The sequence below is a fragment of the Trichomycterus rosablanca genome, chromosome 10 (assembly GCF_030014385.1).
Source record: "Trichomycterus rosablanca isolate fTriRos1 chromosome 10, fTriRos1.hap1, whole genome shotgun sequence".
NCBI classification, from domain to species: Eukaryota; Metazoa; Chordata; class Actinopteri; order Siluriformes; family Trichomycteridae; genus Trichomycterus; species Trichomycterus rosablanca.
Window position 1 is genome coordinate 15,112,816 of NC_085997.1, and position 72,089 is coordinate 15,184,904.

General features: G+C 38.5%; 1 protein-coding gene across 2 annotated transcripts; it reads left to right on the forward strand.

The window, feature by feature from the left end:
* The first annotated feature begins 16,548 nt into the window (after positions 1-16,548).
* On the forward strand, positions 16,549-59,339 carry ppm1bb (protein phosphatase, Mg2+/Mn2+ dependent, 1Bb). 2 transcript variants are annotated; one of them, XM_063002860.1, is made up of 6 exons: positions 16,549-16,883; positions 45,633-46,477; positions 48,414-48,531; positions 50,174-50,285; positions 53,005-53,059; positions 57,115-59,339. In XM_063002860.1, exons 2-6 carry the CDS (start codon positions 45,647-45,649, stop codon positions 57,142-57,144), a joined length of 1,146 nt encoding a protein of 381 aa, XP_062858930.1. In that variant the 5' UTR covers positions 16,549-16,883; positions 45,633-45,646; the 3' UTR covers positions 57,145-59,339. The 2 variants fall into 2 exon arrangements, with proteins under 2 accessions (XP_062858930.1, XP_062858929.1); XM_063002859.1 differs by lacking the exon at positions 57,115-59,339 and adding an exon at positions 53,601-55,297.
* Positions 59,340-72,089: the final 12,750 nt, after the last annotated feature.

Genomic DNA, 72,089 nt, shown 5'->3' on the forward strand with positions numbered 1-72,089 from the left:
CCTGATAGCTGCAATAATAGTGTACTTATAATCTGATAATTGTAATAATAGTGTACTTTTTTGGACACCCAAAAGTGACATAAACATTTTTTGCTTATCTGGGTGTAGCTGAAACGCTTACCTAACCTTATGAGATTCAGATATTTAAGAGTATTTGGAGTATTTTTGCTTACTTACTTTGCATGCTCTGATGTGATTGGTTACATATGTTTCCCTAACACAGTTCTGCATTTAATTAAAAGAAACCATAAAAGAAACCATGACTTTAATTTGATTTTCACTTAAGGCTAGATAACTTGATAACAAAACTGCTGCACTAAGGTACATTTTACCAAATGTATTCAGAGTAACACTGCAACAGAGCAATAAATCTTCCCCTGCATCTACCTCATGGGCACAGTAACTGTCTCCAAGCATACCTGCATCACAGTTGTTTCCAGCTGTTGGATTTATGAAAGGGGAGAGCAGGTTGTAAATCAGATACATTTATTTCCAGATTCCTTTCCTCAGACAGCAGGCAGTAGTGCATCCAGAAGTGCTATTTGAGGTCTGCTGTGCTTGTTATTGTATGGTTACACCCAGAGCTGAATTTAACCCCAGCTTCCATCTGCTGTAGCACCCAGGCCGCTGCCCTGCGCATCAGACTGGTTTAGGTCGGTTTGTACCGCTTGTCTGCTACAGGACCCAGCTTGCTACTCTAGGTTATTATCGTCAGAGGCGTCTCCTTTGTGGGGATTTTTTTAGCCAGGCTTTCATTATTCATATATTGTGACCTCAAGAAGTGCTTATTGGCAAATGTGCTGCAGAGAGGTAGGTAACAAATGAACAAATTAAAAGTACTTTGTTAATCTTGCACTTTACTGAAGTATATCTGTAATTCTTTTCATTATATTCATAAATGTGTATTCATAAAAATACTAGCTACCACTATAAATTATATTTCTATTATCAGGCAACTTCCAGTAAGGCCTATCATCAAGTGCCAAGTTCAGTTCAGAACTCTATTACAGGCTTAAATCTAGGTCTTCAGGACCTGAAAGTTGTGAGGTGACCACCCACCTGCTCCATTAATGTGCCATTAATACTTTTACTTGGGTTACAAAAACTCAGTTACTAAAATGTTTTTTGGACATGTATTTGTACTGTTACTTAAATAAGTAATTTGTATACTTCTGCCACCTCTACATGATTTAGCTTTTTATGATTTCTAAAACTGTGCCTTTACTGTGCCTTTACTGTGCCTGGCCATTAAAAATGTTTGTGGTATTGTGATATTTCTGAAAATACAGAATGTGCTGGACTTAAAATAAACATACAACAATCTAGATTATTAATATATTGCTGTAAACATTTCACCAATACAATGTGATGTTGTGGGATGGCGTCTGATTGACAGTGATTGATGACAGCTGGTAACATCTCTGTGCCAACACAAATACAGCAATTATTTCAAAACCTATACAAAGTACATGGAACATTGGTCTCTATTTCAATGTCAGACATAAAAACCCAAAAACTGTCACAAATTAGATGCTCGGGGAACATTGGTGGCACTGTCCACAGTCATGAGATTATATTCCACTGCTTTTGCTTTTTCCTGGCCTATGCAATCAACAACAAACTTTAGTCAAGCCCAGCCAGTTTCAGAGCAGCTCATGGTGGTGTAATGCTGGCTTGACTGTGGACAAGAACTCATATTCATGAACATTCTAGTATGTTCAGTAATGTTCTAGTCAATTAGTTAAGAAGGTCTGTTATGAGTGAATGTAAACTTTGACTACAGCTGTATACATAGTTAAAATATCAAATGGTGACTTAATAACTATAGCATATGGAATGCCACCCTTCAAACCATGTGAGTGGCAGAGACATTGCATCTAAAATTGAACTCATGCTTATGCACAGTTTTTTCCTGTTTATAGATGACACGCAATGTGCTGGGTAAAAACTGATCTTCTAAGTCAGTGTGGTGTTCCTCCCTGTGCTCTGTGCCACAGCGCTGGTATTCTGAGCTGCAGAATGCCCCTGTGGCCTTGCCACAGCCAGGAAGCCTTTCATTAAAGAAGCTGAGGGAGGTGCTTTGGACACCCCCATCAAGGACACCACCCCAGAACGGAGTGTACACTGCTTCAAAGCACTGCACAACAATACACAGTGTGTAATAATGTAATTTGCTATAGGAGTAGATGAATAAGCGAGTGAGTGTGGTTCACCTGATATAAACTGCCACACTCTTTAAGGTATATTGTGCCCAGGGATTCTGGAATATGTACCAGATCCATAGACCCTGACCAGGGTGGGGCACCTACTGAAGATATACAAATGTCTGCATGAATATTGGACTGTATTATTATTTTAATATTAATAACAACTTACCAGTGTAATTTGATTTAAGCACCAAAAAGTGTGAGAATATGTTTAAGATGATAAATAAATAAGGAATAACACATGCATCTGTTTCTGTGTGCTATACATGAACACGATCTAACCACTAACTTATGGAAGTACACTGCCTCCTGCTGTCAGTGGGGCAATTTCCTTAGCAGAAACTTTAAGGTTTAAAGTGTAAGCCTGGTTGATGAATGGTAAGAACTAAGTAAGACATGTATCCAGATGGTCAATAACCCCAGAAATCCAAAAAAACAAACAAACAACAGATCCTTGAATAAGATTCTGGGAGCACATTGGTAGAATTGTCCACAGTCATATATATTTTCCACTTTCTTGGTCTACGCAGCAAGCCTCACTCAACTGGTACAACCCTTCTGCACAGGATGCCAGTCTATCTCAAGTTAACAGTGAGGCTGGAGCAAATCAAGTAACATACAAAACTGCTTAAGGACCCAGGATTTAACTCGAGTATTTGGAATCATTGTTGCTTTGTGGCACCCTCTTCTTCCAGTTGCACCACAGTGCCTTTACCTTGGATAAAAAAACTGTACATTACATATGTTTAATTACAGTACAATATTAAAGGTGGTCAGGTGGCACAGCAGTAAATTATGCTACTGCTGGGATCCAGTGATTAAACCTCAAGAGTTAATATCATTTGGGCGGGCATCTACATGCAGACATGATTGGCTTTGCCTGTCTAAGTCCAATGTGTTACTGCATTGTGCCCAGTAATTTCAGGTAAGCTGTATCCACCACGACCCTGACCAGAATAAAGCCACAGTAAGACATGAAAATGAAATGAAATATAATATTGGGCAGCTCACTGGGGCAAACATGGAAGCTGGACAGGTGTACAAACCTACATTCCTGTCACTTTTTGTAAAGCGTCATGTTTATTCTATGCTTTTACCTGGTTACTTTAAACTGCCTCTAGGTGTAAATAAGTGAGTGAATGGAGGAGTGTGTGTTGCTCTGCACTGATTGATTGAAACTTAATCTTTTACTTGTCAGCATATTGACCCCAGAATCCAATCCATGTTTTCTTCATTGATAAGTAGTGCCTTAGTCATTTTATAGAGAAGCAGCCCACATCATGATGCTCCCACCTCAACACTTCACTGTGAGTATGTTGTTGTTCAGTTGTCTAAATGCTTGAATGCAAATTTTGGTTTTGTTTTAATGAACTTTGAATTAGTTTACTAACATGGCTGTTTACGATATTTTTCTAATTGCTTTTTAGTAATTGTGTCCCAGCAAACAATCTCTGTCAACTTTACTGTAATTGCTACTTGTTGTGTGAATTCTTTACAACCAATAGCAATATCATTTAATGGCATCATAAATCAGTTGAATGGCACATCAAATGAACCAAAAATAAATTATATAGTATTTTAGAGTAGCAGGATATTTAGTTAATGCTGCCATGTTACAATTACTCAACCCCTTTATAATATTGCTGTTCTTAAAAACCTACTGCTTGTCCTTATGATCTAAAGTTAAGTTACATGATTAAACCATTGGAACTCAATAACAAGCCTTGATTTGCTTCAGCTGTAATGTGTTAAATAAACACCAACCAAAGATTTCATTGTTCAAGGTATGTTGCAAGCATGGTGAAAACTAAGGAGCTGTCACAAAAAGCAAATTTGATAGCAGCAAAAGGGACACAGATATAAGAAGATTTCCAAGACCTTACTCACTTTTTGAGACACTTCCAGAGTGTTATGGTGATCTTATGGTGTGGCAGCAAACCTGCATGCCTGGCTGTGAAAGACCACAATTTCATTCAGAGGCCTTAGCAATATTATCAGGACAACAAAGAAACTGTTACTGCAATAGATTACATGATGTAGGCTGGGACAAATGTGTCAATGCATGGCAACCATAAGAAAATCACTTAACAACAAAGGACTTTGGAGTTCTGGGACACAGTTCTATATGTAGACTCAGTTCTGTGGTAGACTCAGTACAGCAGTATAGAAAATAAAGAACTGATGCTTGTCTCTGGTCAGTGTCTTTAAAAATTTTGGGTATTTTATTTTCCTTCCATCTCCCTAAAACATGCTGATGGACTGGCTACTTTATATGATCTTTGTGTAAGTAACTGAGTAAATGTGTCTGTGTTCTACTGTAATAGATTGCCGCCCTGTTTAATGCGATTTCCACCTTGCAAATAAAGTCGGACTTACCGCGACCCTGACCGAAATGGAAGCAGTGGTAAAATAAATAAATGCATGTTAAAGGCGACCCTTCGCATTTTTAACACCAGAGGGCAACATTGTTATATTAAATGGTTTTATCTGTGTGTTCAGGTTCTTGAGGACATGGATTTGAGCTCTGGTTACTGGTTATGACATCTTCTCTTAGTGTCTGTGTATAATTTCTCTGAGTAGTTTGTTTTTTTCTCACCTTCAAAAACCTGCTTGCCTGCTTAAATTGGTGTTTGTGTATGAGATATATTTATCCAAGCACCTTCAGCTGAGACACAATACAATTAAAGCGACTAAGAGCCTTGCTTAAGGGCCTAACACTGGTAGCTTGATGGTCATGTGATTCATCAACATTTCAATAAGCAATCTGGTACTTACTAGTAGCCACTAATGCCAGTATTTTATGATTAAATTATATTCCAACCTCAAAATGTGGTAATTGTCCATGTTCATTTATTGACCAAATTGTTGTTGATATACTGAATAACAGAATGCTTGATATGAGCAGCACAATGCTCATTGTTGGTGCCACAAACACCCTGCATCTTAGGTTTGATATTTCCTCTGGTTTCTCTCTTTAAGGAGTTACATATTATTTTGTATCTGCATGGGTTCACTTTTTTCCTTTCACCTCCCAAAACATGCTAGTAGTTAGGGAGGCTACTGTCCCTTGCCTTAGTTATTGGATCATTTTTTAATTAATTACTTTGGTAAAAACATGTTTACCCACAGATTAATATTTAGAGTTAGCAGTGTTTTTATATGTAAGATAAAAATATTAGAAATATAAGTTTTTTTGTCTCATAGAGGCTTTAGCATATCAGAAGCATAAGCATATCAGATTCTAGTATGGCACGTCACATGAACTTTGCCACTCAACACACTTAAATGACAAAAAATAATAATTTACAAAATATATACTGGACATACTTTCTGTCTATACAGCGCCCTCCATAATGTTTGGGACAAAACCATTTTTGATTTGCACCCTATGTTACAATTTTAAAGCTGTGCTGAAAACTATCAGTTAAATTGCCAATTCAATTCAATGCATGATTTTTTTGTACATTTTAGTTTTAAAATGTAGAAATGACACCACTTTTTATACATACTTTTTATACTCTATTTCAAGGCACCATAACGTTTGGGACATCACAGAAGTTTGTTATCACTCGGGTGTGTTTAAGAGAGGTGCTCGGGTGGCACAGCAGTATTGTCATAGTTGTGCTATCAGCTGGTCGGCAATGCATGGACATGATTGGCTATAGAATTGATGTATGTTATTCTCCTAGCGTAAAATACTTTTAAAGTTGCATTTTTTAGATGCATTAGCAGACTGTGTTATGTGACAACAGTTTTCCGATTTACTGAGTACTGAAATATACCCATGTGACTTTATTTATGGCAACAGCATGACGGTTTCTCATGCAATGCCATCTGAAGGCTTAAAGGTCATGCACATTTAACTCTGGCTTTTGGCCTTGCCCTACAATGACTGAGCTTTTTTACACTCTCTAGATCTTTTTTTTTAAATTATGGACAGAGGAAATTAAATATTATTCTTATATTATTTACAGTCTTGCACTGAGAAATGTTTGGCACAAAGTGGTGAACAATGACCCAGCATTGCTTGCAAAGACTGAGCCTTTTAAGGATCCTCTGTTTATATGCAATAATGATTCCCTCACCTGTTACCAATTTACCTGCTTATTGTGGAATGTTTCAAAACAGTGTCAGTTAAATAAAAGATCAAGAAAATGAAAATATCCCCAATTCTTGTTTTACTGCCTTTCACAAAATGTCCCAATTGTCTGTAAATGGGGTCTGTACACACTTAAATAAAAATATCATTAAAAACTTTATTATTCTCTGAGAATATGCACAATAACCACATGTAAAATGTCTAAATATGACTGTGGAAAAGAGAGGCATATAAATAAATAATGCAATTTGTCTCAAACATTATTGAGAGCATTGTATTTACATGTCACATTTACATAATACCCACATACAGTACTTTACTTTGTACTAATAAATATAAGCATCAAAATGAAAATGTAAAAAAAAAAAAGTATTCAGACACCAGAAGTTAATAAATGTCAGTATATAAGTTAATATAATATATAAGTTAATATAAGTTATAATTATATATATATATATATATATATACAGTGTATCACAGAAGTGAGTACACCCCTCACATTTCTGCAAATATTTCATTATATCTTTTCATGGGACAACACTATAGACATGAAACTTGGATATAACTTAGAGTAGTCAGTGTACAGCTTGTATAGCAGTGTAGATTTACTGTCTTCTGAAAATAACTCAACACACAGTCATTAATGTCTAAATAGCTGGCAACATAAGTGAGTACACCCCACAGTGAACATGTCCAAATTGTGCCCAAATGTGTCGTTGTCCCTCCCTGGTGTCATGTGTCAAGGTCCCAGGTGTAAATGGGGAGCAGGGCTGTTAAATTTGGTGTTTTGGGTACAATTCTCTCATACTGGCCACTGGATATTCAACATGGCACCTCATGGCAAAGAACTCTCTGAGGATGTGAGAAATAGAATTGTTGCTCTCCACAAAGATGGCCTGGGCTATAAGAAGATTGCTAACACCCTGAAACTGAGCTACAGCATGGTGGCCAAGGTCATACAGCGGTTTTCCAGGACAGGTTCCACTCGGAACAGGCTTCGCCAGGGTCGACCAAAGAAGTTGAGTCCACGTGTTCGGCGTCATATCCAGAGGTTGGCTTTAAAAAATAGACACATGAGTGCTGCCAGCATTGCTGCAGAGGTTGAAGACGTGGGAGGTCAGCCTGTCAGTGCTCAGACCATACGCCGCACACTGCATCAACTCGGTCTGCATGGTCGTCATCCCAGAAGGAAGCTGACGCACAAGAAAGCCCGCAAACAGTTTGCTGAAGACAAGCAGTCCAAGAACATGGATTACTGGAATGCCCTGTGGTCTGACGAGACCAAGATAAACTTGTTTGGCTCAGATGGTGTCCAGCATGTGTGGCGGCGCCCTGGTGAGAAGTACCAAGACAACTGTATCTTGCCTACAGTCAAGCATGGTGGTGGTAGCATCATGGTCTTGGGCTGCATGAGTGTTGCTGGCACTGGGGAGCTGCAGTTCATTGAGGGAAACATGAATTCCAACATGTACTGTGACATTCTGAAACAGAGCATGATCCCCTCCCTTCGAAAACTGGGCCTCATGGCAGTTTTCCAACAGGATAACGACCCCAAACACAACCTCCAAGATGACAACTGCCTTGCTGAGGAAGCTGAAGGTAAAGGTGATGGACTAAACCCAATTGAGCACCTGTGGCGCATCCTCAAGTGGAAGGTGGAGGAGTTCAAGGTGTCTAACATCCACCAGCTCCGTGATGTCATCATGGAGGAGTGGAAGAGGATTCCAGTAGCAACCTGTGCAGCTCTGGTGAATTCCATGCCCAGGAGGGTTAAGGCAGTGCTGGATAATAATGGTGGTCACACAAAATATTGACACTTTGGGCACAATTTGGCCATGTTCACTGTGGGGTGTACTCACTTATGTTGCCAGCCATTTAGACATTAATGGCTGTGTGTTGAGTTATTTTCAGAAGACAGCAAATCTACACTGCTATACAAGCTGTACACTGACTACTCTAAGTTATATCCAAGTTTCATGTCTGTAGTGTTGTCCCATGAAAAGATATAATAAAATATTTGCAGAAATGTGAGGGGTGTACTCACTTTTGTGATACACTGTATGTATATATATATATATATATATACAGTGTATCACAAAAGTGAGTACACCCCTCACATTTCTGCAGATTTTTAAGTATATCTTTTCATGGGACAACACTGACAAAATGACACTTTGACACAATGAAAAGTAGTCTGTGTGCAGCTTATATAACAGTGTAAATTTATTCTTCCCTCAAAATAACTCAATATACAGCCATTAATGTCTAAACCACCGGCAACAAAAGTGAGTACACCCCTTAGTGAAAGTTCCTGAAGTGTCAATATTTTGTGTGGCCACCATTATTTCCCAGAACTGCCTTAACTCTCCTGTGCATGGAGTTTACCAGAGCTTCACAGGTTGCCACTGGAATGCTTTTCCACTCCTCCATGACGACATCACGGAGCTGGCGGATATTCGAGACTTTGCACTCCTCCACCTTCCGCTTGAGGATGCCCCAAAGATGTTCTATTGGGTTTAGGTCTGGAGACATGCTTGGCCAGTCCATCACCTTTACCCTCAGCCTCTTCAATAAAGCAGTGGTCGTCTTAGAGGTGTGTTTGGGGTCATTATCATGCTGGAACACTGCCCTGCGACCCATTTTCCGGAGGGAGGGGATCATGCTCTGCTTCAGTATTTCACAGTACTTATTGGAGTTCATGTGTCCCTCAATGAAATGTAACTCCCCAACACCTGCTGCACTCATGCAGCCCCAGACCATGGCATTCCCACCACCATGCTTGACTGTAGGCATGACACACTTATCTTTGTACTCCTCACCTGATTGCCGCCACACATGCTTGAGACCATCTGAACCAAACAAATTAATCTTGGTCTCATCAGACCATTGGACATGGTTCCAGTAATCCATGTCCTTTGTTGACATGTCTTCAGCAAACTGTTTGCGGGCTTTCTTGTGTAGAGACTTCAGAAGAGGCTTCTTTCTGGGGTGACAGCCATGCAGACCAATTTGATGTAGTGTGCGGCGTATGGTCTGAGCACTGACAGGCTGACCCCCCACCTTTTCAATCTCTGCAGCAATGCTGACAGCACTCCTGCGCCTATCTTTCAAAGACAGCAGTTGGATGTGACGCTGAGCACGTGCACTCAGCTTCTTTGGACGTCATTTTGTAAGTGTCATTTTGTCAGTGTTGTCCCATGAAAAGATATACTTAAATATCTGCAGAAATGTGAGGGGTGTACTCACTTTTGTGATACACTGTATATATACAGTATATGTGTGTGTGTGTGTGTGTGTGTGTGTGTGTGTGTGTGTGTGTGTGTAATATAAAATAATATTAGTATTTTGTTGCAATAATTTAGTAGTTAGCTAGGTTATCCTCTGTTAGACTTACAATTTCAAAACATTGCAGCAATTTAAATGTGATTTAAGTTAGGAGATTTCTAGGACATGCAAGTACCTCCTTTTTATTAAGTTATTTTGGCCTTACATTCAGGGTTATTGTCTTGTTGAAGCACTGAGATGTAGTTTTTTGGCTCTTAAGATTTAATTTACCTCTAATACATAGCTCTTAAATGGCAAATTTGCAGCATTAATACTATTTATAATTTACGCTTGTAAATACATATTTCTTATTTATATGTATTAGTGAAAGATCTAAAGACATTGTAAATCTAAAGTGAATATATGCACTAACAAATGGGTTCAATACTTGCATCCAAGGCTGTATACTGTATACAACTATGGGATCAATTATGTTCTACTTGGAACTCATAACATCTCCACAATATGCAGTACAAGCTTTTTGACCCTGATATACAACCGATATTTTGTGGTGCAATAAATCCTGCCTTTTCGTCACAGTCTCATCAGATTAATCTCCTAGCTAAACTGAGCATCAGCAGCTTCTCATGTTTAGCATTAGCTGAGTGTAAGTACACACAGACACGAATTAATTCTCTGAATAATTCTTGTCAATCCCAAGAAAATCTATTTTTATGCCGTGGGCCACTTGGCTTTGGTGTTTCACTGGGATCAGATTTAGAAATCTCTAATTAATCCATAAATCTGCGTTGCTCAGTACAGCAGCATCCACAACCCCACCCCCACCCAAAAACAAAGAACAGAACTACAGAATCATGACTGTCCTGTCTAGTAATTAAATTATAATTTTGTCACAGACATGGGTTTTACAGTATAGTATAGTATAGTACTTCTTTTACAGTATAGCCCAATTTGGCTCTTTGTTAAATGGCAAACTCTAAGAAAGTTTAACGCCGTGTCAAGCTTCTCGATTTCAAAATTATTGAGGCCACTGTGGTCTTGGACTTGAAATATTATTTTATAACCTTGCACTGATCACAATTAGATCACATAGATTCCCAGACCCTTCATTGGACTTCATGGTTTGGTTTCTGGTAAATTGTCAGCTGTTATAGGCCAATGTGTGTGTCCAATCTATTTCATTGACAACAGCTGAGTTTTAGACACATATAAAGAATAATATCAGCAAAGAGGATGCCCTTGGCCACAATTTGAAGTGCCACAGCAAAGGGTCTGAATACTTTTGTGAATGAAACAATAGTTTATTAATTCAATCAAATTAAATCCACAACACAATAAAGTGTGCAAAAAATCAAGGGGTGTGAATACTTTATGGGTGTGCATGCATGTGTGTGTGTGTGTGTGTGAGAGTGTGTGTGTGTGAGAGAGAGAGAGAGAGAGAGAGAGAGAGAGAGAGAGAGAGAGAGAGAGAGAGAGAGAGAGAGGTTAAGAACAGACAATAGTTATCTGACCTAGATGTAGCTGTCTTTATCAGTAGCAATTGAAAATGAGAGTGTGGCTTTGTATACCATTCTCACCAGAATACAATCATAGCTTGGGGTTTATGAGCATCTAGATCCCACTTGGGGCTTAGCTCTGTAAACAACCAGGATCAGGACACAGATTTAAGAACATGTACCACTTGCACTAGGGAATTTAGTTTAAAGAAGATTAGACATGACATTTTTTTATTTGTTTCTAAATCCGCTTTACAAGATGGTTATACCACCGCTCTCTTTTTTATAGCAGAGGCTCTGATATTCTTATGAGATATGCCCGAATTAGAGAAGATAAAGAGATGAGGATGAGGACACTCACTGGCACTTTACTAAATTAAAGTGAAATTAAGAAACCTTATGCAGCCTGTGGTTGTCTGGCATAACGCAAAAGTTTACCACACAGATGTTGTATTTTGTCATTCACTGAGTGGAAATGGAGGCCATTGAAAACAGTCAGATGAGCATCAGTAAGGAGCATTAGAGTATTTGTGACTGATATGTTAAAATGCATGCAGAAAATCACAACGAACACAGAATGCTGAATGCAAGTAAACTAAGTACTATGTGAAGAGAAACAATGTTTACTCCATAAGAAAATTGTAATAAATTAAACAGCTTGAGTAAGACTGCTGTTCTTATCTGGAATCAAGGAGTGGAAAAGTTTAGTTTTTTAAGAGGGTGATCATGCTGATGAAAACCCGTACATGAGCTTTATGGCTACAACTGTGTCAATCAATGTTATAAACTCACTGGCAACTTTATTAGGAATTTGTGTACATATCTAGGCAGAAGTGTGAAACATTGGTCAAGAGCACCATGTGTGAGGAAATGGAAATGTGTCTTAGGTACTTTTATTGTAACATGATGCTGGTGCTAGACAGACTGGTTTGAGAATGTCGGAGACTACTAATGTTTTGGAATATTCACACATAACAGTCTCTAGAGTTTATAGAAGGTGCAAAAAAGTAATGCTTGCAGATGAGAGCAATCAGGGAGAAATGACAAAAGTCATATATACATAATATGCGTTATACATACAGTATAACCCTATAGGCAGAAAAGCATGTTAACTCACAACACACAAAACTTTGGGATTAATGGATTTCAAAGGCTCACCAGGTTCCATTCCTCTCAAAACAAGAATTTGAGGGTACATGCACAGTTTGTTTGTTTGTTTACAAGGATTTTAATGTCATGTTTTACACTTAATGTCATGTTTTACACATGGTTCATGACAGAAACGGTAGTTACTTGTTAAGGTTATCAGTTCACAAGTTTTAACGTCAAACACAGTCATGGACGATTTTGTATCTCCAATTCACATCACTTGCATATTTTTGGACTCAGTGGGCAGAGTCCAAAGAACAGGTCAGTTATAGATTAAATTATTGACTGGTTTGTTGAATATACATTTTACTGCAGTTTGCAGGTTGTTCTAAATTCCTAATTAATGGATTCAGAAAGTATTCAGACCTCTTGACTGTTTGCATACATTATTGTATTGTGGATTTAGTTTTGAATGGATATAAATTTTATTTTTACCGACCAGTCTACACTAATTCACCCATAATCATGAAATTATTTTTTAATAAAAAAAAAGTTAACAAATATTTATTAAAAAAATATTATTTTTATTCAGTACTTTGTGTCTATAAAGCATGTGTAATGCTTTATATGCTGTCTGCATATATGAGTGCACTTGTATTCACCAGTATGGTTTCTATTCCATCCAGTGATTGACTTTGTGTCTATTTTTTTGCCTTTTTGCATTTTTTGTAAGTAATTTTGAAGGAGTAGCTGCTAAATTATTAAATATCAGTGTGCTAATGTTGTTCCCTTTTTCAAATTTGCAAAAATATGATCTGTTCTGCATCTCACAGAGAGTGTGAATACGTAGAACAAAAATTGTGTTAAAATTGTGTGAATTAGACAATGTCAAATAATGCAGACATAATTATGCTCTTCAATAAAGCAAATCTCAGATAAACATATCCTTTGCCTTTGGTCTCAAAAACATCTCTTATCCTGAGTGAGCCAGAACTGACATCTGATGAATTTATGTGTAAGTCCGGACTAAATCGGACAGCAAACAATAATGTAAAAATTACAATAATAATCGTATTTCAGTAAAGATAGGTAGAGTAATCCTGATGGCAGGCAGCTGTAATCCCAGAAGTAACACATTGTCTGTAGAAGCAGAAAGCACACACACACACACACACACACACACACACACACACACACATACACATTGAGTGAACCCAAAAGTTGAGAGTGAAAGCCATAGTGTATGATTGCTCAAATAAATATAGATATAGATAGATAGATAGATAGATAGATAGATAGATAGATAGATAGATAGATAGATAGATAGATAGATAGATAGATAGATAGATAGATAGATAGATAGATAGATAGATAGATAGATACCTGTAGATACTTTATTGATCTTGAAGGAAATTAAAGCCCCAATAAATTTAAACACTTTGATAGAATCTTTAGGATACTAATAGAGCTTTTAAAAAAACGTTTTAATGTAGGGCAGCATGGTGGTGCAGCTGGTACAGTGGGTACTGCAGAGCAACATGGTTTCTGAGGTCCAGGGTATCCCTGCATACAAAAGATGAATTACTTGTACTTAATTACTCCTAAGTTAAGTGAATAAATGAGTAGGTAAGTGTTTCAGTGTGTAGGTGTAGGTGTGTTTCTGTTCTGCCCAGTGTTTTCAGGTGGTCTGACCCACCAGTGAATAAATAAATGACTATAATGTAAAATTGCAGAAATATATGCACATTTATTTACTTTCACTAACACCAGGCCATTAATGAAGATAAAATACAATACTGCTAAAAAAGCTTTGATGCTTATTATCCAAGTGTGCATCTTAAAATGACAGAAAGTGGAAAAATATCATTAAATAATTTGGTTCTATCACTTCACCTACAAATATTACAATAACAATAAATTACAATTACAGCTGCTCTAATAAATACAATTATTTACAATTAAGTAACTTATATTAACCTAATAAACTCACAAAATAAAAGCCAGGAATACATCATCTTAAAAGTGACAAGAATAGCCATATAGTTTTTCCAGTTTCGTTTCAGTAGTGCCCCACACAAGGTTCTAGTGTACAGCTTTGCTTATTGACTGTGTGATGTTTATGTTCTTATAATTTCAGCATAGGATCCCTTTTAATACTTGTTGTTTTTTTAGTTTTTGTTTTTTTTATTATTAAAAAAAAAATCCTGTTAGTGGATTGGCTGTTTTAAATTGTATTAGTGTGTAAGACTGGTATTCCAAACAGAATGTATTTTACAATAAACTTTAATAACTTTAAAAATATTTTTAATATATACTCATAAGCTACTGCAACGATTTAAAATAATTTCATCATCAATAAAAACAATCGTACTGTCACAATAAAATAATCATTTATTGTATTAGTTCCATAAATACTATTAAATGGCTCTAAACCGCCAGTGACCACTTGATGGTGCTATTTGGCAGTCAATACTCGTCCTCTCATCAGTGACCTTAGATTAAACACAGGATAACATAACAGCAAAGTAAGATGCACACAGGTGTGCTGTATTCTATGCAGGAGACGCAACCTGAAAGAGACTGGAAACTGTAAGGTTTCGATGCACACAGGTGTGCTGTATTCTATGCAGAAGATGCAACCTGAAAGAGACTGGAAACTGTGAGGTGGCGGCGGAGACAGTGTCAGCATCTGAAAGGAAATTGGCTCAGATGACATACTAGTGGAGGCAGGAAAATGAAAAAGGCAGTGTTTTTAACTAGATTGTTTAACAAAATCTTGGAACTTGAGAGAATGCCTAATGCTTAAAATAGATAGATAAATAATGAAATAAGAGTGATGTGCTGAGCTGCAGCATTTATAGAAGCATAAAGTTGTTCAGTCGCAACATGATGGTCTGGGAAAGAATAGTGAAAACTAAGTTGAGAAAGAGAGGTGAGGATTTGTAAGCAGCAGTATGGTTTAAACTCAGCAAAGTGCACCACAAATGCAATATTTGCTTTGAAAATGTTAAAGGAGAAGATGATGGAAGTATAAGGAAGGTCAAAAGGAGTTGCACTGTGTGTCTGTACATATCAAGAAAGCTTATGATATGGTGCTGAGAGAAGAGCTGTGGTATTATGTGAGGAAATCAGGAGTGGTAGAGAAGTATGTGAGGGTGGTGCAAGATATGTAAGAGAACAGTGTGATGCAAGGGTATCTGTCAGAGTGAAAGGGAAAGTTTACAAGACAATACTGAGGCCTGCAATGTTATATGGCTTAGAGGTGGTGGCACTGTCAAAAAGACAGGAAAGTAAGCTGGAGGTGGCAGGGATGAAGATGCTGTGATTCTTGTTGGGAGTGATAAACAGGATTAGGAATGAGGTAAATAGAGAGACAGCATAGGTAGGATGTTTTGGAGACAAAATTAAGGATGAGAGATTGAGATGGTTTGGGCATGTGCAGAGGAGGGATGAGATCCCAGGAGAAAAGTGCTGAGGATGGAGCCGCAAGGCAGAAATAGGGAGAGGAAGGGAGGACATGCAGGTGGTTGGGGAGACAGAGGAGGATGCTCAGAGCAGGACAAGATGGAGATGAATGATCTTTGTGAGCAGCAACATGGTTTAATGCCACCAAAGAGCTTCAAAGTTCCAGAACCGGAACATTTTTAATATTTATTTATTTATTAGGATTGTAACGTTTAACGTTTTACACACTTATATTCATGACAGAAACGGTAGTTACTCATTATACAACATTTATCAGTTCACAAGTTTTAATGTCAAACACAGTCATTGACAATTTTGTATCTCCAGTTCACCCCATTTGAATGTTCTTGGACTGTGGGAGGAAACCCACGCAGACAGGGGAGAACATGCAAACTTCACACAGAAAGGACCCAGACTGCCCCACCTGGGGACTGAACCCAGGACCTTCGTGCCCACATTTTTAATATAAAAAACTATTCCCCTATTTTTATATTTTGTTTGTGCTTATAAATACTTATTTTATGTTTAGTTTTATTATTAAAAGACATGGTACGTGCCAATTTGAAGTGCTATATACACTGAAAGTATGTAAAATAAAGGTGAAAATAAGTGGTTGAATACTTGTTTCTCATCACATGTTTTTAAATGGTTTGTTTTGTTGTAAGTGATTAATCGGATGTCTGATGGTATCATTACTGTTTAAATTGCTTTACAAAACATCACCGTGAACCAGCATGATCCTTATTCGTCTAAACGAGGTAAATGACAAGATTTTAACCAATAACATCATGTCATTGCCTGTCGCTCGATCTGGTTGTCAGCAATATAATCCAATTAGCGAGAGCCTCTCAGAGCGGTTCATCCAATCAACAAACTTTGGCACTAAGTCCCGCCCCTTCTCCAAGACTCTGACCCGGAGAAGCGCCTGGCCCTTTCCATGGGAGAAAAGATTATTTTAGTCCATGTAGAGTCGCTTATTACGAACAGATAACCTTTATTTACATTAGGGGGTAAATAGCTTAAAAAATAGCGGGTTAATTAGTAAATAGGTATCAAAGGTTGACCATAAAAATGCCAAATAATTTTCACAGTGCAGCACCGAGAACGGAATTATCGGCTCTCATGTGAAGTTCTGTTTGTTTTTTTAAGAAGGGAATAGAGGAGAAAAGATTTGGTGGAAAATATCCAGATATAACAAACAGAAGCGTGAACGGAGCCCTGATATTTGTGTCATTTATTAAGGTAGGTGACTTTGTGTTACTCTTTTGCTCGACTGTTAGCTTGAACGCTAGCTAATGTTAGCTCTGTCAGTTTGTTTAGCTGTCGCTAGCTAGCAATAGCTAACGTTACGGCTGCTCGATTCCAGAAGTTACGGAGTCGATTCACAATTTGATTCCATTTTAAGGAATTTATGGAATCGATTCAGCACACGATTCGTTATTTCAAAATGTAGTCTATATTTCAAAATGTAGTATATATTATAGAATGTAATTATAATAAGTACACTTAAAACATTTTAAAGATAGAAAGAATATCCATGTTATTTAACTGAACACGTCTATAACGTGTGTACACGTAATAAGGAACAGTCGTTAATCAACTTGAAACATATAAAAGCTACCACTGAGCCTGTTGCCCTGTGCATTATGTACTATCGCATGATTAATGATTAATTGCGGTCACTATAAATAATCACACTTAGCCCAAACAGTTGCGATTTAGCGTCTGTAATAACAGTGTTTAGCCTAAACACAATTTGTTTATCATGATCCCAGGATATGTTTGTCTATATGTTTGTATACTTAGTTAAAACCTGAGTCCACAGAGTAGTTTAACGTAAACGTAGATCACAACGTATCTGGTGAGAGTTAACAAACCAAACAAAAGGAACATGTAAATGTAACTTTAATTACTTGGGTTGTGTTTTTATTTTCTTTTATCCGCTATGCTTAATCTGTTATCCAACGTAAGTGCGCTAAATCAATGTGTTGAATCGATTTCCAAATGCCCACAATGAGAGATTCGACTCTCTTTACGCTTACATGGCCTGGTTATTCAGTAGGCATAATACCTGAGCAAGTTGGCCTGTTGACGTCGGAGCTACCTGTTTTCTAAGCAGCACACTATATATAGACTTTCAGATTATGGGTATCGTTAGTTAATGCTGTTTAGTAGTATGCCGTTGTGAAAAAAATAATACACAATTAATGTGTGACATCGTTTGCTGGAGGTGTTTTTTTTTTTTCAAACAATTAATTGTGTCTGATTTCTCAGTTTCTTTAACCAACGATATAACTGGTTCCTAAATTTATATGCCACTCAGGAATCACAAAACCGCGACAGGAACGATAGTTACTCATTACTCAAGATTCTTCAGTTCACAAGGTTATATCAAACACAGGCCTGGACAATTTTGTATCTACAATTCACCTTACTTGCATGTCTTTGGACTGTGGGAGGAAACTGGAGCACCCGGAGGAAACCCACGCAGACACAGGGAGAACATGCAAACTCCACACACAAAGGACCCGGACTGCCCCACCTGGGTATTGAACCCAGGACCTTCTTGCTGTGAGGCGACAGTGCTACCCACTAAGCCACCGTGAATATACATGTTATATAAAGACACAATTTAACATAACGATTCAATTAAAACATATACTACATAGGGCAAATGCCTTGACTATTACTTTAAACCGATGTCACAGTGAGTCAATTATACAGATAAATACGCAGTGCATTTACATTTTAGTATTATTAGTATTAATAGTCCTCCCAATAATAGGTACAATAATGACACTTGAGCAGTTAACATCTGTGATGGGCCTACCTGTTTATACTCCATGTCATGGCTGTTGGTTGACTTGTGGTTACTCTTTGCTTATCTTGACATATTGTGTTGTAGGTACTGCAGTTCCTTTGCCCTATATGTTTGAAGTGTGACTTCATGATGCGAACTTGTTGAATATTTGTGGTTAAAAATGTTATCATCAAAGTTTAGGCTATGCTCAAAATAGACATTTTGAACATCAGATACTGTTATAAAACAATTGTGATTGTGTGGGGGCCTGGGCAGGTTGGTGGCTCTGTTCTTTTATTAAAATAAGTTTTACATCAGGAAAAAAACTGTGCATACAGTATAAATAAAAGGCACTGTGTTAACTTATTAACATTTTCTCTTTTTGTCCGCATTATTACCAGACAGAACAGATATTCTGGCAATATAAAACACCCTTTTAGTAGAAACAGGTGTCCATGGCAATATGTGGACACTTTTTTTTATTGTTCTTTCTTTGTCAAAGTCGTTTAGAATCTAGGGAAAAGCTGTGCTTTTATGCAGCAACCTCCTGTCTGCAAGGTTAGAAATTGTTTTGATTTGTCTTCTTTTAAAAGCTTTCCAAATAGTTTCACCATAAAAAATAGCTCTGTATGTAGTGTAGGAATTTCCTTTTGGAAATGGATGCGAGAAAGATTGTCATAACGTGGCAAATCTGAAGCCATAAACTTTGTCTGGCTATTTATTTGTTTTATTGATACAGAATCAGCTGTCACACTTGGATGTCACTGCAAATGCGTTTGTTTATTTGTGGTGTATACTGAGGGTGAATAGTGGCAGCAAACATTTACTGTTTGATCAACAGATTGTCTATTATTGTCATATTTGAATGGGAAACTGTAGTGTTTCCTACCTTGAGTTGCAAGTTACTCAGGAATATTCCAGCTCAGGCTTGCTTTCTTTGTTAGCAAGTGTCAGTGCCATTTTTGGCGATCATAGACCAATTAGCAAGAACAATGAAACCACACACCTTATATTTTGTCAAAACATCAATGACCTGCCAAAACATGGACTTCACAAGATACCTGTCCTGTGATATGTGGGACCAGGACTTCATAGCAGGTCTTTCAATCTCTGTTACGAGGTGGTGCCAGCTAATCTACAGGTATACAATGCACTCATGCCTGATCCACATTACCTTGAAGAAATCAGGATTTATTGGACCAGCTGACTTTCTTCCATTGCTCTGATGTCCAGTTTCGATGCCTGTGTGCCATTTGTAGTGGACAGAAGTTATTATGGGCACTTTGACTGATCTGCGACTATACAGCCCCATACACAGAAGGGTTTGATGCACTTTGTGTTGTGATACATTCATCTCATCATTAGTATCAAAATTATTTGCAATTTGAGCCACAGTAACCTTTCTGTTGGTTCATACCAAACACATCCTTTTTGCATGCCTAAAACATTTACAGTTTGTTTAAAAGGTGTGTGTTCAGGCAGCAGGTTAAATGCCCTTTCCTAATATTAATCATGCTACATCATATCTGACTGAGCAGTCTGTGAGACTTTGACCTTTGTATCTAGCTTTGCTGGTTTGCAAAGTGCTGACAGGACCTGCATGATAATGGATGGGGGGTGCTTTGCAAGTGAGTCCCTCCTATTCCTACTTGTTTTGAAACATTGCGAAATAATGCTTGTGGTACCTGCAACTTAATTTTTTGTAACTAAGGTAACAAACTGTTATATTAACACATGATTAATGTCAGGTTTTTTTTTTATATAGGACTTCTCAATGTTTTTCTGATTAGATTAGATATTAATTTAAATGACATTTTAAACAGTTAAACAATGATAATCTTTATTGGTTATATATTAGCTGGAACATCCATGTTCTCCATTTAATTTTCTATTTGCACTTAATGGAATAAAATACAGTCTGGTGCTGTGGTGTGAAACACAGTGGCAATTTAAATATGACTATGACAGTTTTATACACTGTGAACTCATTCAAAACTTGTAATAGTATGGCATAATTCTAATTTTATTCCAATGTTGGGAAACTGAATAAAGATGAATATGCTGGTTATTTAGTGTCCCACTGTTTCAGGTCAGGTTTTAAATAAAATGTTTGTAATTCCAGACAATAGATGTATCTGTATTAGTATTAACATGTTGTAAAAGTCTGGTTCCTTCCTTTGTGTGCTTCTTGCCGGTAGTTATGCCACACATCCAAGTGTTGTCTGACTTTTGATTTATAAGCGATGCTTGAGCCGAAAGGGTCACACTGCTTACATAACGTATCCTGTGTAAATTTGAGATAAATGCCATTGTAAAGTTGGCCAGCAACTGAATTTTTTATATACAGTTAAAGTGTTAAACCACAGCACGCATTAGTTGTGACTTCTTTTAGCTTTCTGTGATGGCTTGGGTTGGCCTGGCTGACTTTACTTAGTGCACAGCTACATTAAGACAAAAATAGCTACAGTATTAACAGTAGCTAATTATTAAGCCACATACAGTCATATGCAAAAATGTAGAGACACTTGGTTTTGTTTATTATAGTTAATGTCTATATGGAAGCTAGCAGTTGGCACTTTTCTGCAAATAATAACTGCAATTATAGTGTGCAGTTGTATCTTAATATTATTTATACTACATTATATCTGACTTTCAGCGGTCTGTGAAACTTTGACCTATGAAGCTAGCAATGCTGGTGTACAAAGTGCTGACTGGTCCTGCATGATAATGGATGGGGGTTGCTATAGTGTCAGCATATTCTGTCTGTAAGAGAAACAGAAAATTGTACTTTTGTGTTATAAGGACGCTCTGCTGTGACTAAAGTCTTCTCTGACCTCTGATATAAGTAATATAAAGTTCCGCCAGTGATCCCTTCCTATTCCCACTTGTTTTTAAATGCTTTAAAATAATGCATGTGACCCCTGCACAGTCGTTCTTGTACCATGAGCAATGTACCAGATCCAGTTGTAGCATATTGGTTTTTCTTTTACTCTGATACACTGTAGCCATTTTTTGACATGCTGTCTATATTGTCATGGTAATCATGTGCTCAAATGTCAAGAGATACAAAGCCAAAATCAGTTGACTTTGTTTTAGGCTAGATGATTATTGTTTACATAATTAGTCACACAGGGTTAAATTTCATATTTTGTTTATTATAGTTAACAATCTTCATAAAAGCATGAAAAAGTGTTTTTTTTCCCCCTCAAATTATACTGTGCAACTCTTTTGCTGAATTCAGTATGATATGATATGATAAAACAATATATTGCCATGTTCCTTTTTTTTCAAAAATTAAGCTTTAGTATGTGTTCTTTAAAGAGTTCTGATTTACTTGGTTATTATTTGAGATCTGGTGTCAGATAATTATGTAACACACAAACGCAAGTCTTCTCAAGCTAAGTACTGTTCTCTGAACTAGCTGTCAATTTGAAAGAGGTCCATGTGGGATGAGTTTGCAAGGAAGTAAACACAAAGACTGAGTGTCTATAAAGCACTAGAAAATATCCAGCAGAACTCAAATATTATGCCTGTCCATGGCTATGGCATGTTTGCAAAACTTAAATCTGTTGCTAAGGCAATAATAATACCTTTTTAATGGCCCCACCCAGTGTTTACTCTCCTGCTTGACAAGTCACTGATGTTGATTGATTGATTTTGTCTCTAGTGGGTGTGTAGTAGGCCACTACTGTTACTGCTAGAGAGCTGGCACTCTCCAGAAAATGCTTGTTGCCAAAATGTATTGTCTGCTATATAATTATTACACGCCGTTGTGTTGCTTTAATTTTTTTATTTATTTATTTTTTTGCTTTAAATTTTTAATAACCCCTCTTAAGTATGAGGCAGCAAATATGAGTGTTTCTTTTATGTGTACTGAACACTGGAATAGGATAAAATGGATAAAGTAAGAGTAATATGTTTATAGAATATTTAAGCTATTTAGATTTGAAACATTCCACAGCAAGCAGGTGAACTGGTAACATGTGACTATCATAATTGGGTATAAAAGAACTGACAAAGTGTGTGACTTGCTTTCTGCCCTTGTCAGCATTGATGTTTATCTTGATTTTGTTATTTGCTGTGGAAAATGCAGACTCTGTTGCAGTGGTGGCTGCAGTGGTATCTCAGTGGTTAAGGTCCCTGGCTAGTAATTATAAAGTTGTTGGTTCAAACCCCATTACTGCCAAGTTGCCACTGTTGGGCCCCTTAATTGCTAGAATTGTATTCAATGATAATTGTAAGTTTCTTTGGATAAAAGCATCTGCTAAATGCTGAAAATGTCCCCATGTCCAGTCCCCATTAATCTCTGCCTGAATACTACTTGGATTGGCGTTGCTTTTCTCTATGGTGCTCACCGGTGCCTGTACTGGTAGTCTTCACAGAAAAGGGGTGAATGTCTGAAGCCTTCAACAGCTGGGACAGGCGTCCCAGACAGCCAATGGCCTGGCTTCAATAAGGATAGCACTATAATGCTACATTATCAGCAAATAGGACATTTATTTTATAGGGTTTCTCCAGCTTTAAACTGTATGAGTGGGCTCGTCATATATTGTTCATCGTGATATACCGACCACCGCAATATCACTGACTTCTAATTTATGGCTAATGCTATGCCAAGGTATGACAACGATCTGATTGTTGGAGATTTTAATATTTATGTTTGCTTTTATGTTAATCCTCTGGTTAAAGAGTTTCTAAACCGTACTGACTTGTAGTAAGTATGTGACTGGTCCATCACGAGCACATGAGCACACATTCATTTTTGTATTATTATGTGGTCTACCTGTTTTTGAACATTGACATTCTGATCACATGCCAATTTTATCACATTGTCATGTTACTACACCGTGTTCTTCAGCCTGCTGTCATTATATGTTCAGTCCCACTATTGCTGTACAGTTAGGGTTGGGCGGTATGATGGTATTACGGTATACCGCGGTATTTAAAAATGGTGACAGTATTAAAAAATGGTGACGGTATTTTTTAAATGTGAAGCGCCAAATTTCTGCTTCAGGTTTACCTTGAAAACTGAGACTTTAGAACATGCGCGCATCCACAGTGAGGGAGGGGTAGGCGGTTGGAGCTCGCTGATTGGCTGTGGGGTGCTCACTGTGTGATAACACAGAGAGACGAGTGAAAAGCCACACTGGCTAGCGTTAGCTGTGCGCTAACAAGCAGAAACTGAAAAACGGCTCGTCTTTTAATTTTTCAAAATCAAAATTTTTTATCAGTTCAAGCGGAAATTAACACAAGCGCGTGCATGCGCGGACATGTACTTATTTACTAAATATATCTTCAGTGTAAATCGAGCACAAGTGTTGAGAAAAAGGAGCAAACAGTAATAATAACGTTACGCCCAATCCGCTGTTTCTGACTCTTGTCTGCCATAGATTTTCTTGCCTATGTAAGAAAATTTTTTTCCTAAATAAAAGCGCTATATTAAGAAAAAAGAATGTCTCACCTGTCGTGTAATGTGAATTATAAAATATACAGTGGGGTCAAAAAGTATTTAGTCAGCCACTGATTGTGCAGGTTCTCCTACTTAGAAAGATGAGAGAGGTCTGTAATTTTCATTATAGGTACACTTCAACTATGAGAGACAAAATGAAAAAAAAAAATCCAGGAAATCACATTGTAGGATTTTTAAAGAATTTATTCGTAAATTATGGTGGAAAATAAGTATTTGGTCAATAACAAACAAGCAAGATTTCTGGCTCTCACAGACCTGTAACTTATTCTTTAAGAAGCTCTTCTGTCCTCCACTCGTTACCTGTATTAATGGCACCTGTTTGACCTCGTTATCTGTATAAAAGACTCCTGTCCACAGCCTCAAACAGTCAGACTTTAAACTCAACCATGGCCAAGACCAAAGAGCTGTCGAAGGACACCAGGAAGAAAATTGTAGACCTGCACCAGGCTGGGAAGAGTTAATCTACAATAGGCAAGCAGGTTGGTGTGAATAAATCAACTGTGGGAACAATTGTAAGAAAATGGAAGACATACAAGACCATTGATAATCTCCTTTGGTGTCACGATCTCATCCCGTGGGGTCAAAATGATCATGAGATCGGTGAGCAAAAATCCCAGAACTACACGGAGGGACCTGATGAATGACCTGCAGAGAGCTGGGACCAAAGTAACAAAGGCTACCATCAGTAACACACTACGCCGAGAGGGACTTAAATCCTGCAGTGCCAGGCGTGTCCCCCTGCTTAAGCCAGTACATGTCCAGGTCCGTCTGAAGTTTGCCAGAGAGCATATGGATGATCCAGAAGAGGATTGGGAGAATATCATGTGGTCAGATGAAACCAAAATGGAACTTTTTGGTAAAAACTCAACTCGTCATGTTTGGAGGAAGAAGAAAAACCCAAGAACACCATACCTACTGTGAAGCATGGGGGTGGAAACATCATGCTTTGGGGCTGTTTTTCTGCAAAGGGGACAGGACGACTGATCCGTGTTAAGGGAAGAATGAACGGGGCCATGTATCGTGAGATTTTAAGCCAAAACCTCCTTCCATCAGTGAGAGCATTGAAGATGGAACGTGGCTGGGTCTTCCAGCATGACAATGATCCCAAACATACCGCTCGGGCAATGAAGGAGTGGCTCCGTAAAAAGCATTTCAAGGTCCTGGAGTGGCCTAGCCAGTCTCCAGACCTCAACCCCATAGAAAATTTGTGGAGTCCGTGTTGCCCAGCGACAGCCCCAAAACATCACTGGTCTAGAGGAGATCTGCATGGAGGAATGGGCCAAAATACCAGCTACAGTGTGTGCAAACCTGGTGAAGACTTACAGGAAACGTTTGACCTCTGTCATTGCCAACAAAGGTCATGTTACAAAGTATTGAGTTGAACTTTTGTTATTGACCAAATACTTATTTTCCACCATAATTTACAAATAAATTCTTTAAAAATCCTACAATTTGATTTCCTGGATTTTTTTTTCTCATTTTGTCTCTCATAGTTGAAGTGTACCTATGATGAAAATTACAGACCTCTCTCATCTTTCTAAGTAGGAGAACCTGCACAATCAGTGGCTGACTAAATACTTTTTGGCCCCACTGTATAGTCTGGCCCTTTAAGAATGTTAAGTGCACTATAGGGCATAGGGAGCGAGTGTGTAGGGAAGAGATCGGATTTGTACCGTTTCCGTGTTTTGCACGGCGCTTGTGTGACATGTAAAGTAGCGTTCTCGTTAACCACTCAGATGTTTGGACTTTGAATTATTTTAACATTATTTTACATCACAGTTATCGCAACATGAACATTTACATTCATATTTTTTGTCACGGTATAGAACTTAATTCTGGATTACAGGCATAACTAATCGTACACGTTCATACACTTTTAAGAAACATCTGTAACTATAAACTAAGCAGTTTACTTTTGAAATATATTGAAGTGTTTAGCCGGCTATTATTCTGTTTTGTGTGGGCAGAGAGAGATTACAATGGCTAAATGTTATGTGTTAATGTTTGTGGTAAAGTGTAATTGATACACGTGCATTTATACTTATTCGTATTTATTATAGATCAGACAAGATAAGCAATGTTTGACGTTCAGATTGTTAAATCTTTTTATAATAAAACATTGAAATATTGTAATTACACAAGTGTGTACACTGTAAAGTTTGTCCGCGACAAAAGGCTCATAGATCACTCGCATACTCACAAAACATGTCTAGCATTCTACATATCTGGACCTATCAGCGACTCCAAATCCTGTAGTGCGAAAAGTGTTGTGCCCAGGTTACAGAACGCAATATACAGAATGAGGGAAAACCCAGGGGAGAAGTTGTATGAAAGCATGGCTAGAGTAAATAGAGTAAATATAGTCTATATAAAATATAGACCTGTAGTAGTACAACCAATGATCAAAAAACCTAATCTGGACACCTTAGTCCTCTCTAATTTTAGATTGATTTCCAAACTGAACTGAAATTCTTTTCAGATTTTAATCATATTTTTTAAGTTTTCAATCTGGCTTTAAAACCCTTCATATTATTAAATTTGCACTTTTAAAAGTTTATAATGATTTATTTTTAGCCACAGACTCAGGGGATTTTGCTAATCTTACCGTCTAGACCTGTGCTTTCAACACAGTAGACCATGGTATTCTTAACTTGCATGGTAAATTATGTCAGTATTACAGTCACTACATTAGAGTGGTTCAGGTGAAGGGTATAAAAGGGTTACACATTCATTTTTTTTTGTCTAGACTTGAATATTGCGCTGCTCTTTATGTTGGTGTTAGTCAGGCCTGTGTCTCATGATTACAGTTAGTTCAGAACGCTCCAGCATGTCTTTTAACTAGAACATGTAAATATTTCCCCAGTACTTGCTTCTCCTAATTGGCTCACTACATTTTAGGATACTCTTTGAGATGCTTCTTTGCTTATAAAGGGCTGAATGGATAAGCTCCAAACTATCTTTCTGACCTAATACAACCTTACATTTCTTCAAGGTCACTTAGGTCTGCGGACCAGCTCCTAGATTAAAGCACAGGGGTGATCATGTTTTTTTGCTTATAGCCTCCAAACTCTGGAATGAGTTGCCAGTGTGTGTTAGGCTGGCCCCTACACCAGCTGTAAATCTCATTATAATATATATTTACACTCTCTAGCACTTGACTCATTATGTGAGTTGTGTATTGTTTGTGTAAACTGGTTTCTGTGTTTTTATTGTCTGGTTTATTGGTTGTTACTACAATTATTGTATGACACTTTGGTTAACAGCTGTTATTTTTAAATGAGCTCTATAAATAAATTTGACATTGACATAAAAGGGGGATCCAACACAGCTCTGGCTTTGCTAGTCAATATGGATCATGGCTCATCTACCATATGTATTATTGTATAACGATTCAGGCAATTTCAGTCTATGTAAGGCAAGGCCAGAAACCACTGTTTTGGTGCGTGACCTTTGAGCCCTCAGATGGAATTGCTTGGGAAATTGTCATGCTAATGTGCCTCATGAGCAAGAGAGTACTGGAGAACTGAATTTTTGACATACATATTTTCAGACTAAACCTAAACAGATTCTTTTAATGGTCAACAGTGTGTATTCAGGTGTATATATTAAACATCTATAAAAGTTCAATGCCAAAAACAATTCAGATTTAGTTTAGAAGTCTTGTTGGTAGTGTATTTTGTAGGAGCTGCATTTCCATGCATTTTGGTCAGTACTGCCTACACTAAATGTACAGACATCCGTGCAATTTGTCCCAGAGAAAGTCTGAAAATATTATATTTATTATATAAAGCCAATGACTAAATATTCAAGTAAAAGCACATGCATCCAGCCAGCTAAGTTACATGCTAATAATACTATCCAACACACAGTTCATCTTCTTAAGTTAAACTTTAGAAACTCAATATTGCACCTTTGACATATATTTTTAGTCACGAATAACGGACTGGTTGACAATAATTTACAGTAAATTTTCCGGTCTGTGCAGCATCCATATCATGTTATTTATTCTAAATGTTTTTGAAAGAAATCATTTTAAAACAGTTAAGGAATTCTACATCATGATGGACTGATAATAGAGAAAAATTAATGGTTATGTTTTTGTCCATAAAAAAACAGGCCTAATGGAAAGTTACCATAAGTTATTATTTAATAACTGCATGATTTCCTAGTGGTACAAAATAGTGCTAAATAGCCCATTGCCTGATTTAGTTAAAAGAGGAAAGTTAAAAGATTACTAAAAAAAAAAAAGCACTACTGATTTTAGTCAGACATTCCTGATTATTCCTTTAACAGTTAAATGTTTGGCTATGACTTTTTTTGTATTATATTCTATTACCATTTTAAGCTGCAGTATGCCCATATACAGGGGTTGGACAAAATAACTGAAACACCTGTCATTTTAGTGTGGGAGGTTTCATGGCTAAATTGGACCAGTCTGGTGGCCAATCTTCATTAATTGCACATTGCACCAGTGAGAGCAGAGTGTGAAGGTTCAATTAGCAGGGTAAGAGCACAGTTTTGCTCAAAATATTGCAATGCACACAACATTATGGGTGACATACCAGAGTTCAAAAGAGGACAAATTGTTGGTGCACGTCTTGCTGGCGCATCTGTGACCAAGACAGCAAGTCTTTGTGATGTATCAAGAGCCACGGTATCCAGGGTAATGTCAGCATACCACCAAGAAGGACAAACCACATCCAACAGGATTAACTGTGGACGCAAGAGGAAGCTGTCTGAAAGGGATGTTCGGGTGCTAACCCGGATTGTATCCAAAAAACATAAAACCACGGCTGCCCAAATCACGGCAGAATTAAATGTGCACCTCAACTCTCCTGTTTCCACCAGAACTGTCCGTCGGGAGCTCCACAGGGTCAATATACACGGCCGGGCTGCTATAGCCAAACCTTTGGTCACTCGTGCCAATGCCAAACGTCGGTTTCAATGGTGCAAGGAGCGCAAATCTTGGGCTGTGGACAATGTGAAACATGTATTGTTCTCTGATGAGTCCACCTTTACTGTTTTCCCCACATCCGGGAGAGTTACGGTGTGGAGAAGCCCCAAAGAAGCGTACCACCCAGACTGTTGCATGCCCAGAGTGAAGCATGGGGGTGGATCAGTGATGGTTTGGGCTGCCATATCATGGCATTCCCTTGGCCCAATACTTGTGCTAGATGGGCGCGTCATTGCCAAGGACTACCGAACCATTCTGGAGGACCATGTGCATCCAATGGCGGTGCCGTGTATCAGGATGACAATGCACCAATACACACAGCAAGACTGGTGAAAGATTGGTTTGATGAACATGAAAGTGAAGTTGAACATCTCCCATGGCCTGCACAGTCACCAGATCTAAATATTATTGAGCCACTTTGGGGTGTTTTGGAGAAGCGAGTCAGGAAACGTTTTCCTCCACCAGCATCACGTAGTGACCTGGCCACTATCCTGCAAGAAGAATGGCTTAAAATCCCTCTGACCACTGTGCAGGACTTGTATATGTCATTTCCAAGACGAATTGACGCTGTATTGGCCGCAAAAGGAGGCCCTACACCATACTAATAAATTATTGTGGTCTAAAACCAGGTGTTTCAGTTATTTTGTCCAACCCCTGTAGTTTATGTCTGACAGGTGTGTGTGTGTGTGTGTGCATGTGCGCATGTTGTGCTGGTTGCTTGGCAACAAACATGACAGTTATCAGGACATGACATTGTCGGGATTGATTGAGTAGTTTGGGGCTGCTTAACTTGAGATAGGGTAGTGTAAAAGAAGACGGGATTCTCAGTTGCAATGCACAAAAATAGTGATATTATTTAAATCAGCAGATAATATTTAAAAAATACACAAATATATAGAAAGAGAGTTTATGCAGTGCTGTGGTGTAAGTAGGGTTATTAATATGTTTTTAAAGTTAAATTAGGACATATGCTCTTACCTAGATGGCCAGAGTTAACATCAACACTTAGAGTTTTAGTTTTCACAGCTTTTACAGCTCATGTGTAAAAGAAGGACTGGGGTGTGTGAGCAGTGGAGAGGAGGGAAGCAGGGTAGGCACCACAGAGTATTTTCACAAACCATGGTCACTACATCAAGTTAGCCCTAATGTGTATGTTTTTATTGTTAGTTGATGTTTATGCTGTTTTTAAATGTTACTGTGTGTGTGTGAGAGAGAGAGAGATGCAGCTTTATTTTTTGTTTTTTTGTTTTATCCATTTTTCTCTTCACTCAATCTAGTTGTCTCCTATTGCAACTTTGCTCCCTCTGCTGTCGCATCCAACCTCATAGATTGTCACATGCCCTCTCCGACAGGCGTGCTGCCACCAACCACTTCTTTTTACCTGCTAGATGTGGGGTCTCACAGACCACAGTATCACGTATGAGGGGGCCCACACACTGCCAGGAGTGATCAACCACAACTTATACACCTCAGTAAATGTTTTTGTTGTTTATTGGTTAATTAGCAACATCTTGTCTTACTGTTTCACTGTATTAATTGGCTTTTGTGGCATTTTGTAGCACCCTGAAATTAAAGTGCAAGTTAGACTGGATGTAGTGTTGAATATGGGCCAGGATGAGAAGGTGTGACACATTCTTAAGTTGCTCATGGCTAGAAGATCCCAAGTACATACCTAATGCTTACAAAAGGGGGTTACTGTCAAGTTTGAAACTGAGTTGTATCCAAAGAAATGTGTAGACTAGAGAATAAAAGCAAATGTGTGTGGTTGTATGCTTTATGGGTTGGCCTGGGTGGAGGCCACAACAACTCAGATTTAATTATTTCTTCTACCATTTCATATCCGTCTGGGTGTAAGGACATGCCATACAGTGATCCCTAAACATACTGATAAAAATAAGGGCTCTTGCAGATTGCACTTATTCACCAAAAAACAGTAAAAACATGAGCTCATCTCAGGGCCCCCAAAGACATTTAAATGATATTTTTGAAGGTGTAGATAATATTGATACCTGAACGTAAATATAAGACTATTACATCATTTCTTTTTATATTGTTAAATCTTTAAACTGGTAATCTTGACCATGTGACTGATCCCAAGAACACTCTTGAAATTGGTTTCTCAGTGGGCGAAGATCCCTTTAGTGAGTTGTTAAAAGCTTGTTGGCACAAACTACTGAGGCTGGGGGTTGAATTAAAGTGCACAGTGACATGTTGCATGTTTTTCATAAATATTCTCTCTGTTTGCTAGTTAACATGTAGTTATTGTACTAAAGTTTATTACATGGGCTAACATTAAGCTAATCAAAAACATAAAGATGCTGACAATGTATTAAAGTACCCCCTGATGACATTAGTGTAGTTTTTATAAGTTTTATCTTTCTATTTAAATATGAGGCAACATATATTTGTAAAAGTTCCATGTGCAGAGATGTGCCTCATTTGACATTCTGATCCAGAAAGAGGAACGAGTGTATCAGAAAACTGCTGAGAGAAAATCCCGTAGAGGAAGATGACTACTGAGCAAGATTACAAGAAAGCCAGAGGACAGAAAATGAGCTAATTTAGTGGTTCATTAATAGTTCATTACATAATATCTATGCATACATTTTTCAGTTCAGATTAGAGCTGCAGACATTCTTTACTGAATGAGTATATGAAGTAAACTGGTGCATGTGCACTGAGGGTGGGTGCAGGCAAGTCTCAAATGAGCTGTCTAAAGTTGCTGTACCATGTATAGGGAGGATCTGTAGCTCCACTCTCAGTTGAAATCAAACGTCTGTTAGAAAGGATCAATTTAAATGACATTTTTAGCAAACCACATTATTTAAACTAAAAAGGCAGTGGTTATAGTGGACACCTTATGTTGGTTTATTAGACAGTCCTTTCAAAACCCATACACATTAATGTGGAGCAGATTTCTTCACTCTTATGGCTATAAGAGCCTTCAGTTCAAGGTAGATGTTTCATGTTTTTGACCCAAATTTTGCTTGTTGGCTCTTATCCCTTATTATAATGAATAAAGTGTTATTTAATGCTCAACTTCCACCTGGTGAAAGGTAAGCGCCCACCGATATGTGACCACTGTAATACACAAATAACCATTGAACATTTATTAAGACTTGCAATGCCAAATACAATGGTTGACAATTTAACAAAACCAAAGCAGAAACACTTTTTTGAAAAATACAAGACTGATTATACACTAAACACAGAAATGACACTAGACAAAGAACATGAATAAATAATCTGGGCATAATCTAGGTATCTATCTTGCCATGAGAATGACCAGTGTGTAAACATGGCATTAAACATCAAATAAATAAATAATGCTTGACTTCATCTTTGTGCCATTGAAACCTTTTTATAAAATGCCTGGACAGTATAAAATCTTAAAATTTAATTAAACTGTTTGTCAGTTGTCTTGACAGATTGGATAAGTTAGCAGGGTTTTGACATTTGTTGCCACTGTTTTGTAAGCCGGTGAAATTTTACTTCCTTGTTTTTACTAATGCTGTGTTCCTGTGCAGCATTTTTGCATGCAAGATCTATATTTCGAGTTTTGCTCTGTGGTTTAGACAGGAATGAATGGGCAGTTTCAGGGGCAGTACGTCGCAAATATGTGGTTTCGATCATGACTTTGTCTGATAGTATGAGAACATTTCCTAAAAGAATCCATCACTGATTCTTCCTATCAGATAATTCTAGTTGGCTCACATAGATGTTGAGCATAATTGCAAGTCTGCTCCCATTTGACCATGTCATCAAGAGTGTCCAAATCACTTAACTCAACAATAATCTTTGGGTTTGTGATGTCCCTAACTACTGAGTTCGGTACAGAAAGTTCAAGTGGTCTGTGAATGTAAACAGTGTCTGGAAAACACTTGGCCATTGTTACTTTGCTTGAGCTTACCAGGTCCTTTTAAATACTTTTTTTCTCCTATAACTCAGAAGAGTTATAAATGCCATAAATAACACAATCAAGTGTATAAAGTGGCGTAAATATCAAATAAATAATAATAAATTTGGTGGCTGGATCCTGTGACAGTATTATAGCAAATTGCTCCTAAATGATTGTAGTTGCCTTAGTCATCGAACACATAATTAAGTAAGTGGGAGTGAGGAGCGAAAACTTTTGCAAACCTCAAGCAAACCTTGACTCCTTAACTGAGTATTGTGAATGTGTTGGCTGCTCTGTTCGATGTACAACAAGAGTTCAAATAGAGTTCTCTGGCAATGTAGGTAAAAGGTTACCGATATGAAAAAGGATACTATGAGTAAATGTCTAAAGTCAAACACTAAAAATGATTGAAATTAAACCAATAACCACATGAGGTGGTACTTTTTCAGATAAACTGTGGCAAATGGAAATATTTAAATCTCCCTAAAGAAAAAGATTGATTTGCAAATGAATGACACAGACTGTCTGACAAGTACTGGCAGTCTTGACTGTGTGACTCACAGAAGTATCAGGGCGTTTTATGGAGAAATGTTATGCCTTCTGTAGTGATAATTGGACTTACTAGCATACTTCCAAGTCATGTTTGGTTAAGGATTCAGTTGAATATTTCCGATTGCAGATGTAGGTTTTGTATCAAGGACATCATTTGTTTTGATGCCTAGGTGATGCTTACGATATCTGGAGAGCTGGAGTCAGATGATCATGAACTATGCAATATTCTAGAGTACTATATTTAGCAGTTTACATACTCAGTGATGTACATACTCCGATAACTGGGCAACATTCTTTGTTTCCAAAATGGTGTTTTCTTTTCATGAAATAAAGCAATGGGTGTTGGCAAACATCGTAATTTTTTTATTAAGCTGAAAGCTGTATAAACTGATCTCTGTGAGGTGATCCTACTGCGAGCTTGTTTTATTGTTATCACTGACATGAATAAAAGTATTTAAAAGACAGGGTGTCCTCAGTAAACATAGGTTATGCAATGTCATTAAAATTGCCAGATGTGGTTTAAAAGTTTGGCTACCATCAGCCCTAAAAGTCTATGCAGGTTTTTTTTTTAAACATGAACCAAATATTTTACTATTTACCATAATAAGTGATTTATGTAGATCATGTTAACAAATAGAAAAGAGCATAGCAGTTAGCATAGCATTAGCATAGCAGAAGAAAATGAACATAGCTAAAGAAAAAAAAGCATTCGAAGTTTATGGATTAAAAATAGCTCTATAGATGCCAGTCTTTGTTTTAAAGTGAGTCCCTATGAGTCCCTGGGTAGATTAGTATGTTGCTATATTTGTGAAGGTCAACTAGTGTCAGAAAAAAAAAAAACTATTCGCCCATTACTTCTCCCCTCGATTGTTACGCTTAATTATTTATAATAGAATATTACATTTAGTATGTAATAAAAGCTGTGTATAGCAAAACATAGAAGCTTTAATGCCTTTAGTGTCAATATTTGGCTGTTGAATATAGGGCTGTCGCGGTGAAAGAATTTTCCCTTGCGATATTCAACCTCAATATCGCGCCATTGTTTTTGAAAATTACTTAATTTATCTGGATTTTAGAGCTATACAAACAAGCTTTATTGTTAGGCTATGATTTGGTATATTATTGCTTTATAATGACAAAGATGAGACAGCTTTAAGACCAATGAAATGCGTGTTTAATGTTAAATACAGAACACAGCAGGGATGCGTGTCTTTTCTCTATTAAAAAAAGGTTTAAATTAAGCTTCTAGCCTAGGCTAGATATACACTGTGAAACGAAAAAAAAGTGTTTAGGCTAAATATTTTAAATGCAAATCTAATCAAAATATGGTAAAAAAAAAATAGAATAAAGAATAAAGTCTGAGCCGCTCAGGTGGCGCAGCGGTAAAAAGAAACGCGCTGCAACCAGGGCTGGATTCTGAGAGCGTGGTATCGAGTCCAGCCTTGCTTTACCGGTTTGAAGCTGAGTGGCTATATGAGCAACGATTGGCCGGTTGCTCATGTGGGGGGTGGGACAAAGAACCGGATGTGGGTCTCTCTCTGTCAGAATGCGATTGCGTTCTCTGCCGGCTGATTGGAGGCGCTTACACAGAGATGGGAGAGGGTGCCCTTAGGGTGTGTCTCTCCGCATGCAACGCTAGGTGGCGCCGAACTCGTCAATGTGTGGGTGGCAAAGATGCATCTGGCTGCTGCTCGTGTTTCGGAGGGGATACGGGTTAGCTTCAATCACCTCCGTCAGGGCAGGGTTCGGCATAGACAGAGAGGAAGCACGATGCTAATTGAACAATTGGATGCGCTAGAAGGGGAGAAAAAGGGGTAAAAATTTATTTAAAAAAAAAAAAAAAAAAAAAAGAATAAAGTCTGTAAGAGTTTAAACCTGCGTTATCATGCGCGCTAGAAGAACCAACACGTTCATCTGATGTGGTTTAGAGAGAATCTGAGTGGGTTAGCGATGTTCCCCTCGGTACTAAAACTCTCTCTGATGGGGCTCGTTACACTAATACACGTGTACTGTACCTGCATGCGACTTTACAATGCGACAAGCTATCTAATTAGTAGGTATAATTAACATAACAATATATACTACTGTACATTTCAAGTTATTATTCGTTTCAATACATTTTTATTCAACGAAAAAATACATTTAAACAGGGCTCTAGAGTGCGACCAATTTGGTCGCACATGCGACCTAATTTCTCAATGGTGCGACTAAAAAAAATCTCAGGTCGCACCGGTGCGACCAGGCTTCCGAAGGAAAAAAAACAGACACACATTAGGCCAATATCATGGTCTAAACCAATCAGAGATAGTGAAGGGCGGGACAATATTGTAGCGGTGATATGTAAGCAACATTCAGCTCAGCCAATCAGAATGCAGCACCAGGTTTATACATGTGCGTTCGGATGTTCTGCAGTTAATTTAGTTTTGTATATGAGACTCGCCGGATGTCCCCAGAATGGAAGTTCGGGTTCTGGAGCTCGGCGGTGTAAAGTGTTGTAATGCTCACCGAAGTCCTGACTAAACAGTTAAAGTGACTCGACCCTGTTGTGTGCCTTTATTCCCACACCTCCACCACCGCACAGCAAAAGACCCGCAGCATCCCCACCGGACAGCGGCTAGGTGAGCCGACCCTCTAGTAGCAAGTGGCTAATGCTAGCGAGTTAAAGTAAAAACACAATATTTTCGTTAATAAAATATAAAAATAACTGAAAGACCATAATATATTAGAATACATGTAGTCAAAATACACAGTGAGTGCACCGCAAGCGATTTTGGGAATCTGTGTAAAAGATTCAGTAAAGCAGATAATATAATGCACTGCATTTAAGATTACACTCTAACACTCTAGAGCCCCATACACACACACACACACACACACACACACACACACACACAAACCCACACATATATATACATAAAATTTTAAATATACACACACATAAATAGATATACTCACATACATACACATTTACTCTATTATTATAATTTTTATAAAAAATAATTGCTATAATTAGACTATAATACTATAATTAACTGTAAAGAGCATGGGAAGACCATGGCCGGCAATAGTGTATTTGTGACTGGTTCTAATACATTTTGAATTGAAAGGCTGAAAAAACCCAATGCATCTATAAAACACATTACATGCGGCGATAAATGCACTGCCCGAGTGTCCCCCTCTCCCCACTGCCTTTCAGCGGCAGGCAGTAGCAAACAGATCATCAGACGAGGCCATGTTGACCAGATTGTTAGTTAATATTGCCTGTATGGACAGTGATAAAAAAAAAAAAAAAAAAAAAAAGTGAACCTGTGAAAAACTGCGGTGTTAAATGCGATGCAGTCGAAAATTTGGGTGCACCTAACTTTTGTGCTGGTGCACCTAAGAAAAAAAGTTAGACGCACCAGTGCAACCAGTGCAAAAAGTTAGTCTAGAGCCCTGTTAAATCATTCCAGCAAGACCAGCAAGAGAATATTTGCAGGCTGCAATGCCATATTAACTGTCATTAAGTGTTTTAGTGCGCCAAGCCTGTTTGAATATAGTCTAAATTACAAGTATTTACTGAGTGTGAACTCAATTTGATCATTAATAAACTTGCCTATAATTCCTGTTGCGATTGTTTACATTTTAAAACACAAAGCCTGACACTCAGCAGCAACGCATGCGAACAGGTTGCGTGAAAATGTCGCTCTTAGCTCATTTTCATTATGAATTCATTGAACATTTATTACGCCCGAATGTAAGCGTAAAACAAGATGGACCCTGCAACAATATATAAAAAAAAAAAAAAAGAAAAGAAAGAAAGAAAAAACGTGAACACCGCGGTGTTGCGGTTGCTTGGCATGCCCTGCGGTTGGCTGGTCTATACCGCGATATTTCAAAATTGCGGTTAGCGCGACAGCCCTAGTTGAATAACATTGTTTTAAAAATCTCTTCTAGGCTATTATTCATGGAAAAAGTGTTGCGTTCAAATGTCTCTTGACTAAGGGGATAATGAACGTACAGGTTTTGGATGGCCAGCCCTTCAGTGTAGTTAGTCTGAGTCATTGGATCTGTGTTGGCACAGTGATGCCAGACGCACTGTGCCGTAATAATATCAACACTAAGATTAATTTCAGAGTAATGGGGTAAACCCTGGGTAAAAACGGCATCTAAAAGTCAGCTGTGGTAGATCAAACTAGTGTCACTGCTTAATATGGTAATTTGTCATCTTTCTTCATGACAGCTAATCCTAAAACTGTTAATAATCCTGTGTTTCTATTTGGTTTAAAAGTTAATAATGGCCCTTTAATGTTAACAGCTCTTTCACTCCCTCAATGTTTATGGTATACTAAAAATTGTATTTGTTTGAAGTGTAAATGCTCACCAAGCACTTTATCAGGCATACACATTGTATACCAAACCTACCACATTGTATAAACAAAACCTACCACACAGACCAGCTTTGTAGTAAAGGCAAGGTTTGGGAGGTGGACCATTCTCAGCAATGCAGTGACAATAAAATGGTAATGGTAGTGTGTGTGGTTCCGGTGTGAGTGTATTAGGTGTAGCTGTGTTGTTTGATACTGTTTAAACTTACTGGCCTCTTTATCAGCAACACATAACCCATACCCTGTCAGCACTTGTTACAAGTTAATGGGGACTAAAGCTTTTTATTTTTCATTAACAATACAAACCATGTAAAGACATCACTAAACTTATTGGTCAGATGTTACTAAGGCAGGAGCAAGAAAGTAAACACGGGAAAGGATCCTGTGTTTAGGACTAGGTCATATTTAATTGTATAGAAATATGGAGTGGTGGCATACAGTGGTGTTCAAAAAAATAGTGATTTTAAAAAAGTGAATAAAGCACAAAATCATTATAATAACTTTTATTTCCATAAATGCAAATGCACTGAAAATACTACACTTTCAATTCTAAATCAAAACATTAAAAACATTTAGCCAGTTTGTGTTCATCCTTTACAGAAAATTAAGAAAAATGAATATTAGGCTGTTCAAAATAATAGCAGTGCAGCATTTTTCTTTAAAAACTCAAAAAATGTATCTATAAACTGAAAATGTTTGAGGTTTCACTTTACTTTAAATTACTGAACGAATATTTAGTGGCATAACAATTGTTTCCGAGATCTGTGTTGCATGGAGTCGACCAACTTCTGGCACCTCTGAACAGGTATTCCAGTCCGGGATGATTAGACTACATTCCACAGTTCTTCTGCAATTTTGGGTTTTGCCTCAAAAAAACGTGTTTCAGATATCAGCCCACAAGTTCTCTCTGGGATTGAAGTCAGGGGATTGGGCTGGCCACTCTATTACCTCAATCTTGTTGGTCTGTAACCAAGATGTTTTGGGTCACTGTCATGTTAAAACACCTATTTTAAGGGCATTTCTTTTTCGACATAGGGCAACATGATCTGCTCAAGTATTCTGATATATTTAAACTGATCCATGATCCCTCGTATGTGATAAATAGGTGTAACACCATGGTATGAAAAACATCCCCATATCATAGTTTTGTACCACCATGCTTTACTGTCTTCACAGTGCACTCTGGCTTTAATTCAGAGCTCAGGGGTTGTCTGACATACTGTCTACGGCCACTTGACCCAAAAAGAACAATTTTGCTTTCACCAGTCCACAAAATGTTGAGCCATTTCTCTTTGGACCAGTCAGTGTGTTCCTTGGGAAATTTGAACCCATTCAGGACGTCTTTTTCTTAACAACGGGACTTTGCTGGTTCTTGCTGGTAAATTGGCTTCACTTAATCATCTTCTGTACTCACTGGTAAATTTAGATGTTCCTTGATCTTTCTGGAGGTGATCATTGGCTGAACCTTTGCCATTCTGGCTATTCTTTGATCCATTCAAACAGTAGTTCCACGCTTCCTTCCGCATCTTTCAGGTTTTGGTTGTCACTTTAAGGCATTTGAGATCATTTTAGCTGAGCAGCCTATCATTTGCTGTACTTCTCTGTATGTTTTTTCCCTCTACAATCAACTTTTTAATCAAAGTACACTCTTCATCAGAACAATGTCTGGAACAACCCATTTTACCCAGTATTTCAGAAGGAAATGCGCTATGACCAACCTGTGCAACATTTGCCACCCTCCTACCTCAAATAAGGGCCAAATTGACACCCGTTCTTCTGCAGAATGAATGACTTCACCAATTGAACTCCTCACTGCTATTATTTTGAACAAGCCCCTTTCAATCAATGCTTCAATTACAATTGAGCAGCATGCATGCCCTAATTGTATGGTTTGTTTTGTTTTCAATACTCTACTACACTTTCAAGTAAATTTTTTGCTATGTAGAAATAGCATTTCTACTAAAAACATTGATTTATCAAGTTAATGGTGTTGGACTGCTATTTTTTTGAACACCACTGTACATAGCATTCCTGGTATAGATGTGGTAATTATCTGGGTGAGTTGCTAGGCTAAACTACATAAGCAAAATGCCGAATTCAGTTTGCAGAGAAGTCGTGTGCTGCCTTTAGACGACAAGCAGAAAAAGGAAGCTAATGCTAAGAATGTACCATGACATGCTAACCATCAATGTTTTCAACCAAAGTTTTTTAGATTAAACCACATTCTGTCCACAAACAAACCGCTTCCGAGTTTGGGACCTGACCGAGGCCACCTCCTAAGGGTCTCTGTGTTTATTTTGAATTGGACCCAAGTGTGATTACTGTGCTCACATCAACCCAAACTAATCACAAGGAGGAAAACTGATTTAGTTTGATTTACACAGGCTAAAAAGTGCAGGTGTAAAACGCTGCAGTATGACTCTGATTTTAAATTGAATAATTTCTTGGTGGATCCGATGCAGAGAATCTATATGATTTGTAAAGGTTTATAATTAACACTGTAAAAAAAAAAAAAAAAATTCCCTTTAAAAAGTTTAAGAATTTGGGAATTTTGTAAAAGGAATTTAACACCTCTGCATACACTAGTTAATTGGGGTGCACCAGTTTTCCTATTTGGTTGTTGCCTTTGTTTGTAGTGGTTAAAAATAGTGTGGTTCTATAAGCGGGTGGGGTGGCCAAGCAGACATCCTCGGCAGCCCCAGCCATGACAATGCATGACAGCCACCCTCTCCTCTACTCCCACCCATAAATAATCTGCCCAACCATACATGTTGGCACTCAACTGCCTTTTTTGGGCACATGTCTACCCTGCCATTTGTTTGTGGAGCAGAGGGTAACCGTTTTAAAAGCAGCATAGACCTGAGCATAGCATCTTGCTCCAGTGTAATTCTGGACTTGCCCTTGGGTGAGCTTGGTTGGCCTGTGTGCTGCGGCTTACACTAAAATCTGCATTAGTTGACTTCTGTCAGTTTCTTGCTTACACTACTGAACAAACTGTCTTGTACATTAAGTAATGTGTCTTAAGAGTCTGATCACATGAATTGGTGGTGAAATGACCTATTCCATGATCTATGTAGTAAAATGAGCTGATAAAAATGCAAATATGCAGTTGAATAGTGCTTGCATAGTATATGTCCAGCCTTAGACCCATTTGTCTAAAGGCTTATTTAGAGTTGGTGCTACATTTCATGGGCTATTTGTGGAGGCATGTAATGAACTTAGGGTTAAGGTTTGCTTTAAGCAGCTTTAAGCTTCTCCTCTTTGAATTGCCAAGTTTAGGCATGGGATCAAACTTATGAGGAAAAATAAATCACCCAGATTAATGAATTCATCACAGGCTTTTATTAGGTATTGCATAACTAAGGTTGATGTTTTAGCCATGATGACTTGTTACATGTGATGCTTTTTACATTTATCTGTATAAATAGTCATGTGGTGATGTGGGATTTAATTCGTCATGGCTGGTACACTATGGAGTATAGAGTGAAGGCTGCACAGAGCTTTGACCTCAAACCCTAATTTAATAGCTTTGTTTTATCCACAGCTTTGTATAATAAGCAGGATACCGAATATACCTTGTAAATAGTTGAGTAAAGCCTAAAGGAACATCTGCAGACATTACAGCTGGATAAAGTAATTTTTGCTTAACTGTACATTTATGTCTAAATACAATACAATACATTATAATAATGTTTGTTTTTTCCTCTAATATAAATCGATACTTTGCCAGCTAATTAGCTAACCTCTAATATAGCTTTGCAATGTTACACAGTTCAGCCCCTGCAGAAATTGTTCATTTAAACGTTTGGTAGGGATGTCCCGATCACGGTTTTTTGTTCCCGATACCGATCCCGATTATTAATTTTGATCCCGATCCGATACTGATTCTCAAACCGATACTTGTCTAGATAAGAACTAGATAATACTGTTCACACAGTGCACACTTCAAGTACATTACAATTATTCAAATTAATCCAGTGTATATGTTTAACAACTAAATAGCTCTGCAGTGCTAAAGGAAAAAATGCTGCATCCAAGCTATTGCTTAATGTTTTTGTATTTTTACAAAATCAATCAAAATGAGTGAGATAATTAGTTTTACTTTAAACTTTACATTCAAAGAAAAAAAAATGTTTAATGCAGTGATACACTAAAAATGATCAGAAAGCAGCTTAACTTGAATATAAGAAAAAAAGTTACTTAAAAGCATTACAGTAAAACCTGAATACCAAAATAAAATGGAAAGGCTCTTTTGTTATGAAGGAAAGCCAGTTCTTAAAGTGCTTGTATTGTGACAATGGTTTGATGGACGTTTGTACACGAAGTGAATGTGTTTTGACCCTTTAGGCCTTCCATAGAACATGAAACAGCGTGCTTGACTCAACTGTCGGCTATTCGGTACCGTAACAGAAGTTAATAAAGTGTTCTGCTCCCGACAATATGTGAATATACTGTGCATTTATTTCTTTATTAAGCGAGTGCATCACTACGTTGTTTTGTAAACCGGTGTGATCCTTAACTCACACACACTCTCACACACCTCCCACCGCCTCGTGAAACGCTCACACTGCAGACGTTACACTTCACTGTTGGACTTGTTTTACTTTTCAATTTAAAGTATTTCCACACAGCGGACATGCTGACGTAACACAAAAGATCGGGATTAAGATCGGGTTTAGTAAAGCCGATTCCGATCAATAAAAAAATGGCTTGATCGGCCCCGATCCCGATCTTTGAGATCGGATCGGGACATCCCTAACGTTTGGTAATATGTTGATTCGTGCCTTCTCATGAAGCTTGCATGTTTGGTTTAAAACAAAAAAATAATTGATTAAAAAATACATTTATTTTTCTTCAGTTATAGCGGCTCAGTGACACTTTTTGTGTATGCGCGCATTGCAGTGGCTATCAAGGAAGGAAATACATTTTAAATGGATCTTACAGTTAAATCAAATGAATGTGACTCAATGTGATATTACAGGGGCACTCCATGGGCCAGTCAGATTTTAACTGGGGCCAATGCCCCTGTGGCACCGCCCCTGGATCCACCTCTGACTTTGCAACTGAATGGTCAAAATTTCCAAGTTTTTAGAAACACACATTTTTTTTGTTATGTATAGCCTTGGTAGAGGAGTGGAGGTTGTTATAGCCACAGGGGGAGGGGCTTATCTATAATTTTGACTTTGGAAGAGAACGAAACAAGTCAAGTGTACTCATAAGTTGTATATGTGGCTTTTTCAAATTGCTGATATATAATCCTAAATTCTAGTATATTTAGTCACAATGGTGTATTGTATTAGAAATCTTCTGAAAGGTTTTGTTGTCCACAGATTTTTAATGCTGTTCATCGACCTTTTCCGTAGCCATTTAAACATCTTGTAAAAGCTTTCTAAAGTATAATGACTAATTTATCATATTGATTCTTTAATAGCAATATTACATTACCTTGCTTTTGTTAGATTTCTATATTGATTTACAGTAAAAAATAGATAACATACAGTGTGGGCCATTTATATGGATACACTTAAATAAAATGGGAATGGTTGGTGATATTAACTTCCTGTTTGTGGCACATTAGTATATGGGAGGGGGAAAACTTTTCAAGATGGGTGGTGACCATGGCGACCATTTTGAAGTCGGCCATTTTGGATCCAACTTTAGTTTTTTCAATGGGAAGAGGGTCATGTGACACATCAAACTTATTGAGAATTTCACAAGAAAACAATGGTGTGCTTGGTTTTAACGTAACTTTATTCTTTCATGAGTTATTTACAAGTTTCTGACCACTTATAAAATGTGTTCAAAGTGCTGCCCATTGTGTTGGATTGTCAATGCAACCCTCTTGAGGTTTCCATTGATGAAGAATGGCCCCACTATCTTTGTACCCCATATACCACACCATACCATCAATTTTTGTGTTCCAACAGTCTTGGAGGGATCTATCCAATGTGGGTTAGTGTCAGACCAATAGCGGTGGTTTTGTTTGTTAACTTCACCATTCACATAAAAGTTTGCCTCATCACTGAACAAAATGTTCTGTGTAAACTGAGGGTCCTGTTCCAATTTTTGTTTTGCCCATTCTGCAAATTCAGTGCGCCGATCTGGGTCATCCTCGTTGAGATGCTGCAGCAGCTGGAGTTTGTAAGGGTGCCATTTGGGAGTAGCTAATATCCGCCGAAGGGATGTTCGACTGATGCCACTCTCCAGTGACATGCGGCGAGTGCTACGCTGGGGGTATTGCTGAATGAAGCTAGGACAGCCACTGATGTTTCTTCATTAGTGACAGTTTTCATGCGTCCACATTTTGGCAAATCCAACACTGAACCAGTTTCACGAAACTTGGCAAGCAGTTTGCTAACTGTAACATGGGAGATGGGTGGTCTCGTAGGGTGTCTTGCATTGAAATCTGCTGCAATGACCCGGGTACTGCGTTCACCAGACATCAACACAATTTCTATCCGCTCCTCACGTGTTAACCTCTGCGACATGTCAATGGCTGTAAACAAAGAGAAGCTTGTAAATAACTCATGACAGAATAAAGTTACGTTAAAACCAAGCACACCATTGTTTTTCTTGTGAAATTCTCAATAAGTTTGATGTGTCACATGACCCTCTTCCCATTGAAAAAACTAAAGTTGGATCCAAAATGGCCGACTTCAAAATGGCCGCCGTGGTCACCACCCATCTTGAAAAGTTTTCCCCCTCCCATATACTAATGTGCCACAAACAGGAAGTTAATATCACCAACCATTCCCATTTTATTTAGGTGTATCCATATAAATGGCCCACCCTGTAGATTAGAAAATCACCGTTTAACATTTTTGTTTGGTCCATTGGAGGCACCCCAACTATTCTAAAGTCAAGTGTTCCTATAAAACATTTTGTATATGGCATAAAGCAATGATGCATTTACCATTTATGTGGAAAAAAACATATTGAGCTTTACCATGACACCTAAAATAACACAGTAACTCAAACGCATAGTAAAAGCGGGACTTTATTATAAATACACAGCCAATATACATTGCTCAGGCACAACATTATGACCACCTCCTTGTTTCTACACTCACTGTCCATTTTATCAGCTCCACTTACCATAAAGAAGCACTTTGAAGCGCTACAATTATTGATTGTAGTTCATCTGTTTCTCTACATACCTTTTTAACCTGCTTTCACCCTGTTCTTCTATGGTCAGGACCACTACAGAGCAGGTATTATTTGGGTGGTGGATCATTCTCAGCACTGCAGTGACACCGACACAGTGGTTGTGTGTTAGTGTGTGTTGTGCTGGTATGAGTGGTATGAGCAGCGCTGCTGGAGTTTTTAAACACGTCACTGTCACTGCTGGACTGAGAATAGTCCACCAACCAAAAATATCCAGCCAACAGTGCCCCGTGGGCAGCGTCCTGTTACCACTGATGAAGGTCTAGAAGATGACCAACTCAAACAGCAGCAATAGATGAGCGGTTATGGCTGATCAGTGTATAGTACATATATTGTATGTGTACAGTACATGTTTTACATACCTAAATCTCTCTGTTTAGGTACATGCTGGCTTTGTCGTTTTGTAGTAAAAATAAGTAAATGAAATTTAAATAAATAAATTACATTAAATTTTAGATTTGTTCTTGTTATCAAAAACTCGTACCATTTGTAAGACTTTTAAAAAAACAAAAGTAGCCTCAAGCTAAAAAGTTCTTGTGAGACCTGCAGATTAGAAAGCAGCATATGAATTAATTTTTGCAAGAAGCGAGTAACTTCAGATCTTCTGGTTGAGCTTTAAAAAATACAATTATGTATTTTGCAAATCATAAAAAAAAAAAAATAATAAATAAATTTCATTTTTGTTTTAAATGCTGCAACCATTTTTAGTATTTAACCTTTAGCTATTTTAAATTTCTTATTATTAAATTCAGTTTCTGAAATCTGTCTCGCTTCTTTTCTTGACAGACTTATCCTGAGCCATGGGGGCATTTTTGGACAAGCCGAAAACGGAAAAGCACAATGTCCATGGAGCAGGCAACGGCCTGCGCTTTGGTCTCAGCAGCATGCAGGGCTGGCGGGTAGAAATGGAGGATGCTCACACTGCAGTGGTAGGCCTTCCTCACGGCTTGGATGACTGGTCCTTTTTCGCTGTGTATGATGGGCATGCTGGTTCACGCGTGGCCAACTACTGTTCGAAACATCTGTTAGAACACATCATTAGCAGCAGTGAGGACTTTCGGCCTGGTCCCGACTCTGTAGAGGGAGTGAAGAGCGGCATTCGTTCAGGCTTCCTTAAGATTGACGAGTACATGCGGAACTTCTCAGAGTTGCGCAATGGCCTAGACCGCAGTGGCTCCACAGCTGTTGGTGTACTCCTCTCACCCGAGCACCTTTACTTCATCAACTGTGGCGACTCGCGGGCTGTGTTAAGTCGTGCCGGCCAGGTGCGCTTCTCCACTCAGGATCACAAGCCCTGCAACCCACGCGAGAAGGAGCGTATTCAGAATGCCGGCGGATCTGTCATGATCCAGCGTGTAAATGGCTCTCTAGCGGTGTCACGAGCTCTTGGAGACTACGACTACAAGTGTGTGGATGGAAAGGGACCCACAGAGCAGTTGGTGTCACCTGAGCCAGAGGTGTTTGAGATTCCTCGTGCTCCAGAGGAGGATGAGTTTGTGGTATTGGCTTGCGATGGCATCTGGGACGTCATGAGCAATGAGGAGCTATGCGATTTTGTGCGTTCCCGTCTTCAAGTGTGCGACGACCTTGAGAAAGTCTGCAATTCAGTGGTGGACACATGTCTACACAAGGTAAGAGTGGAGCTCCATGGAATTCAGTGGCTGCACTGCTGTTTGTATTTTGATTTGTTAAGCTGGTAAGATGGTGCAATGTCAGTGACACTAAAAAGCCTTTAGAGACTAGCAGGAATTCTGGGATGCTGGGTCTCAAAAGCAGACGAGAAGTCAGACATTGCTAATCTACGGCTAGTTTAAAAGACTTGTTCACGCACCAAAGTATTTGTCTGGAAAAAGTAGGCAGTAATACAAGTTTTTTTGAGTAAAAACGTTAAACTTACACATTTGTGCCACCTTTTGTATCCTAAATGAGATATAAGAGCTTTATCCATCACAAGATGATGGAATTTACACAGAATATATGATTTTTCTCCCTTTTTTATATGTTTCTTTAGATGTATAATATGTTGTCAAGTCCTGACAGTGTTGTTTTCCTTTAACCAAAATGGTGTGGAGTTACATTTTGTGAATCCTTTACTAATTATTATAATTCCTTATTATTTTTAGTTTTTCCTCTTTCTTTTGGTCGCTCTGCATACCCAGTTTGGCACAGATTTTACAACTAATGCCTTTCCTGACACAACCCTTATTTTTATCCGAGCTTGGGACCAGCACCGAGAGTTTACAGTGCACCTCCCAGTGGTTAGGCTGTTCGGCCATTCTTCCCCCTCAGACATAACCAAACCGTGCCTGTGTAGACGCCTGATTGGCCTTGTGAATCACTAATTGATCAATCTTTTTCAGCTTCCTCAGATTTTTCAGCTCCCTTTAAAAAGGCTAGTCTTTTTGTTCATTCAGTAAATTATTTGAAGAATACTGTAGTAAATAAACTAAGTTTAACTCTCCCAGCAATCTTTCGAACTACCGGTGAACTAACCAGTACATTGATGTGTTTAAATGATATCCATGGGACATTATGGACAGAAACCTTGGCATTATGTTTGGAAATCTAAGTTAAGGTAAACTTGTAGCAGTCTTGTCCTGTTCTTTACTATAAATGTATTAATAATATGCAATAAACAGGTTTTTTTTCTCAGATTAATTAAGCAAGGCTTGTAGAGTGTTTATTGCTACCACTATTAGCAAAATGGGAATGACAGTTAAGAGCAGTCAGGAATAAGAAACCATGACTTTATGGGCTTGTGTCTGCATTTTTCCCCTCAAAAATGGTTTTGATAGTAAATATGATTAATTCTAGTTTCTATGAATACTTTGCTTAATTAATGTAGCACAAGAGGGAGTTCTGTTATATTTAATATTATTAGCACTCTGATTGCTTTGTATGTCTAAAGTATTAGAGCGCACCCTCAAGTTTGACATTGCTTTTATAACAGTATAAGCAACGGCAGATTATGATTTAATTTTTTCATTTCATTTTTCATTTATTTTTTGTCTGGTCCATCAGGCAACACTAGGCACAAAGCAGGAATACCCTGTACAGGGCGTCAATCCACGGCAGGCATTAGACCACACTTCTTCATACTCATAATGTCACTCATAATGTCATAATGTAGACACCCAGCCCATTAATACCTGTGTCTTAGTGGTGGTGGAATAAACCACTGTGCCGTTCGAGCACCCCGATTATGATTCAATTCTTTCTTGAATACGGCATGTATTATATACATACATAGTAAACTGTAATACAGAGAGACCAGGGTAGCATTTTAGATAGCAATTTTGTCTTTACTAATCCCGGAATCATTTGTTGGGGCTTCATAGCTCAAAGATTTAACTTCTCTTTTTTATCTTCTCACATCTCCAAATAACGACTATTGCGAAAACTTTCTTGTTTTAAACCACTATACATGCAAATCTGCATGTGAATAAATGTTCAGTACTGATTGTTTTTCTCCCTTATGTTTTGCATCATTTTACATCATAAGCAGCAGCACTAATTTCTGATTTACAAAGCTTATATCTGTTTTTTACGCCTTCTTTTTAAATCCAGGGCAGCCGTGACAACATGAGCGTGGTGCTGGTGTGTTTACCAAATGCGCCCAAGGTATCAGAGGAGGCAACAAGAAAAGAGGCAGAGCTCGACAAATATCTGGAGTCTAGAGTTGAGGGTATGTATATTTTTGTGTTGTTCTGCATGTTTTTGCCTCATTTTGCCAGTAACCTGTAATACAATAATACTGTGATCATCAAATGCTCAGCACTTTCTAATATTGTGTTAGCATAGAGTATAGAGGTATTCTTAGCATGGGGAAAAAATTCCATTAATTCCTCCATTAATTTCTCTCTCTCCCTCTCTCTCTCTCTCTCTCTCTCTCTCTCTCTCTCTCTCTCTCTCTCTCTCTCACTCACACACACACAGCAGCAGGTTTCTGATCTAAAAGTCAATCAATGGCTTCTCGCTACACCATGCCAAGTTGTGCATCTACATTAAGTAGTACCCAAGGGTGTACATACAGTTGAGACCAAGTTTCAGCCATTATAAGATTGACTCCACAAACAGTCCTGGAATAACTTACTTATTTTTACATGTTAATGCCAAGTATGTGGACAGCCCTCTGCCAGGCATATAAAGTCAGTCATTTGCTGGCATCTTTGTGGCAGCAGTTTAGGGAAGGCCCTTTTCTATTACAACATGACTGTGTTATGTGCACAAAACTGAGTTTTCTGTGATGAGTATGGTGTGGAGCAACTCCAATTAACTATAAAGAGGATGAATTGGAACAGTGAGCGAGCTGTTTTCCTGCAGGATGGATGCCTGAAATTACAAGTGCTCTTTTTACTGAATGGGCACAAATTTCCACACTTCAATATACACTTCACAGTCCTGGAGGAAGCCTTCTCTTTCCCTTTAGAGGCTGTTAAGTCCCCTAAGAGGCAGCTAGTTCATGTTAATTCTTATGATGCCATCAGCCAGCCGGAAGTCCACACAAATATGATTGTCTATCAGACATGATTGGCTATGTATTGGCCGATGCCCTACAGTGGATTGCTGTCCGTTTCAGGGCTTTTCTGCCTTGTGCCCAGTGTTAACTGGTAAAACCAGACCTGCAATGAACCTGACCAGGATAAAGCAGTTAATCAAATAAAATGACTATAATCATAACGTTTAATTAGCGTATGCATTGTGTATGCATGCTATTATGAGTTGATACCGTTCTAGGTAAACTAACCCACACTAAACATTTTGATGCGGTTTCCTTGGATCTTTATAAAACCTTACTTTAAAAATGTTTACTAATTGTCATTCAGTTCTGTTTAGCTTGGTTCAGTGGAAAGTGAAACGGAAATGTTATACAATTGTGTTGGCTTTTATCTCACCTCTTTATGAATTTGTATTTTAAACATTTCATGATCCAGCTGCCACTGGTGCTCTGGTTTATGTCAGTTAAGTTTAGATTCTGCTTTTCAGTTAGCCTCTTCTTTCTTTCTCTTCGCTTCCTTTTCTCAGTGTATTTTTTGGCAAAGTCACGCGACTTTTGAGTCAAACCAGGGGTCTCTTGCATGAGGAGGTTTATGATTCTGCCATCAGTGTGCACCAGTGCTTAGACGATGTCCAGACACCACTGGCGTTTAGCAGTGCTTTATAATGCGCCACATTAAACAAATGTTTTCCTAGTGCTGTATCTGCAGATATAGTTTAAGCTTAGATCTGGCTTTGTTTACATTTAGAGTGTATTAAACGATCTATTAAAATGACTGTCATTGCTTGTCTGTGTAATGTCCTGTAATGTTGCCCGTTTCATGTTTTAGAGATCATGCTGAAATCAGGCGAGGAAGGTGTTCCAGATCTGGGCTTTGTCATGCGGAACCTGTCTGCTGAGAACATACCAAACGTACCACCAGGAGGTGGTCTTGCTAGCAAGTAGGAACACTTCTTAAGTGTTTGACATTTCTTTTTTCAGCTAAACAAATGTGTGTGTAGTTTTTAAAGTGGCACAAATTTTTGTAGTTTTTAAAGTGAGGAGATGGGTCTAGACTGCAGATAGGTCACTCTAGCACCTGCACTCTTTCTGCACTCTCACACTGTTGTAAATTAAACAGAGAGTGGTTTGGCATTGTTTTGATGAAATAAGCAGGACCGTCCCTAAAAAAAGAAGACGCTATCTAGCTGGCAGAATATGTTGCTTAATGTGCAAGTTAACCATGTTATTGACAATAACACACCCTTCCTACCTTAGCAAATGCTGGCTTTTGAACTTAGCATTGGTAATAATGGGATGGCCGTAATTACTTCCATTACTTTTTGAGGATTGAATTTGACCATCTCAGATGGTCTTTAGCTCTGCAAGTCTGTTGTGTTTTTGGATGTTGCTGATATACAGTGTATCACAAAAGTGAGTACACCCCTCACATTTCTGCAAATATTTCATTATATCTTTTCATGGGACAACACTATAGACATGAAACTTGGATATAACTTAGAGTAGTCAGTGTACAGCTTGTATAGCAGTGTAGATTTACTGTCTTCTGAAAATAACTCAACACACAGCCATTAATGTCTAAATAGCTGGCAACATAAGTGAGTACACCCCACAGTGAACATGTCCAAATTGTGCCCAAATGTGTCGTTGTCCCTCCCTGGTGTCATGTGTCAAGGTCCCAGGTGTAAATGGGGAGCAGGGCTGTTAAATTTGGTGTTTTGGGTACAATTCTCTCATACTGGCCACTGGATATTCAACATGGCACCTCATGGCAAAGAACTCTCTGAGGATGTGAGAAATAGAATTGTTGCTCTCCACAAAGATGGCCTGGGCTATAAGTAGATTGCTAACACCCTGACACTGAGCTACAGCATGGTGGCCAAGGTCATACAGCGGTTTTCCAGGACAGGTTCCACTCGGAACAGGCTTCGCCAGGGTCGACCAAAGAAGTTGAGTCCACGTGTTCGGCGTCATATCCAGAGGTTGGCTTTAAAAAATAGACACATGAGTGCTGCCAGCATTGCTGCAGAGGTTGAAGACGTGGGAGGTCAGCCTGTCAGTGCTCAGACCATACGCCGCACACTGCATCAACTCGGTCTGCATGGTCGTCATCCCAGAAGGAAGCTGACGCACAAGAAAGCCCGCAAACAGTTTGCTGAACACAAGCAGTCCAAGAACATGGATTACTGGAATGCCCTGTGGTCTGACGAGACCAAGATAAACTTGTTTGGCTCAGATGGTGTCCAGCATGTGTGGCGGCACCCTGGTGAGAAGTACCAAGACAACTGTATCTTGCCTACAGTCAAGCATGGTGGTGGTAGCATCATGGTCTTGGGCTGCATGAGTGTTGCTGGCACTGGGGAGCTGCGGTTCATTGAGGGAAACATGAATTCCAACATGTACTGTGACATTTTGAAACAGAGCATGATCCCCTCCCTTCGAAAACTGGGCCTCATGGCAGTTTTCCAACAGGATAACGACCCCAAACACAACCTCCAAGATGACAACTGCCTTGCTGAGGAAGCTGAAGGTAAAGGTGATGGACTAAACCCAATTGAGCACCTGTGGCACATCCTCAAGTGGAAGGTGGAGGAGTTCAAGGTGTCTAACATCCACCAGCTCCGTGATGTCATCATGGAGGAGTGGAAGAGGATTCCAGTAGCAACCTGTGCAGCTCTGGTGAATTCCATGCCCAGGAGGGTTAAGGCAGTGCTGGATAATAATGGTGGTCACACAAAATATTGACACTTTGGGCACAATTTGGACATGTTCACTGTGGGGTGTACTCACTTATGTTGCCAGCCATTTAGACATTAATGGCTGTGTGTTGAGTTATTTTCAGAAGACAGTAAATCTACACTGCTATACAAGTTGTACACTGACTACTCTAAGTTATATCCAAGTTTCATTTCTATAGTGTTGTCCCATGAAAAGATATAATAAAATATTTGCAGAAATGTGAGGGGTGTACTCACTTTTGTGATACACTGTATATGGCTTTTGCTTTGCATACTGAAGTCTTGTATCTGTAGGTGGGGCCAGGGTTTTTATCGAATAACCCTTGTGGTTATGTTTATTTCTAGTTATTACAGTATTAATGCCATGTCCTCTAATGGGTCGATAATCACAGTTTTGGTTATTGGCCTAGCCCTCATGAACAAAAAATTTCTCGAAATAAATATTTTAATAATTTTATGGACTGTAGATGGGGAGGTCCCTACATTTCTTGCAATTGTGTGTAGAGAGACATCACCACAAGTGACCTTTAGTGTGGTAACTAGGCCACCTTTCTTCCTACAGATGTTTAAAAAACGAATGAAATAGATTTACTTGTATTTGGTTCATAGTAAGGATGGTTTAGTTAAACACGTCAAATGAAAACCATGTGTATATCTATTGTATGGAATGTGGATACTGCAAACATACGTTTAAAAGCATCATCAATAAATCTAAATACCTTTTGAATCCGATTTTTTTGCTGCACCACTTGCTGTTTCTGGTTAATGAAACTGATTATTCTGTTAAAATGTGTGTTTAGTTTTAAAAGCTATGAAAACACATCAGAGCATTGCCATAGTCTATGGTGACAGAAATGCTTATCTAAGTTTGAGAATTTAGGTTGAAGTGTTTTAAAATTTGGAAGTGTTTCTTGTCTTTCAGACGCAGTGTAATCGATGCTGTTTACAACAGGCTTAATCCGCACAGAGAAGAAGATGTAAGTTTTCCTTTATTTTTTATCTTTAAATACTAAGTTTAGGTTCAGTCATTAGAGCACATACTAATAAACTTGAAATGCATTATGTCTTGCTTAAATATTTAAAGAAGAAGGAGGAGGAAAAAAAAAATCTCCCTGAAAATACATGTTATATTCTAAGCCTGGTCTCTGTGTTGCTCGTATATGTTCTGTGTTTGTGCATTCCATCTCTGTGAGGTTTTAGACAGATACTTGGTTAAATTGAATGCCAGTAAATTTGCATTGCCTGAAAGTTTGGGCTTCTTGTTTCCTCTGGTTGAGCAAGAGACTTGCACATGTCATGTTCAGTACCTGTTTTCTCGCGCCTACACTTGCACACATTCTGCAGCTGTGAGCTTCTCAGAGTTAGAACTGCCCTAACTTTGATGCTGCACCCTATTTTAAGTTGGTCTTTATGCGAGCCAGGGTAAGCATATAGTGTACTATCTTGGGCAGGTGGCCTGTTTAATCAGGCCTGATCTTTTAACCTGCTCTGTCCACTGACGCTGGCGTCTTGCACCAGGATGACCAAGGAGGTGCAGCTGCTGCAGGCGAGGATGAAAAGAGCAGCGCTACTGCCCACCTGCTGGAGGCACTACGTCAGTTCCGCCTTAGCCATCGGGGCGAGTATCGGCATGTGCTGGAACAAGCCCTCTCCGCCTATAGGCTGTCCAGCCCTCAGGAGCAGCCTGCTTCACAGCCATCCTCCACAGCTACAGAGTCCCTAAATTCTGAAGAGGCAGCAGAGGAGGCAGCCATGCCTGCAGCACTTGACGAGCTTTCCAATCCTCCTATCGCATGATTCTGAGAACCAATTCTTTCATCACAAAAACCCTAACTGTCCTCCTACTTCCCTGGCTCAAGAGCACTACACAGCTTTTTGCATCTTATGGCATGGCTTCCCTTTAGAACACTACTCAGTTCCTGTGCAGGTTCTTGGTTTGTTAACTGGTGTTTGTGTTAGTAATGATTGAAATACAGTATGCCTTCTTAGTTGAACCGTAAAAAAGTCAACTGAAGGATAAAATAATAAAACATTTCATTATGACTAGAAACCTGCCCAGTAACTGTAAATAATAATGATATCCTTGGTATATTCCAGGACTGTGTACAGTCAACATTTTTCTGATGTGCTGCACTTAAAATTATGACCCTGTGAAATCTGTATTCAGCTATAAGTAGGAATATATTTGAATTGAAGTGGTGCTTCTCTCTGATTCCCTTCTTGCCCCCCTTCAGTCCCCCTGATTAGGCTAAAATAAGTGACAGACTGGAGCTTGCCAAGGACGTCAATGACTTTGAGCTTGTGCACGCCAGTACAAGCAGCTGGCCATGCATTGCATGTGCTGCATTTTGGGTTGCCTTTGATTGGTTTCAGTGAGTGTTTATGAGTGCTACAAATCACATTTGACACAATTGTGACAACAGATCTGATGTTTCATGTGTGTATGTGTGTAAAAGCCAAAAATGGACGTTAAGGGTGTGGTGTTGAACAGTGTATCAATGATTAAAGTATTAAGCACACGTTTTTCTGTCTCCTAAGCCTACATGTGTATGACTGAAGTCTCGCATTTGCCCTTGTCTGTTGGGTGTTTGGGAGGATGAAGGACTTGCCAGGGAGTTACCACTAAAAGTTCACAATTGTACATTCAGTGACACTTTGACAATCCAGTTCAAATCCATGGCCCTGTGTTCCTGTACATTGTCAATAATCATTTTCATTGATTTCATGTTCATTTGCCTAAAGATGGCAAGCTCAACATATCACAATTCTCAGGTTTAGTAACATGCTGTTACTATTGCAAACATATCTGTATTTTGCACAGTTTGCACAGAAAGGCTTATCTGTCGCTATGTGAGCTGGATAGTCTGTAATCTTGTCCACACAGTTTAACTGGCATGCCCAAAAGTACTGATGCTTGTCAAGAATTGTTTTTCTTTCTATGTTCAGGGATTCAAATGGTATAATTTGTTAATATAATAGCCGACCTAATTGTGCAATGTATCAATTCTATAATCCACACTGTATTTATTTTGAAAGTGATCATACCTGCATGTGTGCTTCAATGGCTTGATGTTATTTTGCTCTTATTCATAGTTATTTTGTTTCTCACTATTCAGTAATCAACAGTTATTTTTTGGTTTGGGTTAAAGTTCTAGCAAGGCTTTCGATGTTTGTTCTAAAGGGTGTGTTCAATCAACTTTTTTTTTAAATAAATCTTGACGACAATTCATCTGCTTTCTTTGCTCTTGTTTGTTGTTACAATGCTCCTCCCTTTATCCATAGCAGATATGTTCCAAGGCCTCCTGTGGATGCCTAAAACAAATCGGATGATACTTAACCCTATACATACACTATATGACCAAAAGTAATGAGCTACTTGGTAAATTCTGATGTTAAAGCCATACACACTGTTTTAGCAAGACTGTTTTGATGAGTTTGGTGTGGAGAAACTTCAGTGGCCTGCACAAAGATCTGACCTCAACCCCACTGATCACTACTGGGATGAATTAGAGACTAATTTCTCATCAGTGCCCAACCTTAAAATGTTGTTTTGACTTGATGGGTACAAATTATTGATTGGTACCAAATAGAGGCTTTTATAGCCACAAACAGGGTGCGAACTCCACAGTTTTAAAATGGGATGTCCAAATAGCTCATGGTCAGGTGTTTACATATTTTTGACCGTATAGTGTATACCCCCTATACATACATATCTATCATACATATAATAAATAAAATTTATGAACCGGGAACAGTAGGAGATTAACGACAATGCGTTATAACAGAACAGTTACAACATTTTAGCAACAACAGCATTCAACATTTTTTTATGTATCGAGTTGATCATTTTCATAATTTTACTACAGATGCAAATTCTGCCTCGTTTAACTAATAACTGACTTGCCCATAGCATCCCATCAGTATATAAACATTGTATTTTTAAAAAAAATAAAATAACAGTGTAAAAGAGTGAAAGTAACAGTAGTACAGTAATGTGAACATAAACAACATGACTAGTTTATTGTTCTAAATGAAGACTTATTAAACATGCTAATTAAATTATAAAAATGCAGTGCTCGGGTGGTGCAGCAGTCTCCTGTGCTAACCTACCACCACTGAGATTTCAATCTCTTAAGATTTAGTGTTTAAAAATGGTTCCTTAACATAAGTATGAGTTACCTACTGTGAGCTGTAAAGCACCTATGTATGTAGTGCACAGTTAAACTGGTAGCTCAATGATAAAAGTGCTAGACTGTTGATCAGAACATTGCTGGTGCAAACCTCACCACTGCCAAGTTGTATGTGTAAGTTTAATGTGTTTAAATGTTAAAATCAATTTAGGTCTTCACAGGATTTTTATGTAAGGCAGCGTTTTTTATTTTTATTTTAACATAGACAAATTTTATGAGTGGTTTTGATGCTTCTGGTTTTTAGCCCCAGAGTTGTTTTATGTGTGTCTGTAAGTAGGTACAACTAATAACACAAGAACCTAGACCATTTAGATATCTGGCATTGAACAGCAGAATTTCTGAATTAAATTTACATTACATGTATGACTAATTCATACAATTGTATAATATGATCGTCCCAGGTAAGTGCAGTAAAGGGCTCTTTTGCTTGTTCGAAGAGCATGAAAATGACAATGTTGTTTGTTCATGATAAATCAAGTCTGTTTCTCTGCCCACTCTGTTTCCAAGACCTCCTTGTAGCAGCTGCTTACAAATTCTCTAAGGTATCTTTTGGTATTGAAACTATACCTTAGCATTATGTTGTTAGTATGATATTATTAAGTGCTTTTTGACCAGGTTCAAGTCTTGTACAACCAGAAAGGTCAGAGTGCTTTGAAATGTACCCTACTACCCCCTGGTTAAGTTGCATAACATCCATTTTGCATATGTGGAATGATTTTAATTTCCTTTCCACATCCTTTGTCCATCCTGCTGCCTTCTTGGTTTCTGCTAGGCAGTTCTTTCTCCTCAATATTTACTTCTTGATTGCTCATTTCTCTTGTCTTATTTTCTCCCTGTCGCAGAACGGCGGTGACCTGGACGACCCATGGTAGCCAGAAACACCCACGACTACAATCTGCACATGAGAATGTCCTCAGTTCACACAAGAAAGTTCTTACACGTTTTGGTTTTGATTCCAAAAGATTCATAGGAAATGTTTCTGGAAAGAAAACACAGATGCTTCATACAATTATTGGAAGATGAGGAATCAGCAAGAAATTGCAAGATTTTTAGGACTGCAGTATAGATAATTTCCCTTTTTTTTTTTTGGTTCTGTGGTTTTCTTCTCCCCTCTCCCCCTTTAAGTTAATGGTGATTACAAGACTGAGGACTTCAAGGACTTTTGGGGGAGGACTTTCCTGATGGAAAGATGAAAACACCAGCCAGCTGGGAGGTGTTTGGACCTCTCCTGACACTGCAGTGTGCTCTAGCATGGGGCGCATTGCCTGCACCACCTCACCTGGGTCATACCAAGCTGTCCTCTTCACTATCCGCATGTGTAACTTTTCAGAGACATGAACAGTAGGCATTACTCAGTGTTCACATTATTCAGCTCGTCCTGCCACCAAATGCCAGCTACTCTAATTCTGCATCGACATCCTCTTAATTTTTCATCCTGCGGTTTAAGTTTCGTTGTATCCTCTTGCATTTAGTTATTTTGCTTTGTCAGATGCCAGTTTTTGGTGCTTGCTGTATAAAATAGTAGTAGCACACGTTAGAACAAGAGACAACTTGAGGTAAAACAGAACTACTGTATGTAGGGGGTGTAAATACGCGGGGGTTTGATTTTAAGGCTGCGACTGCCTTGTGCACCTTTCAGTTTTGGAGGCAGTCACGATAAAGCAGAGCTTTCCAGTCCAGTTCTGAGGGACGCTTGTCCAAATTGACATTTCCTTCTTTTTCCACATTTGTGTGATTCTCGTATATCCGAAGATTGAGAAAAATCGGGCTGTAGAAGAACTGGATTCAGAACCTCTACTTTTATCTTCAGGTCTTTTATCAAATTTTCCTTTTTCTTCTCCCACATTTTTTCTTTACGCTTGCGCTCCTCATTGTGGCTTCTCCATCTGTAGATTTTTCTCTAAACAAATTTCTACACTAATGTTTTAACTTGCATTTTAAATTTTTCTTGTGGTAAAGCTTTTTTTCTTGAAGCTTTTAAAATCACATTTATATGGTATAGATGTTGTTCACAGTTTGATTTGATTACAGGAATAAAGCATGAATTTAAAGAAAATAATTTAAAAGGCTAGGTATTTTTAAAGCAAAACTGCATGTACATATGTTTCTGAGAGCATATTTAGGGAGCACACACTAATCTCCCTTGGTGCCGGAGGTACTGGTATTTTTTCCCCCCCTCTCTCTCCCTCTCGATTTTTGTCTTGTGTCCTTTCAACCCTCATCCTTATTTCATAATTGGCATAACAGTTATTTACAATCATATTTGTTTTTCAGGTTGAACTGTGCCTGTTCAGAGCGATTGCATTAAATTCTGCCTGCAGGGCACTTGTGTGAATGAATGAATGTACCCCTTGTTTACACCCAAAAGTAAATGCACACATTTATGTGCATGCTTTTTCCTTCTCAAAATGTATTAATAAACACGTCTTATTGATTTAAATTAATTTATCAACATTCACCACATTGTGGGTTAAGTGTTCTGAAACTACGCAGATACACAAGTGGAGGCCTTTTGAAAAATGTTTTCTTTTCTCTGTCTTTATTATTCATGGACCTCACCTGATCTGGTGTGTAGCTTTAAAATGTATCATTCAAATTGCGAATGTCTATGTATATATATATTTTTGCAGTTATAATTATTCACTGGTACAAACATTGTAGCCATATGCTGGAAAGGAAGTAAATTTAATAAATACATTGAATTATTATGATATATTATATAAATGGTGCCTGGGGACACGCACTAGATTTTTGCATATCTACAATTACTGATGACTAGATTGATTGATTAATTGTGACAGATTTTATTTATTCATTCAGGTTTGGCTTTGTGGGATGTGTTTTGTCAGATCGAGCGGAGTTGATGGGAGTTGGGGAACGGAGATTGTAATCAAATTTTTGAGATTGTAAAAGAGTCTCTCGCACTCTTTTGAACTCACTCTGCCTCTCTGACCCGCTCTGCTAACATCCATGTAATTTTAGTCCCCAGTATGATGTGTTTTAGTAGGATTCAATGAACATGATCTGTTATCAATAAAGAATTGCTTAAGGATACTGCTAATACTGACATTTCTTTGTAAAAGCCTTTTTATTTCATATACAAAAAATGCTGTTAATAACATATGGTAGTAGTGGTAGCTCTGCTGGTACTGCTGATTGGAAACCCCAGCACTGTCTAGTTGTTACTGTTGGGCCCTTAATGCCAAGTTCACACTACACGACTAAGTCGTCAGGTCGCTGTACAGTTCACACTACACGACTGAATCTCCTGCACTCGGGAGTCTTTCAGTCGGTGTATATTTCACACTACACGACTGATCGGCGATAGGGGGTTTCACACTACACGATCCATCACCAACTGGAATCGCAGACGAGCTTCTCTGGTCTCCCTTTCTTTCTTTCTTTCTTTTTTTTTTTTTTTACAAAAACACACGTGAGAAGTGACGAGAAGTTTAATGACACCACGTCCAAAAAAATGAACGTCAACAAGTAGCGAGAGATCAAAGGGTTTGTGCGCTGATGTGCAGCGTAATATCAAGGAGGAAAAATAAATGAATCTGAGTGGATTTGGCAACACGAGCAGTACTATATGGCTTGTTTTGTAGTAAGTTTTGCAATGCAGCGTGGGTATTATGTTTTGTAGAGGACGATCAAATCAGAAATACTGTAAAACGTGTGTGTGTCGGTGTATCCTGATATAAACTATATTAATTAAGCCCCTGTCCTCCCCTGCATTTCCCCTCACGCTGTATCCTGCGTTCTCATTGGCTGTTCGACATGTCACTCATTCCCAGTTGCCCGTCTGAGATCAGATATCTGGCGTGCTAGAAAACTCAATCCAGTCGCGGAGCGGTCGGCGAGCCGGTCGGGTCGAGTTGTTGGATAGTTCACACTTAGCGACTGAGAGCCGAGTTTTGATCGCCGAGCAAACGCTGAGTTGCTCCCGACCCGGAAAATCAATCGCCGAGCGAAAATCAGGGCAAAAATCGTGTAGTGTGAACTAGGCATAAGCAAGGCTCTTAATTCTCAATTGCTTGCGTTGTAGTAAAATTTGTGTTCATATTAAGACACAAGAGGGCGTGCTTACCTCACTGAAATGTGTTGGTACTTGAATTCCCCCAGCAGCAGGTGAGCATGGGAAGCCCAGCTGTTTAGTGCTGTGTTTGAGAAGGCTTACTGCATTTTTAGCAAATACTTTTAGGTTTTGTTGCAAAAGAAACACTTAAACAAGATCAGTTTAAGTCTCAAATGATTGGAAATGGTTAATCCTCTTTAATAGGTCATTCTGTTCATTCTTTAGAGTCACATTAATCTTTACAGTGATAGGTCATATTTTCATTAAAACTGGGAATTACCATTGTATTTTACCCTAATGCTGTAGAACTGGACCAACCATGTTTCAGACTTCCAAGCAGATTTTTAATTATTTATTTTTATTTATTAATTAGATATGGTATGTTTTGGCTTTTTAATATTATAATTCATTGTAAGCCAACATAAAACAATATTAAACGATTCATAAAAGACACTTTTTAGTAAGAGGCCTATTAAAACATGCAGCAACCAAGTACTAAACATAAGCCACTTTATATCTCCAATAGGATTTGGTCTCCCATCCATAAGCTTGTTGGCCATCTCATTTCAAAACCATGGATGGAAATGTGGAGTTGCCCCCACCACTACTCTGGGCAGGCTTTCCACAACATTGTTGACTGTGTCTGTGGGAATTTGTCCTCGTTCAGTCAAAAAAACAAATGCTTTTTTGAGGTCAGGCACTAAAATGTTTTTTTTTTTTTTTAGAAAACCTGGCTGCAGAGCTTTGCAGGATCAGAAAAATGTTGGAGAAATTGATTCTGCATAATTTATAAATTTTTGTAAGTTAGTGTGGCTAAAACACCTGAAGTCAATAATAAGTAATTATTTGAGTTGTGTTCCGCATACATACTTACTACTTTTTCTTTACTTATTATTATTAGTATTGTAAATATTGTTTTTCTTCAGTTTTCTTGGTCTCATTATTATTATTATAATTTTTTTTCCCTTTTTTGGGGGGGGGAGTTACTGGAGTTACTACAGTTGCTCATGCTGGTCTGCATACTTGATTTGTGACTGATAGTGCACTGACATCACATATTATTGAACAAATGTGTTCCTAGGCACTAAATAATCACATTTATTAATAATGATGTTTCTCTTGTCTTCATATGCATCACAAAACCTCTGACCCCATGAGTTTTGTCGCCAGGAAATCATAATTACCATAATTAAAAATGAAATAAAAATAAAAACTCTAGTTTGCATTCTAAATTGGCTGCATCCTAAATAAACATCATGGCAATGTGTATAAATTTGACACCATGCAAATTTTTTTGACTGGCTACTTAGATGAAATTTGGAAATTGCATATTCACATTTTTTACTTAGGTTTAAGATGTAAAAATGAAAAACAGATTAGTATGCACTGGGCATTAAATATAACACAAGTCAAATTTTAACAGTTTTTAAAAGTTGTGCTAAAATTTCTGGTAAGATGTTTTTCTCGGTCATTAGGAAGATTAGTCATTACATCTCCTCCTAGTGTCAGTCTATGTGTGAAGAATTTGGATAACAGCGTGTGCTGCGATCTACCACCTTAGTAAGCCAACACATCCTATCTTTAAGCTAAGCTTTTCACTTCTGCTCCTCATTACAGATCCCCCACCCCAACAGTCCAAATCCTGCTAATGGTCCAACCTAAAACCCCTATCCTTTCCTCGCAGGTCTGTTTTGTTTTCTTTGGATCAGGATGGCAAATGTGTGGATTAAAGTAATCCTCACTCTTCAGGCTGAAGCCATGGGTGGGACTTGACTAGATTGCAGATATCCTCAGGTTTGTAGATTGTGAGGATGAACTAAGCAGATTGGGTGAACGCTGGACAATAGTTTGAAAAGAAAGAGGGTAAATGAACAGGATAGTTGGTGGAGATTTAGATGAACATCATGGGTAATTGTGTGGGGTATCTTTGCAGTGATGCATGTTTCATGTTTGTGTCTTTGACAAGTAGTAGTATTATACATTACATGCATGTACATGTATTAATAACTGACAAAAGTGGCTTGTTTTACCTGTCTTAAAATCAGATGACCTTGTTTTTTTAAAGCTGAGCAGATTTTCCTTGCTCAGCATTGTTTAAACTACTTGTGTTTGGGGCTTAAACTGAGTACTCAAGCTCGTGTGACAGTTTGTGTATTCTGCCCTCAAGCAATCTCTTGAACAAGCCTTTAATAGATAAGCAAACAGTTTACCACTGGACTGCAGATGTTCTACTGAACTAATTGTTTACTTAAAACAAATACAAGATCATTTAGCCTGTGTTTAAAAAAAAAACCCTGCATCTCTATCCACTGTGTAGCTATTTGGCTATATCCAAAGACGACAATCTGACTTTTTTTTGCTGAAAAAAGAACATCCATTTTCTTGTAACTCACCTATAACAGCATAGCTGTAGGTAAATTCCGTTGATAAATGTTAAAAGTATGTCATTACATAAGTCCAACTTCCCCCATTAGACACCAAACCACTTATGTCTCTCTACATTAAAAACGTGTGTCAAATAGAACACACAAAGTAAAAATAAACTTTAAACCTGACATTTTCCACCAACTAAAACCCTAACCAGAGAAACGATTTTATCAGGTGGTCTATACCAGATGCTGCATTGGACACACACGTCTAACACATTCATATCTTGTAAGGGGGAAATATCCCACACTGTCTGATAACTGCAGAATACCTCTTTCCATTAAACACCTACTGACTAAATGTACTAAATACTCACAGGAACGACATTCTGTAACAATACCAAAGACGATATGAAAACAACCCTTAATTTCTTGAAAGAAATTGGTATAATAGAGTGCATTAAAAGAGCAACATAAAAACAGCCAATGACAAGGATGATTGACATGAAATGTTGTGAATGTAACCGTGGTATAAGCACAACGTTAAATAACTAAATATATTAATAAATTCCTAATGAATTAACGAATTCCCAACCACAACCATAATGACAACCTGGAATGAAGTGATGTTGATATTGAAGCCACACAGCTTCAGGAATCCAGGTTTAATTATCTCCTCTGGTAACTACCTGAGTAAAACTTCCCTGGAAAACCTGTTTCCTGTTGTCTATGAGGAGGAAGGTTGCTACTCCAAATACTTTCCAAGTAGGAATGAATGAAATCATGTGTAATGCCTTACAATTTGGGACACAGTGCCCATCCACTGTTTACAGGATGGGCACTGGACCCATCGTGACCCTACACATAATGCAGTTACTAATGATCAACGAACTTGAAGTTGAGTGTTTTGTAGGGACAAGACTACCATAAACAAAAAGTTAAACACAACAAAGCTAAGACGATAGAGCAGAATCTATGATTATTTTAGCTTAAATGTAGAAAGTATTGAAGTATTTTTTATACTGTTTTGTATGTTTTGCTTCTGTTACAGTTTTTCAGAAAAAAATTTACTTTTTACTCGCTTCATAAGTAAATGTATGTGTAATTTTGTCATCAGAAAGCTGCTATCGAACACCAAACATTTTGTTCCCCATCCTTGGTACAGTTTAAACAATGTAGGTTTCAAGGCTACATTTTACTCGAGGTTTTGTTGTAAAGAAAAAACGTTCGGCCATCTTTCTTTTGTTTGATCTATCCATCCAGCCACACAATTTTGGAATATGAATTAGCCCAGATTTAGTCAATATTTAAAATTAAGAATTTATAAGGTCCAGCACTGATACTGAAAAAGAAGACCTGGGTTCTAATTGCATAACATTTCATGTGAAATGTGCTGGGTGGAGTCAGTGCTCTCTGCAGGCCACTGGATTATCTCTACTGGTTACTTGTCAAACTATGTCGTTATGGGCCTTGCTTGGTGCACAGTCACACAGGAACAGGGTTTTCCCAACCTGTTGTCACAAAGTTAGAAGCATATAATTGACTTAATACACCTGTTAGTAATGGGTGTGGCTGAACTAAATAATTGCAAAGGGTGTCCACATACCTTTTGTCTATATAGTGTAACAAGAACATAAATTATTAATGGCTAAAAAGTGTTAACCATCGTAGGCTTTAAATTATCAGACACATAGATGTTTCTTTAGTGCAATGAAATGAAATTATAGAATTGATTTTCAGCTAAATTAGAGCATAATTAACCAACACCTTATTGATGGACAAAGAAACCTTAACAAATAGACAATTACAAGAATAACTGCCCATAGACTCTACTTTTTTGGGGTGTAGGGGGGTTGGAAATAATTTGGTTGTTTCCAGTTCCTCTTCCACTTGCACCACCCCTAGGTGCTAGGTGAGAAAAGCTGCAGATTAGCACCTGTCCCCTCTGACACATGTGACAAGTTATAAGCTGCTTCTTTTCACCAGCCAGCAGTGAATTCTCATGCTGACCCCTCGAACAGACTGAGGTCACATTTTTAAGTGACTGAAACATCATCTGAACTTCCATCCCTCTGGCATGGCCAGGTCTGTAGTATCACTAAGTTTGGAACTGGAGACCTCAAGCTCTCTGCAGTGGTGAGCTTGTGAATTAGACCTCTGTGCTACCCAAACATGCCAGACTAGTTTAAACAGATCTTTTGGGTTTTTTCCTCGGTACAGTAAACCATGTTTAAATTATGGTTAGTTACACTTTTTAGATGCAAAGATATAACTTTAATATTTATTTAAGTAAGCCTTAGACCTAGTCTACCCTGTTGGGGAAGTGGAGTGGGCAGTGGTGGTTTGAATAGCAGGTAGAATAAGCAGGGGGCAGGGATTTACCCCCTCTTCAAAACCTTGGTTACACTGCAGAATTAAATGAGCTGCTGAAAGAATGCACAAGGGTGGCACGGCTGTGCATCCTGGGGGCGAGAGCTTAATGTGGCCCGAGTGGCAGGATTACAGAGGAAATGAGAGGACAGAGCAGGGGAGCTGGAGTCAGGTAATTCATCTCTAATTAAACACACCAACCGGCATGCCTTTATCCCAAGTTTTTACTCTCATTGGCCAAGACTTGTTCCATGCTATAATTCCATACACTCTTAAACAACAGTAATTAAAATTGTGGTCTGGTTTGTAACAGGTTGGGAATTTTGTTGATTTCTGGATTTTGTTCCAATCTGTCTACCGCAAACTTTTTTCTTTTTGAATAATCGACTCTGGTGCTGGCATGTGCACGGCCACATTGATCCTATACACTAACAGTTATGTCAGAAACTAATTTATCCAGTTTCACCTTTCCACAAATTTACTTTCTACGAGGGATTTTCAAAAAGTATTTGCACTGTTATATTTCCGTTTGAAACAGTGAGGGAGGGAGTAGTAGTAATTGGTCGTGTCTGAGACACTGAGAGAGCTTATAATCTTAATTTACACAATCTGATTTCTACCTTTTTGGAAGTCCAAAGAAGCTTTATGGGGAAGAAGATTTTCATGTGATGATGATGTGAAGGCAGCGGTGCATCAGTAGCTACTGTACACGCTCAACCAAAAACATATTTTGTGGATGGCATTAACATGGTTTGACGCTGGGAAAAATGCACTGGAAAGTGACTGTAGAAAAGTGTAATTTGCTTTTTATAAAGAACCCTCATATTTATCAGCGTTCAGTGTCTAAAGTTTAATTATTTATCTTTGCACTAGAGCTACGTGACTAAAGCTACAGCACCATATCATAATGCTCACCTTCAAACCTAACTGCTTGTTTGGTCTTCCTGAGATCAACTTAACCCCCCACCATCCTTAAAATATGATAAGCAGGATTATTGTCATATTTAAGTTTTGTGTTTGGTCTGACCAAAGTGGATTACTTACAACTTTTTGGTTTGTTTAAATGTATGTGTGCAAATTCTAAATAAATGTTCTTTATTTTAGCAGATAAGGTTTGCAGTTGAAGCGGCTGTGATATTTCACAGCTTGTTGTTTCTGCTACATTCCGGTAGTCCTGCAACTCCTCTCAAAGGACTGCTGTGCATGTTGTTAAATCTTGTGCACCTGTCTGTGGAGAAATTCTGGTTCCACAGAATTTTCACTCTCTGATTACTGAACCAGTAGTACTGCCACGGCTGTTTAAAGTGTTTGCTGCACTTAAAACTTCAGTGTTATTGCTGGGAACTTTGAAAAGCTTCTTAAACTTCAACATTGCTACTCATTGCATAAAATCCTCTTAAATATTACATTTTTTTTTTTTTACAAAAAGACAGGTGTAAACAGCTTGACTTTTATATTAAGTAATATCTATGTACTGTGTACATACAGTATTTTATTAGTTTGAATACTTTTTTCTTTCATTTTTCCTACTTTTTTGTAGCTCCAAAACTACTCATTTAAAAAGTTCTATATAAGATTAAATTGAATATGCAAATGTAACCTGTAAAAAAAAAATGTAAAAAAAAAAGAGAAAGAGAGAGAGAGACTTTATCTCTGTGAGTAGACATTTCAGAGTGTTAGACAGTATCCAGTGGAGCTGTCCCCTCCCTTTCACTCAGCGGCCCACCAGCCAGCACTGTCCTGACATGACGGCTCTTTGTGTTTGTGCAGCCAGGCCGAAAGCCCAGGCCACAGGAAGGAATTAAGGAAGGAGAGGAGGGGAGAAGTAATTATGTTTAGTCACTGAATTCTTGAAATCCTTGTGTTAATTACGTGATTCACCACAAAACACTGTCGAGCCGAGTGAAAAGAGCAGGAATGTCTGTGCGAGCAGCTCAGAACATGACACCTCATAGCCCCCAAGAGGCCACAGCTGAGCTTTGAGTTCATCAGGATAAGCTCTTCATGTATAGCAGGCTTCAATTACAAACCTGCCAATTAGCATGCAGCTTTTCACCTCAGCAGGGATTGTCTAGTTGGGCAGCAATTTTATCCTAATTATTATACCTTTTGAAACTCTGTTAAATCCTGGAACAAATGGAACAAGTGCTAGCTGAAAGCATATACAAATCACAATTTTTTTTTCTCATTTTGTCTCAGTATACTTTCGAGACTACCTTGGAAGGCTAAAAAGATAAACAAATCGATCCACCAAATCAAACCTAACGTCTCACTTAAAGCCCAGATAACCAAAACTGAAGCTTTCTTACTTTTGACAAAGTATTTTAAGAATGAATTTATTGGAAAATTATGCTTGGAAAAGTTAAAGGTGAAAGAGGAAGAAGACGGCCAGCAACAAGATAGATGGATACAATTTGAGGAACATTGAACCAGACATGAATGAAAACATGATGTTCTGGAAAACACTACTTATCAATCTCTTTATATGCCAGCTGTTGGATTGACTGTTCTGTACATGTTTCTAAGAGTTTCAACTATACTCACATGGAAAAATCAGATGATAGACTTATTTATTGTTACCAACAGTTTACTAGTGTACGGAATGAGTAGCAAATTCAAAGCTCAACTCAACTCCCCCTTACATTCTGATTTCTGTAATTGTAAAAAAAAAAAAGAAGAAATTTTCAGTTTTACTCAATTGCTCCTGTTTGCCATAATTTGCAGCACTCCGCAGCATGATATATATATATATATATATATATATATATATATATATATATATATATATACAGTGTATCACAAAAGTGAGTACACCCCTCACATTTCTGCAAATATTTTATTATATCTTTTCATGGGACAACACTATAGAAATGAAACTTGGATATAACTTAGAGTAGTCAGTGTACAACTTGTATAGCAGTGTAGATTTACTGTCTTCTGAAAATAACTCAACACACAGCCATTAATGTCTAAATAGCTGGCAACATAAGTGAGTACACCCCACAGTGAACATGTCCAAATTGTGCCCAAAGTGTCAATATTTTGTGTGACCACCATTATTATCCAGCACTGCCTTAACCCTCCTGGGCATGGAATTCACCAGAGCTGCACAGGTTGCTACTGGAATCCTCTTCCACTCCTCCATGATGACATCACGGAGCTGGTGGATGTTAGACACCTTGAACTCCTCCACCTTCCACTTGAGGATGCGCCACAGGTGCTCAATTGGGTTTAGTCCATCACCTTTACCTTCAGCTTCCTCAGCAAGGCAGTTGTCATCTTGGAGGTTGTGTTTGGGGTCGTTATCCTGTTGGAAAACTGCCATGAGGCCCAGTTTTCGAAGGGAGGGGATCATGCTCTGTTTCAGAATGTCACAGTACATGTTGGAATTCATGTTTCCCTCAATGAACTGCAGCTCCCCAGTGCCAGCAACACTCATGCAGCCCAAGACCATGATGCTACCACCACCATGCTTGACTGTAGGCAAGATACAGTTGTCTTGGTACTTCTCACCAGGGCGCCGCCACACATGCTGGACACCATCTGAGCCAAACAAGTTTTTCTTGGTCTCGTCAGACCACAGGGCATTCCAGTAATCCATGTTCTTGGACTGCTTGTCTTCAGCAAACTGTTTGCGGGCTTTCTTGTGCGTCAGCTTCCTTCTGGGATGACGACCATGCAGACCGAGTTGATGCAGTGTGCGGCGTATGGTCTGAGCACTGACAGGCTGACCTCCCACGTCTTCAACCTCTGCAGCAATGCTGGCAGCACTCGTGTCTATTTTTTAAAGCCAACCTCTGGATATGACGCCGAACACGTGGACTCAACTTCTTTGGTCGACCCTGGCGAAGCCTGTTCCGAGTGGAACCTGTCCTGGAAAACCGCTGTATGACCTTGGCCACCATGCTGTAGCTCAGTTTCAGGGTGTTAGCAATCTTCTTATAGCCCAGGCCATCTTTGTGGAGAGCAACAATTCTATTTCTCACATCCTCAGAGAGTTCTTTGCCATGAGGTGCCATGTTGAATATCCAGTGGCCAGTATGAGAGAATTGTACCCACAACACCAAATTTAACAGCCCTGCTCCCCATTTACACCTGGGACCTTGACACATGACACCAGGGAGGGACAACGACACATTTGGGCACAATTTGGACATGTTCACTGTGGGGTGTACTCACTTATGTTGCCAGCTATTTAGACATTAATGGCTGTGTGTTGAGTTATTTTCAGAAGACAGTAAATCTACACTGCTATACAAGCTGTACACTGACTACTCTAATTTATATCCAAGTTTCATGTCTATAGTGTTGTCCCATGAAAAGATATAATGAAATATTTGCAGAAATGTGAGGGGTGTACTCACTTTTGTGATACACTGTATATATACAGTATATATACTATGTACACCGATCAGCCATAACATTACACCCACCTCCTTGTTTCTACACTCACTGTTCATTTAATCAGCTCCTCTTATCGCATTAAAGCACTTTGTAGTTCTACAATTACTGCCTGTAGTCTATCTGTTTCTCTACATACTTTTTTAGCTTGCTTTCACTCTGTTCTTCAATGGTCAGGACCCCCACAGAACCACCACAGAGCAGGTATTATTTAGGTGGTAGATGATTCTCAGCATTGCAGTGACAATGACAATGGTGTGCTAGTGGGACCTTGACACATGACACCAGGGAGGGACAACGACACATTTGGGCACAATTTGGACATGTTCACTGTGGGGTGTACTCACTTATGTTGCCAGCTATTTAGACATTAATGGCTGTGTGTTGAGTTATTTTCAGAAGACAGTAAATCTACACTGCTATACAAGCTGTACACTGACTACTCTAATTTATATCCAAGTTTCATGTCTATAGTGTTGTCCCATGAAAAGATATAATGAAATATTTGCAGAAATGTGAGGGGTGTACTCACTTTTGTGATACACTGTATATATACAGTATATATACTATGTACACCGATCAGCCATAACATTACACCCACCTCCTTGTTTCTACACTCACTGTTCATTTAATCAGCTCCTCTTATCGCATTAAAGCACTTTGTAGTTCTACAATTACTGCCTGTAGTCTATCTGTTTCTCTACATACTTTTTTAGCTTGCTTTCACTCTGTTCTTCAATGGTCAGGACCCCCACAGAACCACCACAGAGCAGGTATTATTTAGGTGGTAGATGATTCTCAGCATTGCAGTGACAATGACAATGGTGTGCTAGTGTGTGTTGTGCTGGTATGAGTGGATACTGTTTTTAGAGGCATGCTTATACCATTACTGACAGGAGGAATGTAAATGTCCTGGATCTCCTGGACTTTCATTCTGAGACACTGTTAACTCAAGTGTGGGATACACAATTGTTTCATTGTGTTCTCAAAATATTGCCACTTACTTTGTAATTAAAAATTTTACCCAAATGCTATGGAAGCCTTCATTTTTTTTGGAAGAGCTTTTCACAGTTTGCACATTTTGAACTGTCAGTGGAAAATTGGGCCAATTTAATCGAAAGGGCATTTGTGAAGTCAGACAATGGTGTTGGGTGTTAATGCCTGGCTTGTAATCAGCATTCCAATTAATGTCATGGGTTTTCAATGTGGAGTTCGACCAATGCTGTCCTAATATCTATGTCAGGGCTCTATACAGGCCACTGACTAAAACACCTGAACTTTTATTTGATAGGGGTGTTCAAATACCTTTGGCCATATATGCCCAGCCCTACAATGTTAATGGACTTTTAAATTCAGTATCAGAAGAAAATGTTTTTTTTTTTTTTTGTAATTACATTTTTGCATTTTTCCATTTCTCTTTATCTATCTAATCTAGTTGTGTCCAATTTCCTAACTGTAACTTCCTCTGCTTGCAGACCCCCCCACCCTTGTTCTCCCTGTGTCTGCATGGGTTTCCTCCGGGAGCTCTGGTTTTCTCCCACAGTCCAAAGACATGCAAGTAAGGTGAATTATAAGATACAAAATTGTTCATGACTGTGTTTGACAAAGACCTAAACTGGTGAAGCTTGTGTAACCAGTAACTACCTGTCCTGTTATGAATGTAACCAAAGTGTGTAAAACATGACGTTAAAATCCTAATCAACAAACAGACCCCCACCCTAACCGGGGAGAGATGAAAAATTATTATGACTGGGTCTCACAGAGAGCAGTATTGTATACGGAGAGTCAAGCAATAGTAAATCAACCATCCCTCATGGAGGCGACCAGCCAGCAAAGGTGACATCTCAGCCAACCAACCAGCTAGCTTTCCATCTGGAAATGTCAAACGTTGGCTTTCCATTTGACATCTCCTTTGACAAAAAAACAGCCTCTAGGAGTTTAACCATTGCTATCCTAATATCACTCTTCAGATTATAACTCGTTATTTGTTAGCAAGAAGAGAGAGTAGGTAGGATCAGGTGCAAGAGCCGGGACTGGAGGTTACTCAGTGGAGTGGAGTGGACTGTAGAAGAAAAGAGGAAGAAGTCATTTACGGCCTGAGCATGTTTCATGCCTCAGAAACCTTGTTGAATTAAATGGAGTAATCACAGCTTGAGGCCACCTCTCCCTGCTTCACTCTTCTTCTGATGAGTGGAGCAGATTACTGCTGGATCAATGTGAAGACCAGGAAAACACACACCATTCCTGTACATTTCAGGCAAGAATGGAAACAGATTTGATCTCTGTGATAGGCTTTTGAACCATTTCTTGAATTTTGTCATGGCTTCTGGTGCAACATGGTTTACTTGCTACCACTGTGGAAAAACTGAGATTCACCCCTCTTACATCAGTACCCCTTTAGTTGTTTGCCCCTTTGTCCTGCACCCAGCCAAAACGAGGAGAAACACAAGGTCAGAGGGTATAAGAATAGTTTTGATTCAGATCAAGTGAAGCAGTTAATGCTGAAGCTGCCCTCTGGCCACTTTTGTGAATGCTCTTAATCCACTGCTATAATGCACATTGCCCAATTGTGTATGTGCATTATCTGGACTCAATGTGTGCTCCT

What these genes read in the sequence shown, in the direction of transcription:
- ppm1bb (XM_063002859.1), top strand. Translation starts at nt 45,647, where the DNA reads ATGGGGGCATTTTTGGACAAGCCGAAAACGGAAAAGCACAATGTCCAT. An exon ending in TGGACACATGTCTACACAAG is followed by an intron (nt 46,478 to 48,413) that starts GTAAGAGTGGAG and finishes TTTTAAATCCAG; the next exon opens with GGCAGCCGTGACAACATGAG. An exon ending in ATCCGCACAGAGAAGAAGAT is followed by an intron (nt 53,060 to 53,600) that starts GTAAGTTTTCCT and finishes GTCTTGCACCAG; the next exon opens with GATGACCAAGGAGGTGCAGC.